Source organism: Anguilla rostrata, chromosome 7 (assembly GCF_018555375.3).
Source record: "Anguilla rostrata isolate EN2019 chromosome 7, ASM1855537v3, whole genome shotgun sequence".
NCBI lineage: Eukaryota > Metazoa > Chordata > Actinopteri > Anguilliformes > Anguillidae > Anguilla > Anguilla rostrata.
The window spans coordinates 28,357,179-28,429,267 of NC_057939.1; the positions used below are offsets into that span (position 1 = coordinate 28,357,179).

Below are 72,089 nucleotides of genomic sequence, written 5' to 3' on the forward strand. Positions count from 1 at the left end.
TTCAGATATTTTAATTATAATTATTCCTAGTCAAATCTGCTGTGCCTGAGGTGACTGATGCAAGGCTTCGCAATGGAAATTGGTCTTTATGCATACTGTTGGAACCAGCTATGTTCATGGCTTTGGATTACTGATACTTCATTGGGATGGCAGGTATGCCATCCCGCCGAGTTAAGGCTTGTGGGGCGGCATGCCCCATACAGCACAGAGAGTTTGGCACTTTTCATCTCTACTGAAGTAACCACAATGACCACAGACTCAGCCCTTTAAACATTAATTTCTGTACCTTCTGACCTAATTTCAACAGACAGAATTCACAAACAACTTCACATGTCCACACAATAAAGCCCCAAACTAAGATGATTTTGTGTGCTTTTCCCTTCTTCTTCCCACCCATTACATCATAACAAATGCTCCAGGCCTACAAACATCTCCCAATTGGACATTTAGCTACACCAGCCAAACAAAACATTACATACATATTTTTAGCCAAAAAAAGTTGCTGTTGCTGCAGCTACTTCACTGGGGGCTTGATGGTAACACACTTGCCTATGTGAATATCAAGTCTTTGGATCGAATCCCACCTAAGTCTCAGGCAAATCTCAAATTCGTTATGCAAGCTTATTTGTTTACTAATAGTTGCCTATTACTTTAAAAACTATTGCTTTTGCGACTACAATTATTTTGGGAACTCATTTATATTCCTGAAATCCATTCATCATTTCACATGCGAACTCCACATAGTATTGTTTGTCTCCCAGTGAGTACAAGACCGAATACAGAAGTCTGAAGGGATGTAAATTGGTTGACAGATATTTTGACAGTCATTAGTTTAGCTGTATTTACCACTAATTCACTCATGTTTTACCGTGATATAGCCTGCCTATGTCCTAGCCGGTCAGAAAACTATCACATTTCAACCAAATCTAGCTGGTTTTTCACTGAAAATATTGACTGCATTATGTCATACCTTCTAGACCAGGGGTGGGAAATTCCAGTCCGAGAGGGCCGGTCTGTATGCAGGTTTTTGTTTCCACCAATTACCCTGACTGAATGAGCCAATTGGCTGAATACACCAACACTGATTCACTCGTAAATGAGATCACAGTAAAACATTTGATACAGAGACACAGAACAGTCTTCAGCTGCCATTAATGTGTTTGTGAGGTAGAAATGTAGCTAAAATGTCAGGTGGCATACGTTAGAGCAAATTAAGCAAATGAGCCTAGAAGTTGGCATGAAAACTAGAAACAGACATGGCCCTCATTGCCCACCTCTGATCTAGACATTTGGTTAAATGTGAAAGTCGTTCTAGCCGACTTTGTATATTGTCAAAGACAGGGACGACTGGGGTAAGGGCCCTTCAACACAGTAGGGAAGGCTGGGTAAGGGCCCTACAGAAGTGTAGAGACAGATTGGGTAAGGGCCCTACAGCACTGTAGTGTAGACTTAGGTACGGGCCCTACAGCACTGTAGAGAAAGTTGGGGTGACGGCCCGACAGCACTAAAGGGAAGGCTGGGGTAAGGGCCCTACAGCACTGTAGGGAAGGCTGGGGTAAGGGCCCTACAGCACTGTGGAGAAGGCTGGGGTAAGGGCCCTACAGCACTGTGGAGAAGGCAGGGGTAAGGGCCCTACAGCACTGTGGAGAAGGCTGGAGTAAGGGCCCTACAGCACTGTGGAGAAGGCTGGAGTAAGGGCCCTACAGCACTGTGGAGAAGGCTGGGGTAAGGGCACTACAGCACTGTGGAGAAGGCTGGGGTAGGGCCCTACAGCACTGTAGGGAAGGCTGGGGTAAGGGCCCTACATCACTGTAGAGAAGGATGGGGTAAGAGCCCTACAACACTGTAGGGAAGGATGGGGTAAGAGCCCTACAACACTGTAGGGAAGGCTGGGGTAAGAGCCCTACAGCACTGTGGGGAAGGCTGGGGCAAGGGCCCTACAGCACTGTAGGGAAGGCTGGGGTAAGAGCCCTACAGCACTGTAGGGAAGGCTGGGGTAAGGGCCCTACAGCACTGTAGGGAAGGCTGGAGTAAGAGCCCTACAGCACTGTGGGGAAGGCTGGGGCAAGGGCCCTACAGCACTGTAGGGAAGGCTGGGGTAAGAGCCCTACAGCACTGTAGGGAAGGCTGGGGTAAGGGCCCTACATAAAGTAAGTGCTTTGGATAAAAGCGCTATATAAATGCAGTCCATTTACATCACTGTAGAGAAGGCTGGGGTAAGGGCCCTACAGCACTGTAGGGAAGGCTGGGGTAAGGGCCCTACAGCACTGTAGGGAAGGCTGGGGTAAGGACCCTTAAGCAATGTCTGACCCCCTGGACTTCCCCAATATACTCGGAGAAGTACTGATTGAAGCCCCTACAGCAGAATCAAAGTAGGTGGACCTAGCCTATGCTTACTGTGTGAACTAGACTTAATGTGTTCATGGCTATGGATAACGATTACATAATGAGTATTGTCCCTTATTGGACCTGGGTTTTGCAGTTGGTGAAATCACCTTCAGTATCCACTTATTGTACATTGCTTTGAGTAAAAGAGCCAGCCAAATAAATAAAATGTAATGTAGGTTACTCAAAACCTTGGTTGCTCTCCTCAAAAGCTCTTGCATTTATGTTGTTTGGAAATATGATTTTAAAATATATTGAAAAAGATGCCAGGAGTTATTTGAAGATTTTTAGGCAGTGTTCCCTAGTCAGAGTGCCAAAAGTAGGTCAGATTATCTGCACTGATATGGCCACCCTCTGCACGTCCACTCACAGGAGAACATAATTTGGGAGTTAAACCTGAATGACCTGTACCAGAAGTCCAAAAAGATGTTCAAGGGCAGGGGAGAGCAGGCAGGGGTCCCAGCCATGCCTGAGGACAGAGGAGCTGGAAGAGCAGCCAGAGCACCAGGAGGAGGAGCCACAGAGCAAGAAGGATAAATAACAGTCAGAGTGATCAGAAAGAACTCAAGCTTAATGGTCATGACATCACCATGGGAATGGGTGATGTATTTTTTTATTTATTAAATTTTAATTTTTACCAGTTTTACCAAAAAAAAAAATGTTTATATACATTTAAGATTCAGATTAAGCGGAATCTTGGCTATTCATTATTTTATATGAGTAATTTGAATCTGTAAGTAAATTCCATGTAACACATGATTCATACCATTTTTCAAATGTCTTTAAAGGTAACAGAATAAAAGTATCTTGCAATAATGGTACTAGATCAATCTCTTATGGAAGGGAGGTTGAACGTTCTGCCTGCAATGTAATCACAATGGGAGTTCCACACACAAACATGAAACAAAATTTGCATCTGGGCTCAATTTAACAGGTCATTAAACAAGGAAATATACAAAATTGGAGTACACCGAGATATTAAATCATTTCAAAAGTGCACAGACAATTCAGCGATGTTACTTTTTTACTTTTGAAGTCAGAAATGATTATGCAAACCTGACTCTGTTCATGAACATTTGTGCCAGCACTTAAAGCCTCACCAAAATCAGTGGGGTCATTATAAAAATCTAACACATTAAGGCTATACTAATTCAACAATACGTAATGTTTCAAATGTAATCGTATATTGATGTCGTATATTGTGTCTAAAGTTACATGCTAGCATCCTGAGAACTCTAAGCCATTCAATGTGATATGCCCAAAAACTGAAGCGCTATCTTACTCAATAACCAAGAAATGCTAATGAATGTATTATGTTGATCCCTAACATATCGATTGTTCAATTCCAATTCGTCCAAGTTATGCCAAGGAAGAGGCCCCATAAAATGTTTTCTGACATTTCTAGACAGCTAAACCTCGCTTGAACAACAATATTTTTACATGTATATCTTTGGCATGGTCTTATCTACAGTGTGGTATAAAGCATTTTAGTTTTACAAATGGGTGTTTTTTGTAATTACAGTGAAAAGGAGACATGCGCCACCTTCTGGAATCTGGATCCCCAGCAGCTAGAATAATATGCCACAGCTAGCTATGACCTGCTGCCAGTGTATATGTTTTCTGGTGGCTAATTCACCAGGAAAACTTGTTTAAACATCAAGATACTTGCATGTATTTCTTCATCAAGATCTTATCTACAGTGTGGTATAAAGCATTTTAGTTTTACGAATGGGTGTTTTTGTAATTACGGTGAAAAGGAGACATGCGCCACCTTCTGGAATCTGAATCCCCAGCATATAGAAGAGCTACAGCTAGCTATGACCTGCTGCCCGTGTACATGTTTTCTGGTGGCATCGCGAAGTCACCGGGAAAACTTGTTTGAACAAGATCCTTGCATGTATTTCTTTGAGAATCGGTCTTTCTTGTAATGACAATGAAAAGGAGACATGCACCCCCTCTGGATTCTGAATCCCCATCAGCTCGAATAGTATTCCATAGCCAGCTATAACCTGCTGCTAGTGTATTATTTCTGCTGGCTAGATCACCAGGACGCTTGTTTGAACAAGACTATTTTTACTTTTTTTTTTTTTTTTTGCCAAGATCATGTCTACAGTTTGGTATAAAGGATTTTATTTTTACGAATGGGTGTTTTTTTTTATTAAGGTGAAAAGGTAGACATGAGCCTGGTTGATTCCAGTCCCCAACTGCAATGGAATTTTGAAGCCACAGGCAGACTGAAACAGACATTTTGGCTTGTATTGCATTGTGAGAGTACACCTGTCATTAAGTGACGCATCCCATAACAATACAAACCCGTAAATGAAAATGGTGTATTAGTTCTACAGTACGAATACCTCAGAATACTGGTTCATGTTGTTGAAAGAAAACCGATAACCCCACCCTAAAAGTCGCACAGGTGATTTGTTTCCTTCCAATCACAGTGATTACATTTAAAAAATCATATTATAGCAAACAACTGTTATATTCTGGCAAGTTAGCGATTTATATGTTGTTATTTGATTATACTGTAGCATTTATGACATTATCAATGGAGAGTTTTCTCCATTTGTCTGTCTGAAGGGCAATTACAGATCTGTTTATTTCAGTTAAATAAAAACAATTGGAAAATTTTAAATCATTATTGTGCATAAGTAATCTCTGTAGGTTTTTATTAGATGAATAGCAGTTGCTCAAAGAGCAAATTGCATTGGTGCTGGCAGTGAATCCGGTTTGGATCAGCAGAACACTTTAATGGGTTTGGCTGTTTGTGGAACATGTAAGGAGGTGTGCATGATGATTACACCATGTCCATCATGCAGAAAGTCAAGGGAAGTATTAGTCTGTAATGCAAGAACTGAGGGACTCGCAGACTCAGAAGGAAAAAAACCCTTATTTTTAAACTCTGCCAACAGTGGAGGCATAGTTTGAAAAGAAGGGAGACCGGTACCATCAGCTAATCTCACAACTGGAACAAAACCCATCAGGACTCAATGGAAAAATAATGAGACTTGATTATTTGGACTAGGTTTTCTATGAATGCAAATATAAAAAAAAAAAACATCAAGTTAAGCTGAAAGATGGAGGTTCAGCCCTCTTTGCCTTGTAAGATCATCACAAGATTCTTAGAGTTTTCTGATGTCACTTTTTGAGCGAGTCACAATCCTGTCATACCTGTGGACAGGTCCCCCTTGTGTCCCACAGGATCTATGTCCATGCCCCCATTATTAGCACCTGATCAGTTACACACAACACAAATATGGAAGGATTTTTTTAAGGGGGGGTTAAATAATTAAATATTAGTATTTTAGTATCCTAGTATTTTGCTAGATTTTATCATTCAAATAAATCTATGATTGATTTTATAAAAGGAAGTCCAGCAACACCCTTGATTTCTCACACCAACCCTTCCCCATCCTTTAACTGTGTGTAACAGCATTAGATTGCTCTTGCACACTTAGGAAATAAAAAGGTGGCTGCATTCTAATCACACACACATTTTTTAGGTACCCAGACTTGTGAGGACCATTTTCTACCCACTGAGACAAACAATCAAAAGGAACATCCTCCCTCTCTCCCTTAAACATTTCACGGATCTGAAAGGATTACTGATCAACGTGGTGGGGTTTCTGCCCCAGTGTCCATATATACTCTACAGATCAGTGGACAGGTCGATATGAACATACAGTTCCTGGATACATCCCTGCCCTAGATAAGGTCATTTTTGTTGGTTATTCAGTTAAAACACTTTGTGGAATTCATTTTTATTGTATTGTTTTAAAAACCCACATTTTAGGGACATTATAGGGGTATTTGTAAAAGTGTTAGTCACGTTCTTCACCAGAACTCCCAGACCTTTCACACATTTTTAAAACATGTTTATCCTCCAGTTTCCTGATATCTGAATCCATGGTAAACAGACACAGAAAGTTGCGATTGCCCTTGAACTTTTGTGCAAATACTAAACTTGTGCCATTGTTGAAAAGACACCTTCCATACACAACACAAAACATACCAATAGCTCACTGTATGTGGCATTGCACAAAAACCTCAACATGTATGAGAAAACAACAAAAAAATAACGATTCACCTACACATTATGGTTTAGACACAGGGGTTTGAACCAATCTTTAGCTATTAGTAGTTAGGAGTCATTTACAGTAGAGATTCAGGACAAAAAAGGGGTTGTAATCAGTATGGGCCAATAGTAGCTTAACGCAATCTCATTGGTATTTCTCCAATGCGAAGATAATATCTGATCAAGTAGGCCGATGATATCACAAATGTGCAAGAGGGGTGACACATTCAATGTAGTGCTGATGCTGGAAAGTGAGTGGAAAATATCATGCTAAAAGTAGCAATCATCTGAACCCAATTTTAAATTTAAATTTTAAATACAGTCTCAGTAGTGCTGTCGTCTCACTGGTGAAAAAAGTTAACTAGTTGAAACATTTTAAATAAAATATTCTGTAGTTTTCCTTCACTATGTGTTACATTATGCTATAATGTAAACAGGACGGTAGCGGCATCGATATGTAGTATGTCCATACAAATATCAGTTATTGATATTGGCCCCAGAATTTGTAAATCATTACTCCCAATTTACAGCACACAGGCCTGGATGAGAAATTTCAATGTGTAGGGAACTAATAAAAAAAGGTTGTTGTGCAACACCAACCATATGGAGCTCTATCCATTACTCTTTGTTCTTGTGCTCTAACCATGGTAAACTCCAAGGGTAGCAACATCACCGATTGGTCTGTGGCCGAAACTGGGCTGCATTTTTGAAGCTCACTTCCTTGTCTTGTTAAGAGACATTGCTCACTAGCGCCAGTGCGGTTGGCTCCAGTATAGGTGTTTCAGCCATGCATTTTAATGCAAGTCAATGGTAACAATACGGTAAAAATACAAAGTCAATCATTTTTTTCCACAAGAAAAAGTAGTCGCAATAGATGTTTTTTCTATAATCTTCATCTCCCCATATAGCGATGCTAGTTACTGTGCTATTTGGACACTATGGTAATATTTTGTAGACGAATCACAGTTTCTCATGCGCTTAGTGGACGACCAGACTCTCTGGCTTCAATTTGTACAACATGGCAGCAATCATGAACTACACCTCCTGGGCTTCAAAACGCTGTTCACCAAGCCCATGGAGAGTCAACGGGTGACTTTGCCCATGTTTTTCTACAGTCTATGGTTTGAAATACCTGTATCGCAGACTCCTCCCTAGCGGTTTCAGACTTCTTCCAGCAGGCCAATCGAGGCAAAATGCTGCTTTGCATAAATCCCAGACGGTTTGTGCTACACAAAAAATGTCCCATTCTGGCCTTTGTCTTTCAGTTGAAGTTTTTAACTTATTTTTTTACATTTTGGTTTATTAGATTGAGAGCAAGGAGAGGATACCACAATCTAGCCTCAACGTCTGGACAACCCATATCTGATTGGCTGTAGGCATTGTCCAATCAGTACGGGGTGATATGATTCTCTCTCTGCGTAGCCACACCCACTCAGTACTGGCTTTTCCTCCTATTGGCCAGCTATCCTTGTCCAAAACAAGAACAGGGCTTCTGGCTTTTTGATTTAAACTTTGCAAATATCAAAAGAACAGTAATTTAAAGCAACAGACAACTTGCATATAATATCCTCCATAATAAATACATTACATTATGTGAATCTGAGTCAAAAATATGGGATTTTACATAATGCTGCATTTAATGTATATTTATATTTTTGTGGCTTACATTTTGTGGGGACATTTTTGTTGTCCTTCTGAGTCATGAGATGCAGCGGCATGCAGCTGCATCAGCGATGGCTGATGCAGCGATAAAAAGATTAGATTAGAATCGTTAGATCCAGATCTTTTTAATAGTTCCAAACCCTTATACCTGTGTGAAAACATGACTGGCTATCTTATAATACTAATGGGAGATTTTACCAACAGGTCTATATATATATTCATATAAAATAACATTAAAAAATAAAAATCATTTTTCCCCTGGAAAAGGCAATCTCTGTAAAAATACAACTCATCCATTACAAGTTGTTTCCTCAGTTGGTTACAATCAAATTACGAACCAATCCATCGTCTCTCTCTACCCAAGAGTTCCACCTTTTCTGCATCTCTCCCCATCCAAAGTCTCCCTGACATGCTTGTGCATTTATAACAGAGGATGGTGATTGATGGTTGGTTATCACAGCAGCAGAGGCCTTAGAAGTCCCCTTCCTTGGACACTGCGGTCTGTTGAACAGCCAAGCCAAAAATATTTTTACTCCTGTGCAGATTATTTCTTAGTATGAATCAATTATAAATTTATGTTATAAAATAATTTCTGAATATATGTTCTTTTAGACCCATTTGCCACACCCACAAAGTTTCGCTGATGTCTGACTGGCTGGCTGAGCAATGCTTCTTTTCAGTTGTTATTGGTTTCCTGGGCCCAAAACGTTTGTTTAAATGAATGAAAGTGCAGAGGTGTGAGGCAAAGTTCCCATCCGTGGGCTTGTCAGTCAATCACAGAAAGTATAAACTGTCACTCATGCTTGGAGGTGAAAGTAGCAACGGAACTTTTCATTCGTCTCACATCCTTCTCCTTTGTGAGAGGGTGGTGAGCTGTGAATTCCCCACTCCCTCATTGGTGCAAACAGCTGCCTGTCAATCAGACCGAGATCTCATAGGTGGTTCCCCCGACGCCTGTCACCTTTTTCACCCCACCCCCCTGCTTATGGGTGGGGCTCAGCTGGGAAGAACTGTGATTGGCCAGGCCCGGGCAGGCAGAGCAGCTTATTGGCTGGGAAGGAGGAGGGAGGGAGGGGTGGGCGGATTTTGGCTGCCCGTTTGTCTGGCTATATGGCTTCATCTGAATCTCAGCCCTTCAGAACACAGACAGGCAGGAGAGAGGGATGAGGGATTGGAAGAGAAATAGGGAATGGGGAAGGGAGGGAAAAACAAAACAAACCTGGTTTTTATGGGGTATATTACTCCTGCCAAGACACACCCAGAAAAACTTGGGGGTATTGCTGTTAGTATGGGACAGGTTTACATTCAAGTTTTTTTCCATTTACTTAATCTAGAACAGATAGGGCTCATCCACACACTGCAACAGTGCCTTAAAGGGTAATTACACCCATCACTTTTTTAAGCTGTAAACATGTTTGTATGCCTACTTTAAATTGAAACATTTTAATCCATGCCATTATTTCAACATTTATAAAATAATATTATACTATTACGTCATGTAGATGTCAATCAAGATATCCAGCTGGAAAATTATTGCCGCCCACAAATTCATCCGTTTACTTTTTAATATGAGGAAACACTGCCGACACCTGATTGGTGAGATTGGTTTCAGCCCAACGCTTTTCAAACTGGAGAAACATGACGGCCTGTTCGTAAACTATAATATTCCACCTAAACAGTCCACTAAAATATGTTTCTGAATACATTAGGTATAGGTAATTGGTTAATCTTGGTTCACATTTGATGTGCAAAGTCTAGTTTAACAGTTTGATCTGAGTTTCATGAGCCAGGTACCACTACGCTGTACAAATTATTAGCACATAGAATACTTTATGCAAATGAGATGGACACACCTACTCCACCCACCCCAGGATGCATTTTTCAGAATTGTGTAGTAGGCAGAGCCAGGCTGAAACAGTGAGTGCAATTGCTCTTTAAACAGGATGCACCACACAGCAGCCCCCGTTTAGGGATTTACATAATAAATTCTTATCCACACAATATACTTACATTTACATGCTATCAATTTATACAACTGGATATTCACAGAAGGTTAAATATTTTCAGCTCAAGTGTGAGGCAGCAGTGCCCCATCTGAGAATCAAACCTGCAACCTCTATGTTACCAGGCCAGTTCCCTAACCATTGCACTACAACTCCCTGCCATTTGCTTTTAACTTCACTGAAACATCCAACATAGACATCTTCATTAGCCCAGTTGGCTCAATTATTACAGTCTTGACTGCTTCGTCAGTACACCCAGAAGTTAGAACCAATAAAACCTAAAGCTAAAAGACAAGCTGCAAAATTATCAATCAGCAAAACAGAATTTCTTTTGCAGTGAGAGGCCACAGTGAGGTCATCGACTGCAGTACCATTTAACTGTAACTGACTTCAAAATATTACAAAAGGAGGTTGTTCTCTAATGTAAAGTAAAAGCAATTATAAATGGAAAAACAGCCTGGCTTAATGTGAGATGGAACCTTCCCAGATAAACACAGACAGACAAACTGACAGACACACAAAGCGCAACCAGTATGGGAGGAATGAAAGCACAGAAAAGAGAATGAGAGAGGTACAGATAGAGAGATTGATACAGAGAGAGATAGAGACAGAGGAAGACACAGGCAGCTGGAGCAGATGCAGGCAGTCAGAGTGATACTGAGAATAACTGAGCGATGCTGAGAGTAACGGAGTAAGAAAGACAGAAACACTCACAGAAGGCAGGGAGAGGGAACATCGCCTGACGCTGCACACAGCTCTACTCACTTTGGAGCCTGGGTCCCACTGCTGCCACCAGCGGCCGGGCACTTCCTGCCCCGGCTAGGGGGCGGGCCCTCGCTATAGGACTGAGACTTTACCAGAGGGGGGTGGGGCATGCTGCCAGGGGAAGAGGGGGTTTGGGTGGGGGCATCAGGGGAGCCCAGGGAGTGGGTGCGATGTGGATGGAGGTAAGGTTGGGGTTCAGACAGGAGCGGAGCTCGGGAGTGACGGGGAGGTCTGGATTGGCAAGCGGGCTGAGGAGGGGGTCGTGGATCCTGCAGCAGGCACTCTTTCTCTGGAGGGGTTGGTGGTGGGCTGGAGGAGCGCAGGAAAGACTTGGGGGGAGAGGATAGGAGGACAGCGGAAGCCTGGTGCAGCTCTGGGTCACGCTGGTGGGCGATCTGGGCGGAGAGGTATGGTGAGCTGTACCCCAGCACCTGGGAGGGCGTGCCAGAGGGGTGTGGGTGGGTGTTGGGCGGGCGCAGCTCGGGTGCCGCAGACTCAAACTCCGGACTTTCCGAGGGGGTCAGCAGGCTGTCGTACGATAGGCTGCCATTTTGAGGTGTCTGATTGGCTAGGCTCTTGTAGCTGGTAGAGGTGGTGCCTTCGGAAAGGAGTGTGCCCAGTGTGTTGTGGGCTGTGTGTGTGGAGCGCATGCTGGAGGACAGTGAGGCGTCACCCATCAGGGGATCAGTGAATGAGGGGTAGGACTGCCCCCCCAGGGAGTAACCTGAGAGGGCGGAGCTGGGCCCCCCTGCACCACCTTTCTCCCTATCCCTCCGTTGGCACCCTTCCAAACTGGGCTCAGAGCGATAGCTGGGCTTCTGACTGGACTGCAGGATAGAGGTAGTCTCGTTCAGACTGTCCCCCTGACTCATCTGAGCAGCGAGAGACAGGGAGAGAGAGAGGGAGAGAGGGAGAGGGGGAGGAGAGAAAAAGGGGGAGAGAGGAGAGAGAAGGAATGAGACAAAGCTGATGTTACAATACCCTACAAGGTCAACAAGCAGAGGCGATATGGGGATGCAACAATGACACAGACACATTTATACATGCACCTGCCCACACACACACGCAGCAGGACAATGAAGGGGAATAGAGGGAAGTAATCCAGATTTGAGGGGGGGGGGGGGATTCTAGTTAGGCTTAATCCTGGTCAGGGTAAAAACACAATTACAATCACATAATCTCACAACGAGACACTCCACTAGCATCCTGCCTACACCTGCCATCGTTCACATCAGCTGTACGCCAATAAAAACAGGCTGCGAGCACCATTCACATATGCACACACATAGACACACATGCGTGCACACACACATACCAGTAACTAGCATGCATGCACACACGCACATACTTGCGCCCATACATGCACCCAACTGTAACTAACACGCACACACACTCATGCACACATGCGCACACACGCTCATACATACCTCTAACTAATACAGACACGTACACACACCTGTAACACACACACAAAGATCTACCTCTGTCTAACAATATCAACATGTCATGAAAGCGCTCTGAGACTCACACAGGCCTGAACACTGTGCTGGATGCTCCACTGTCAAATATACGAAAACAGATAGTCCTTAGAACCATATGGGTTTAACTGAGCTTTTGCAAAATTGCTGAAGTCTAAGCGTGCGATAATCCACAGGCCTTTCAGAGAAAGCCCTAAACTGCCGGTGGCCGGTGGGTGCTGATAAGGTCAGCTGAGATTCTAGCCAATTTTTATTTTTCTCCTGTCTCCCAAGTTGTACATAGCATTGTGGTTAAAAAAAAATTTAAATATCATGTACATGTACACGTACACATTCACACACATGCACAATACATAATTACACTTGTTGCTCAACTGAGTGCCAATGACTGACCAAGAAAATAAAGACAAAAAGTGAACAAGCTTAAAAAGGAAAAACACTGAAGGACAAAACCAAAAAGAAACACTCAGTCAAGAATAGTCTTTTAACTCAATTAAAACATTAAGAAGAAATACAGTCCGTTCAAATCCAGAGAGAAAGAGGACATAGAGATACTGCCAGTTACAGCTAGAAAAATAAGAATAACTAAATTCAATGTACAGTTCTGGAGGGCCACAGCATCTGCAAGTTTAACTCCAATCTTGGAGGCCCACAGTGTCAGCAGATTTAATTCCAGTCCTGGAGGGCCGCAGTGTCTGCATGTTTAACTCCAATTATGGAGGGCCGCAGTGACTGCAGGTTTAACTCCAGTCCTGGAGGGTAACAATGCCGGCAGGTTTAACTCCACTGATGTAAAGGAAACCACAAAAGGTAGTAGAATTTTCACTCTTCCAGGACTGTAAAATTAAAAAAACCTTGCCGACAAATTCAAGCCACTAATATCCACACGCACTGTACACACATAATTAGCACAGATAACACACAGCTGCTGAGACAAGCTGTTCTTCTTTCAGACAATGTAAAAATGCAGATGTTAATTTCACAAAACTTTAATGGCTGTGTGTGTGTGTGTGTGTGTGTGACCTTGTTAGAGCATGTGACAGCTGTGTGTACAGTTGAGGCCAAAAGTTTACATACACCTAGGCTAAAGACATTCAGACTCAACTCAACTCAACTACACACATTTCATGTTACCATACATTTCCTGTGTTAAGTCAATTAGGGTATTGTAGTGAGCACTGGGGGCAGAGAGAGGCAGAATCCCCTGTGGCAACACGCCCACGTTCCCAGACTCACCTGACAGGTGACGCGTCAGCCGGGAGGGAGAGATAAGCCGGGGGTTTAGCGAGGGAGAGCAGAGCTTCCTGACGTGGCAGTCTGAGTGCATGTTTGCCAGAGCGATCTGCTCAAATAAAGTGATTTTTGCATACTTGAAACCCAAGTCAGTCGTTTTTCTCTGCAAAACTCCACAGTATCTACTTTATTTCCATAAGAGGTCATTTCAAAATAATAGGTGAGACAGATTTATTTCAGCTTTTATGTACTATATCAGATATATTCAGTGGGTCAAAAAATCTGATATAGTACATACAAGTTTTAGTATTTGGTGGCACTGCCTTTTTATTGCTTAAATTGAATCAAACGCATAGGGTAAGGAGTTGGTCTTGTAACTCCTTACCCCATGCGTCGCTAGGTCGCTGCCGTCATACCCTTGAGCAAGGTACTTAACCTGCAGTGCTTCAGTATATATCCAGCTGTATAAATGGATGAAATGTAAATGCTATGTAAAAATCTGTGTAAGTCACTGTGAATAAGAGCGTCTGCCAAATGCCTGTAATGTAATGTAATGGGTAGCCTTCCACAAGCTTCTCACAATACTTCGCCGGAATTTTTGCTCATCCCTCCTGACAGACCTGGTGTAACTCAGTCAGGTTTGTGGGCCTTCTCGGACACGCCTTTTCAGTTCAGTCCACAAATCTTCTGTGGGATTCAGGTCAGGGCTTTGTGATGGCCACTCCAATACTTTCACTTTGTTGTCTTTAAGCCATATTGTTACAACTTTGGAGGTATGCTTAGGATCACTGTCCTGCTGGAAGACCCAGTTGCGACCAAGTTTCAACTTTCTAACTGATGTCTTGAGGTGTTGCTTCAGTATTTCTAGATAATCCTCCTTCCGCATGATGCCATCTATTTTCTGAAGTGCACCAGTCCCCTTTCCAGCAAAACACCCCCACAACATGATGCTGCCACCCCAATGCTTCAGAGTTGGGATGGTGATCTTTGAATTAAAAGCCTCATCCTTTTTCCTCCATACATAGCGCTGATCATTATGACCAAACAGCTCAATTTTGGTTTCATCTGACCAGCGAACACACCAAAAGGCTAGGTCTTCATCCTGGTGATCACCTGCAAACTTCATTCTGGCTTTTTTATGCCTGTCTTGGAGTAGGGGCTTCTTCCTTGCACAACAGCCTTTCAGGCCATGGCAATGTAGGATTCTCTTAATAGTGGATGTAGATACTTTGGTACCTGATGCCTCCAACTCCTTCACCAGTTCCATTGTTGTTGACTTCGGGTTCAGCTGAACCTTTCGGACCAAAGTTCATTCAGCCCTGGGAGTTAATTTGTGCCTCCTTCCTGAACAATGCAGTGTCTGTGTGGTCCCAAGACTTTTATATTTGCATACAATTGTTTGTACAGATGCTCGTGGTACCTTCATTTGCTTGGAAATTGCTCCTAAGGAGGAACTGGACTTGTGGAGGTCCACAATTTTTTGGCTGAGTTGCTTGGATTTCCCCATCGTATCAAGGGCAAGAAGGCAGTGGCTTTAAAGGTAGGCCCTTAAATACAGCCACAGGTGCCAATTAACTCCTGATCATGACAATTGGCCAATCAGAATGCCCTAATTGACTTGCCAAAAGAAATGTATGGTAACATGAAATGTGTGGAGTTTGAATGTCTTTAGCCCAGGTGTATGTAAATTTTGTCCTCAACTGTATGTGAAGGCTGTTTGTGTTACCTCAGAGTGTGTGAGGGCTGTGTGTGTGTGTGTTACCTTGTTAGAGTATGTGACGGCTGTGTGTGTGCGTGTGCTTGTGGGTATGTGAAGGCTGTGCGTGTGTTACCTTGTTAGAGTGTGTGAGGGCAGTGTGGTTTTTCCCTGGGCTTCTGTGGGTGGGTCTGTACTTGTACATAGTTGGGGTGGCAGGGTTTTCATTCAGCAGGCAGCTCTCTGTGAGAAAAAAACAGTTTAATCACTTAGCGCACACCCTCTAATGGTCGTCATGCCGGTGTGCCTAGATTGTTCAACTCATTCATTGCTCCTGCAACCAAAGTATGAGTTGAAAACAGAAACGCTTTGTTTTAGTTTCATTAGTAGGCAATACACAACAACTATGCCGAATATGGAGTTCCGCAGCGCCACCATTGTCGCTCTGGTCGTTCATTTAACAAGCACCCCCTCCCTCCAGTCTCATTTGCAACTACACCCCCCACCCTTGACATAATGGACAATATTGTCTATCTGGGCATTCATAAAAATATTCTTTCACCACTCAAAAATTGTATTCCATCACAGCAACAAGATAAACCCAACAATAGCCCTAAGGTATGACAATACAGTAGTGAAAATGCTGCTCACTGAATAACGAAATAAACAAAACAAAGTTTTAAAAATGATACCATGTCATTCTACAGTCAATATCTGGGACTAAATATTGACTGAATATACAAACTTACCATTGGTTTTACGCATAGAGATGTCTGTTTTGAAAATGAGTGGTCATATATTGTTTTGGATAATTGTTTGTGAAATGCATGTGCATTTGTGATGACTGGGTACCTTCCAAAATATCTATGCGTAATACCACACGTTTACCATGTTGTCACCCTTTTTAGTACAGTCTGGCTTGATCGACAATGAATCAATCCAATAGGTGACAGAATAAGCTTTCTAACGATGTATAACGTCTAATTTTAATAGCGTTTTATAGCTCGGCGTACCCAAAGGTTTTCTCATAATAGCATTCACTCTGTGGTAGCAGTAAAAGAAACAACAAAACATTATCAATGATTTTCGTAATTTAGTGGGAAATATTATTATTATTATTGAGGACTTCTGAGCATAGCTAAGCCATGTTTGCTGATTGACCTAGCAGACATGGTTTTCTGGAGTAAGACAGAACAGGAGAGAACGACATGATTGATTTACTGTCTCCATCTCCTGAACACAGATAACATTTCAGCATCGCTATATAAGTATTACTGCTCAAAATATTTATACGTTATTTTTTAAAGTGAGTGTCTTTCAATAGGTTAGTGGTATTTTATAATGAGGATATTTCACAATGCAATGTAAGTGTTTGTTAGCAGCTTCATAGTTTTTGTGTTTCATGCACCTGATATGACGGGAAATTTGGAACATTGCCAAAACGTGGTGGACGGTTGTTGTCTCATCCCCATTCAAGAAAACATTACATACTGTAGAGTACAGAAATACATACGAGAGCTCATTATTACACATTTAGGTTTAGGTACTGTACCGCATTGTGTGACAATGTTTTTGCATTATTTTTATCCAATATCAATATTTCATCTTAAACCTTCATAAGAGGCTTATTTATATGCTTTATAATGGACTAAAAGTATTTTATCCATTTTTGGAGAGATTTGGATATGTATCTGGACCCCTAGAAATTCACTGTACTAACAGAAAACAGTAATTCCCACTTGAGAATGATGCAACAGTGAGTTTCTTTAGTCAAAACAGTTGATTTGTAGTGAATTACTTAATTATATTGTGATTTACAGCAATGCATAATTTAGACATTTTGGATAGATTTGGAGACCCTGGGGACACTGTTTAGTTTTTGCTTCATAGATCTTTAGTTGTTCTACATATCCACCCTTAGATTTTATGAACTTGTGGTCAAGGAGTTTTTGATCCAGGACATATATAGCTTACCCTGCTGTATATTTGTAATCTCTCAGTATTTCATTGCAAACTAAAAAAGAGCAAATTCATTTTTGATTTTTTGTCTTGAAAATTGCCTTTGTGGCTATTTATTTTTTAATATAAATTAATCTAAGTTAGTATTGTAAATGGTACAAATGTCTTGCTTCATTTAAGCCATTTTTCAAGTCTCTGTTGTGTTCACATCTGATGTTATAAAGCTTTAAATAGGGTACCCCCTAAAAGGGCAAGGATTGCCCAGATTGGGCATGTGCACTAAGGGGCTAATACAGGAACCAAGCCCCACCCCCCCATTCTGCACTGGACACACTGCACACCTCTGTACGCACCCTCAGTGTTCCCCATGGATAACTGCCCCCGGGGCAGATCGGGGTATCGGAACTCTGGTTTGGTTGGAGGAGGGGGCTCTGCATCAGCAGACTGGCTTTCCATCATGTCCAGGCTGCTCTTAGATGGCGAGCTATGACGGTCTGCCTGGATACCGTTGTCCTGGACTTTGGTGTCCGAGTGCTGAGGCCTGAGGAAAGGAGGCTGAACCACCACAGCCTGGGGCTTCCTGCTGTGGTGCAGGTACCTGCAATGCACATATACCTCTAACTAATATACACACACTCGTAACAAATACACACACACGCCTTTAACTAATACACATACACACAAACACCTTTAACACACCACCAAAAAGACTGCAGTGGCATATACACAGATGGACAGACAGACCTGGGAGCCTGAGAGCTGCACAGCACATGACAGACATTCCTCCAACAGCCGTTAGTGAAGGGGTTCACCCCCCCTCTGAACTTCCCTGTCACCTGGGGGGTGGGAAGAGAATACTTTTGTGTTTGTGAATTTACTGTACTTTGGCAACACATTTTTTCACACCGATAAATAAATACTGAAATTTAGTAAATTTCAATGGAAGGACAGCAGGAAAGAGAGTGTTGTTAATTTCCCTCAGATGAGATTCCATACTGCAGATTACAGTGTGGGCGGAGAGGTGGGGTTAAATGGGTCATATCTGCAGGTTTATGAAGCATTTTTACGTACTGACTCCTTGGGTGTCCCCAAAATCCCTCAATCATAATTCTCTGAGCTTTCAGACACACACACACACACACACACGCACGCGCATGTGCACACGCACACAGAGCCTTCGGAAAGTATTCAGACCCCTTCACTTTTTCCACATTTTGTTATGCTACAGCCTTATTCTAAAAATGAGAAAGCCAAAACAGGTTTTTAGAAAATTTAGCATATGTAATAAAAATCTGAAATATCACATTTATGACACTAAAAATTGAGCTCAGGTGCATCCTGTTCAAATTGACCATACTTTAGATGTTTCTACAGCTTTATTTGAGTTCACGTGCTAAATTCAACTGATTGGACATGATTTGGAAAGGCACACACCTGTCTATATACGGTCCCACAGTTGACAGTGCATGTCAGAGCAAAAACTAAGCCATGAATCAAAGGAATTGTCCATAGACCTCTGAGATAGGATTTTGTCGAGGTACAGATCTGAGGAAGGGTACAGAAAAATTTGTGCAGCATTGGAAGAAGTTTGGAACCACCAGGACTCTTCTCCTAGAGCTGGCCGCCCGGCCAAACTGATCAATCGTGGGAGAAGGGCCTTGGTCAGGGAGGTGACCACGAACCCAATGCCCACCTGAGCTACAGAGTTCCTCTGTGGAGATAGGAGAACCTTCCAGAAGGACAACCATCTCTGCAGCACTCCACCAATCAGGCCCTTTATGATAGAGTGGCCAAACGGAAGCTCTCTTCAGTAAAGGGCACATGACAGCCCGCTTGGAGTTTACCAAAAAGGCACCTAAAGGACTCTCAGACCATGAGAAACAAGATTCTCTGGTCTTATGAAACCAAGATTGAACACTTTGGCCACAATGCCAAGCGTCACGTCTGGAGGAAACCAGGCATCGCTCATCATCTGGCCAATACCATGCCTATGGTGAAGCATGGTGGTGGCAGCATCATGCTGTGGGGATGTTTTTCAGCAGCAGGAACTGGAAGACCAGTCAGGATTGAGGGAAAGATGAACAGAGCAAAGCACAGAGAGATCCTTGATGTAAACCTGCGCCAGAGCGCTCAGGACCTCAGACTGGGGCCAATGTTCACCTTCTAATAGGACAACGACCCTAAGCACAAAGACAATACAATGCAGGAGTGGCTTCGGGACAAGTCTGTGAATGTCCTTGAGTGACCCAGCCAGAGCCCGGACTTGAACCTGATCAAACATATATGGAGAGACCTGAAAATAGCTGCGCAGCAACGCTCCCCATCCAACCTGACAGAGCTTGAGAGGATCTGCAGAGAAGAATGGGAGAAATACCCCAAATACAGTTGTGCCAAGCTTGTAGCGTCATACCCAAGAAGACTGGAGGCTGTAATCGCTGCCAAAGGTGCCTCCACAAAGTTCTGAGTAAAAGGACAGAATACTTAAGTTAATGTGATATTTCAGTTTTTATTTTGAATAAATTTGCCAAAATTTCAAAAAACCCTTTTTCATTATGGGGTATTGTGTGTAGATTGATGAGAATAAAAATTAATTTCATCCATTTTATAATAAGGTTGTAACGTAACAAAATGTGGAAAAAGTGAAGGGGTCTGAATATTTCCGAAGGCACTGTACATGCTCATGCACACACAAACTCATGGAGACGCACACGCACACACCTGTTCATTGGTGGTCCTGCCACGAGCCACTAGCACAATGTGGAAGCCAGTCAGCCCTGATACTGGAATGAAGAAGAGGCCGGCCACACACATCACAGCCATACTGAAAGAGTGAAGGAGCAGAGCCAAAATGGACACAGAGACAGATACACATCACAGCCATTTTGAGAATGTGAAGGAGCAGAGAGAGCCAAAATGTATACAGAGATAAACAAACACAGATAGATCCATAGACAGAGATCTACAGGTTAATTTCTTATAGCCCCAATCAGACACCGGCATCTAAAAATAGCATTCTATTAAATTATTGCTTTCATTGGTCTCTGATTCAAAATGCACTGCTGTAACACCTACACAGCTGCAAAGTGCAGACTCTCCGCACTCGATCGGTAGAACCACTAGAGATAACAAAAGAAATAACAAGGCAGTCTCTTCCCCAAACTGACACCCCAGGCTGATGATTGTGGTATTTTGTAATCCAATAACTGTCTGCAACAAATCAAAAAACTGCTAATCCTACAGTGATGGTGTTGATATCGCTAAAATCCCCCTCTGGTCCCTAAGCAATCAATCGGCTCTTTGCATATAAGCTAGCAAAAGTCACTATTCATTATGTGTTATTTCCATTGAGCTGAAAGCGTTTTGAAAATGAGCATTTCTATGTATGTAAATAGAATGTCAAACACGAAAAGTTCTGATTTTCTAAAAAAAGCAACTTCTTACCTTACACACCTAAACAAATTCTCAATTAGACATTCTAGTGCCGGGTAAATTACCTAAAAGCAAGCTACTACTACCCTCTCTAAGATCTACCTATCGTAACGTTTGCCCCTGCTTGAAACCCTGTTACAGTAATCATACATTGTCGTGCTGTTCAAGCTCATTTACACAGCTTTCAAACGTAACTTACAGCTTCCTTCTAGCTGAAACTACAGCTTGGATGTTCTACTATGTACCGACTTACTTTCACTTTGCGTTTTCACATAGCGCATGAGAGGAAATTTAGCACACAATTTATTGGAGCTTTGTTTACCGGTAAATGCTTGCATAAAAGACACTTGATAAAAGGCACTGTATTGTAAATTGTTTAAGATTAGATTTTATATTTGAGTCAATTTCTTCCTAGAGACCTCTCACTCTGTAGTGATCAGGTTTGCTTCTGAAAAAGCCTGATTTACAGCAGTCTGGCAGCTAATTGCAGGTCACAGCACTTAGATACAATCAAACCACTTAGTTTTACCTTGCTACGTGAATGTAGTTTGTGTGTTAACTAATCATGAACATAATATGGACACAATTTGTACACAGAAGCTCTCCAAAAGGACAGAAACAGCATTTGACTGAAATACAGTGCAGTCAAACAGAGAGAATGGGTAAATAAAGAATATTTGTTTTGTCCTCAATGGAATTAGCACCTGGATGTGGAATATGACTGGAAAAAAAAAATGGAGAGGTTTTCGGGAAATTTGGGCCCAGTTTTGGAAAAACGCATGTTAAATTTGACTGCTTTGTTCAATCCACTTCAAACTTTTTTCCTGGTGTTGTATACATCATAGGGTTCGATTGGGGGAAAAAATCTTGATTTGTCCAGTATCAGAAGTGCATAAAACCATTACAGAATATAGAAGATACAAAGCGATTTTTGGATATCTTTGTTGTTTTTCAGAATAAATATATCCTGTATGTTTAAGGGGTTAAATAAGAGAACCACAGGGAGGCTGAGAGGGAATCACAGACTGACAGAGTGAGCCAGAGACAGACAGACGGGTATAAGGTGTAGGATACGTGACGGCAGAGTGCACACGGTCCAGCTGCTGGGTGTGGAACAGGATGAAAAGCAGGCCGAAACCAAACACAGCAATGATGTGCGCTGTCAGCGACAGCAGGAACAGGAAGAAGTAACGGTAATTTCTCCTGCCGATGCAGTTATTCACCCATGGACAGTGATGGTCAAAATCCTGCAAGAGAGGGAGAGAGAAGGAGGGAGGGGGAGAAGGGAAAAAGGGCAGGGTACATTTATATGTTACTTCATGTTATAACACAGGGGTTGCTAGGTGGTTCATCTTATGGCACTGATGGTCCCTACAGACTGGTATCAAATCCAGACCATTACAGGAATGACTGTGGTCAGCAGCCCCGCCGGGCGATGCACAATTGCCGACAGCATAACTCAGGAAAGGGAAGGTTTCAGTTGGCTGGGGTGACAGCATCCCATAATATTTGTGTAGCCCTTCTATATCAGTTGTGTAGTGTTTGAATCATGGTTGTGTAGCGCTTGTATGGCGGTTGTCTAGCATTTCAATGACGGTTGTGTATCGTTTGTATGGCAGCTGTGTAGTGTTTGTATCACAGTTGTGCAGCATTTGTATAGCGGTTGTGTAGCGTTTGTATCTGGGTTGCATAGTGGTACCTCTACACAGTTGTCACAGACGGAGCAGTGAGAGCAGCGGGGGGGTCTGTAGAAGCGGCAAGTGGAGCACCACTTCATCCGCACCTGGATGCCACGGATCTCCACAGTCTTATAGAGTGGGGCGCGGAAATCATCCTCCTTATCCTCATCTTCCTCCGCTAGCAAAAATACACAGCCATTAGCAAGTTTACTCTCCTTTGCAAGCATACAAACACAGCCGAGAGCACAGTCCCTCTGATAGCATGAAGACACACCAATTAGCAGAGTTTCCTCTGCATCCCCAAGCACAGACACAGCTGCTATCACAATCTCCTCTATCCGGAAGCACTGAAACACAGCATTTAGTAGTCTCCTCTCTGTCTCCAAGCACACAAACACAGCCATTTGCACAGCCTCCTCTCCGTGAGCAGAGACCCTGCTGTTAGCACAGTCTCCTCCAGAGACACAGGTTTTAGCAGGCTTCTCTCCATTCTCTAGAACAGACAGTTGTTAGCATGGTCTCCTTTCCGTCCTTTAGCATAATGGCACAGCCATTAACAGTCTCCTGTCCATTCTCCACAACAGAGACACAGCTGTTAGCACAGTTTCCTCTCCATCTGCTGGCAGACACACAGCCATTAGCACTGTCTCCTGTCTATCTGATTGCACAGAGGAACAGCTGTTAGCAGTGTCACCTCCCTCTGCAAGCACAGAAATACAGCTGTTAGCAGTCTCCTCTCCCCCTGCTAGCACAATCTCCTCTCCGTCCACTAACATAGAAACACTGAATGTTATGCCACACAAAAGCCTTTGTTCCTTCTGTGCCGCCAACTTGCACCCCACAAAAACATGAGCCGCCTTTTAGTAGTTTTTTCTCTTCCTGCTAGCACAGACACAATTAGCAGTCCTTTTGTCCACTAACAAAGACACAGCTGTAAGCAGTCTCTCTAGGCCTCTCCAAACAACAGCATTCCCATCTGCCTGGTCCTAGTTAGCACCACGCAGGCCATAGCATTCGTTCTCTGTCCACTAACAAAACACAGCTGTAGCACGTTCCTCTTCCCTAGAGCCCCCCCTACACACAAAACACAGCCGTTGCACGTGTCCTGTTGTCTGCCTCAGTGTAGCACGATCCAGCTGTACACTGTGTCCAGACAGCCATTAGCAGCCCTCCTGTCTAGCTAGCACAGAAACACAGCTGTTAGCACTGTGTCCTCTCTGTCACACTAGCACACAGCCTCCTCCCTGTCTGCTAGCACAGAAACACAGCTGTTAGCACTGTGTCCTCTCTGTACACTAGCACACAGCCTCCTCCCTGTCTGCTAGCACAGAAACACAGCTGTTAGCACTGTGTCCTCTCTGTACACTAGCACACAGCCTCCTCCCTGTCTGCTAGCACAGAAACACAGCTGTTAGCACTGTGTCCTCTCTGTCCACTAGCACACAGCCTGCCCTCCTCCCTGTCTGCTAGCACAGAAACACAGCTGTTAACGTGTCGCCCCTCAGTCCTCTAACACATAAATACAGCCCTTAGCACAGTCTCCTCTTCGTCTGCTAGCACATACGCAGCTTTTAGGACAGCAGAGATTTTCCAGGCTCAAAATAGGGCTTAGGTGGTGACTTTGTGTGGAACAAATTGAGGTCAGTCCAGCATTACTGCCACCATCAACTCAACGCACTGAATGTAAAGTTTAGAATGTAGGCCTTCAAGAAACCACAATACATTGAGATGTAGGCTGTAAAAAAATTAAATGCGTGACCAAGATAAAAAATTGGGACAATTTAAATATTTATTGAAGGATTACATATTGTAAGTACCAGAACTGAGGGGAAAATATAGCCCATACTGAAGGATTTACACATTGTGGGTGGTTTATTCTACAGGAATAGTGGTATTTGGAATTGTATTATGTATAGAAATGAGTTTCATTTTTGTTACTCAAAATTTAGGGTACAATAATAATTAACCTTTAACTTACTGAATCTACACAAATGTCAGCTTTCTATATTTAAATAATTTTTATATAGTCACTCAAAGAATGCTTGCACCATCCTTTTTGTCACTGGTGTTACTTGTACCCTACACAACATTAAAGGATTTTCAAATTTTAATTTCTCAGTTCAATCTGCACAGGATAAGTTAATACAGTAGAATCCAGTCAAATGCATAATGGATTATCGCACGATTCTGGCATTTGTGGTTTTGGTTGAGGCAAACACAAAAAGAAAAGGAGAGCAAGTACCTCTGGGGAAGATGCCGGAGTCCATGAATGTGGCCATGCAGAAGTTGGCGAGGACAAAAAGGAAGACGACTCCATTGTAGATGGGAATGGCAACAGAGAACCTGTCGGACAGCCAGGGGCACCTGTGGGAGGGGGGGGTGGGCTTAAAAGTTAAAACACTGTTTCACTGCAGAAGGCGCCTAACACTAAAGCTAGTCCAACTGCACACATATTACATGATACTGATACCATTGTGACCATTCCAAACAACAGGCAGGGTGAGTGTCTCTGTTTCTGTGTCTCCCTGTCTCCATGTGAGTGTCTAAGGGCTTGGTATCCCTCAATCTTGGACAGTGACCAGCATGATGCTGATTTACCCACTCGTTGGCTCATCCAAGTACAGACACTGGATTTTGTGTCACATCCTTTTGCCCAGATAACTGTGACTTCATTCAGCTTTAAAACATTGTAATTTCATCTTAAAAAGATCCATAACTTCTCATCTTAAATTAGTGATCAAAGCATTAGTTGATGAATCTTTTTTTCTTTTGTTGTATAAAGTTTAACCACTGTCCTTTAACATTTCCCACACTATAGGCCACTGGGTGGCCCCTCCCCACAAGCGCTCTGGCAGAACGACAGGGAAAGATAGAGAGAGGGAGAGAGAATGAGGGGTAACGAGAGGGAGAATAAGAGAAATAAAGAGAATATGGGATGAGAGGGAGGGATGGGATACAGAGAGACTTTATAGGGAATTACGCACAAAGAGAAGGACCATTTCATTTAACATGACAGATGTTGGCCTACATTTTGCTTTTCCTGTTATTAATCTGGACAACTAAAGAACCAAGTGGCCAGAGGACACAAGACTGAGAAAGCGAGACAGAATAAAGTCCTCAAAATTGAAATGAATATACTAGGAACGGGCATTAGGATGAGCCTTAGTCCACGAGTACCCAGGGGGAATTTCAACAGAATATCAGGATGCTCACATTCTGGGGGACGGATGGGGGGGAGGGGGGGTGGAATCTGTGATTATAGCCATTTTTGACAGTTACGTTTTTTTACCACTTCTGCAGTTTGCTCCATTTTTACTGCATTCCATGACATTTTGGCAGTTTTGGATGGGAACTGTCAACATTGGCGTAGTCTACAGTGTGATTTATAGCCTAGTGGCTTGGCCTATATCATTTTCACAATATTAAGTGCTGGGAAAAACAAAGTGTCTGCCTCTGCTTCTCATCTGCTTGTTATGAGAGTCCGCCCCCCCCCCCCTTACAGGTTAGTGATAAAATATCTTCCTGCCTGGCTGACATTTCAACCTGGATGGTCAGCCACCACCTGGTCAACCTCAACAAGACTGAGCTGCTGTTCTTCCACAAAAAGACCTCCCTAATACGTGAGCTGTCAATCACAGTTGAGGGCACTACAGTGACTGCCTCTCACTCTGCAAAGAGCCTGGGGTGGTCTTGGACAACCGGCTGAACCTAAAGGAGCACAACAAGGTTCTGCAGATTCATCCTGTACATCATACCTGACTACACACTCCACCCAGGGCCGGATCATGGTCCCGTGAGGCCCCTGGGCACATGTCTTTTAGAGCCCCCCAACCCCCCCATTATTAAATGATAACCACTAAACAGTGTGCTAGTGTGTACCAACACCACAACGTCCATTTAGCATACTTGTCCAATTGGGCTAGCTAATAAGCTCTCAATGAGGTTTTTATTCCCAAGGCCACAGCATCCCATGTTTTGAACAAATAATAGTTTTGAACTAATAGTTAGCTAGCTAGTAGCTTTGATTTAAGCATCATGACTGGCATGCTGTTTTAACATTTATTCAACCCACTGTAGCTAGCTACCCCTTTATCTTATACCACTTTCACACAGATGACCCGCGAACAAATGCCACCTAACTAACTAGTTAAGTTGTGTGCCACCTAATTAGTTAGACAGCTGAGTTTTAGGATGATAGTCAGTGAACTAGCTGGCTTTTTAGTGCAGCTAATTTGGTTGTAAGGGCAGCTAGCTGGCAAAAATGGCAGCTAGCTAACTCAGTGGTGTAGGTTTTGTGTGAACACTGGGGGGGGGACATTAAGTGGGCAGTCTGGGGGTCCTCCCCCAGGGAATTTTGAGTGTCAAACACTTCATTTCCTGCATTCTGGTGAATTTTTATACACCAATTTGTGCCTTTTCTGCATCAATTTATGGTGGAAATGCTTCTTTCATGTTTTTATTGGGGGCGGGACAAATGCACGTGTTCTAAATATTGAGGGGGACGTATCCCCTGCGTCCAGGGATTAAATTGGGATTTGGGAGGTGGGTGAAAAAAGGTACAAACCAATGAATGTCGCAGCTCAAAATAGTTGTATCTTTAATGTACTGTGCACATAATTGTAATTAAGGAAAACATTTTTAAAAGAATGTATACTATTGATGCAAGCGTTTACATAATATATTTCAAGTTTATTGAGTGTCATTAATGCTGAGAATTTTTTTTACCCACGAAAATAATCGGTCATCCGCCTCTTGTCCTCACTTACTTCCTCCTTAATCCATCTTTCTTAAACTGGTGGGGCGCAAAACTTTCCTTTAAACTAATCATTGATCTCAAACTGTTCTAATTAATTTTCAGTGATTAACAAGCATGCAAACATCTGACTAATCAATTGGAAAGGGACACAGCTTCTTCGCATTGTGTTAGGGAGATTAAATGATAAATGCGATTTAGAAAAATCCGTTTTAATCACTAAGCAGTGGCGGAATCTTCCGCCGATTTTCATTGAGTATCAATACAATTAATCCACAAAATAGGTTACTCAATACTATCATATATAGCCAGCTCTCCCCAAATAGGTAGTTTTAGCAAGTAGCCTAGGCCTTATAGCCTACATTTTCATTTGCAGTACGAAATTGTGCACATTTTTAATCAACATCGTTTGCGGATAAATGCACTTCTTTCTCCGCACTCGTAGGCCTATTCATGTCAAATATTTGCAATGCGTAGACTGTAAACAAAATTGAAGTGGAGGTTTTGTTTTTGCTGGGTTATTCTGAAAGCTAACACGGTAGATAACAGACTGGTGTATCTTGTTTGTTAAGTATAGACTACTTGATTAAAACGGATTTTTAACAGATAAATTGAATTTATGATTTAATCCCTCTAACACGGTATGAAGACGCTGCATGTTAGGCTACTTGCCATTTTATTAATCCGATCGTTGGCACGCTTGATTATAAAGAAAAATTACTAATGAAAACAGGTTGAGATCAATGATTAGTTTAAAAGAAAGTTTTGCACCTCACCGATTTTCAGCTCACCAGCAACCTGCTGATTTTGCTCAAGCAAACAAAGTTGCCGTTAATAATAGCTGGCGTTCGTGGGGGCTGTTTATTCATCTCTCTTTAAAATGTTGCATAGATCAAATGACATATTAATGAAATTACCTAACGCATCCGCTTTCAAACAATCAACGATATTTTTCTTTCTGTGCCTGTCTATATAAACGACCGTTCCTCTTGAGTTTTTTTTTTCTTCGGATTTTTGATTGGTTGAGCGAGTAACTGGCTAGAGGGAACACATGGACTAGGCCTACAAAAATGGATTGTCATAGCTATTTGTAAAACTGCCGGTCAAAATTATTTATTTATTTACCAAAGGTGGGTGGACGCCATGCACCTGCGTCCACCCCCAATTTAACCCCTGCCTGTCCCCCCCCCGAAATCTACACCTATGGGCTAACTAATTTCTGTTAACAAGCTGAATCATATGGGCAGCTAGCTAGGGAACATGGGCAGCTAGCTAAAATAAAGGGATAGCTAGTTACGGTAAGTCAAATAACAAACGGCTTGCCATAATATGACGCCCTTCAAACTGTCCTGTTATGCAGAATGAACAGACTTGTTGGTGAATATTGTATCATGCCACAGCATATTGTAGTGTGCCAACCAGTGGCTCAGTTGTATAGCACTGTACTCTCCGAGGCTCTCGTTTTAAGCATGCACTGTATGTACCAAGGGGCCCAGGTGTTACGCTCGATGTATGCACCGAGGGGCCTGGGGGCCCTAGTGGTCAGCTCACGCTTTAAGCACCGAGGGGCCTCACATTGTAAGCGCTGTGGGGCCCGGGGGCCCTAGTGGTCAGCTCATGCTTTAAGCGCGGAGGGGCCCAGGGACCCTAGTGTTCAGCTCACTCTTTAAACACCAAGGGGCCTGGGGGCCCTCATACTGTAAGCGCTGAAGGGCCCAGGGGCCCTCACATTGTAAGCACCAAGGGGCCCAGCGGCCCTAGTGATCAGCTTACGTTTTAAACCCCAAGGGGTCTGGGGGCCCTCACATTGTAAGCGGTGAGGGGTCTGGGGGGCAGTAGTGGTCAGCTCACATTTTAAACACCAAGGGATCTGCGGGCCTCACATTGTAAGCACTGAGGGTTCTGGGGGGCCCTAGTGGTGAGCTCACATTTTAAACACCAAGGGGCCCGGGGACCCTTACATTGTAAGCGCTGAGAAGTCTGGGGGGCCCTAGTGGTTAGCTCACGCAATAAGCACCCAGGGGCCTAGTGGTCAGCTTGCGCTGTGCGCACTGAGGGCCCTGGCTTTCAGCTTCCTTCGGAAGTCTTGGGCCACCACGCGCGGCCTGAGGCTTGGAGGCCCCCTGGCAGTTCGAGGCCCCGGGGCACCGACCCCACTGGCCCGGTCCATAATCCAGTCATGACTCCACCTAGCTACTTGTCCAGGCTATGGAGACCTCCCATCTTGATTACTGCAACTCCCTCCTTGCAAGCCTGCCAGCTTGTGCCATAAAGACACTACAGATGATTCAAAATGCTGCTGCCCGACTCATTTTCAGCCTTCCAAAGTTCTCCCATATCACTCCTCTGCTGAGGTCACTCCACTGGCAACCGGTCGCTGCCAGGATCAGGTTCAATGTCCTGACTCTCGCCTACACTGCAGTCATCAGGACAGCCCCAGTCTACTTACAGGACATGATTCAATTCTACACCTGCTCGACTACTCTGCTCTGCAGCAGCAGGAAGAGCATGGTGCATGAATGGGTCTAAATACAGTAATGTTACTTGTAAAGCACAACAGGTAAAGTGTGTAAATACGGTAATTTTACAGAAAGTAGAAGAACAGCATAGTGCTGTTAGATGCGTGTAGATGCAGCAATGCTACTCACGTGAAGAACAGCGTAGTGCGTGTAAGCGTGTACATTCGGTAATGTTACTCACGTGAAGCAGAAGAACAGTGCAGTGCAGCCAATGAGGAAGATGGTGGCAGCTGAGACGGGGATGTAGCGACTGGGGCGTACTGGCCGTGAGGGAGAGGAAGGTGGTGAGGAAGAGAGGCCACCAACACCCCCACTTTTACTGCCCCCCGGCATCACCAGCACAGCAGAGAGAGAGAGAGAGTGAGGGGGCGGGGTGGGGGGGGGTGGGGGGAGAAAAGGGGGATAACCTGAGATTTAAGGGGGTGGAAGGGATGAATGGATTAGGGAATAAAGGATAAAGAGAAAAGATGTGGAGGATAGGGAGGGGAGGGGGAGTCAGAGAGTGAAGAGGATTTGTCGTCTACTTTCTTGGTGGACGGGGTACTAAATGTATGCATATTTATGAAGGGGCAGGGGTGGGGAGATGGAGACAAGGATGGGAAGGGGTCTGTGTGAATAGCAGCAGTGAGGTTCACCGTTCAAATTAGATCTAAAAATTTTTTTTTTTAGATATGAGCGATATACTTCTGTACAGCCAGTACATTAACACTGCAGTAGCAGACAGGGAAATGACTTCGTTCAGATGAATAAGGCTGAGCAGAAATTCTGCTTTTGTTTCCGCTGTACTATTACAGACTGACTGCTTTAAGTAAGAACACAAAATAAAACCTCAATGCTCAAAATGGTCTGATTCTCAGAATAAAAATGTTTAAATGATGAATTTTTAAAAATCTTACTTGTCGTGATGAACTGCAACATGCATTATGCATTTGTGCAACAATTGCTTGACAATCAAGGAGCTCAATTTTGTTTTAAAACTCTTACAAATTCAAATTATAATTGATATTGTGATAAAATAAAAAAAAACAAGTGCAGTCGTTTAGAAAAAAAATTCTGAAATAAATTTACAATATATTTTATGTGTATTTGGTGTAACTGTACAAAATAAATGGGCAGAAACTTGTCCAAGTTAAACCCTCTGTACCCATTGCGCAAACAAACCAATCTCTTAATGGCACTCAGAGTGACTTTAATAGCAGTTCCAAAAGATGTTTCTCCCGTTGGTGTTTCTCTGGTCCACTCATTTCCTGGGCAGTTGGTCCACGTGTGTCCTGGGCAGCTAGGGAAGTTCCACTCACACAAAAAGTGGAAAAATAAAAAGCAATGACGTGAAGACGCCCAGCTGATGTCCCAGGTACTGTACACTGATAGGATAGGTAGAGCTAGAGAGCTCCTGAATTTAGGGGCCAATCACAGGCACTATTGTGATGACTGACAGGCTGTTGAATGGCATGGAGCAGGGGTTGTGTGCTTTTGTCTGGTGTTGGAGAGAAGGGGGTTGGTGAAATGCAGAATGGTTCTGAAAGAGTTATGGAGATAGCTGTTCTCTTTCCTGCCAGTACCTTAAAGAGCATTGCTCTCTTGTAACAAACAGCTGCTAAGATTGGTCAGGCGGCTCTCGCACAAGGGGGAGGGGCTAGTCACCAAATCCCCATGAAGAGAGGTGAGGTGGCATGTTTCCCTCTAGCTCACATGCACACAAGGTCCAGGTTAAACACACACACCAGAATTTAGCTACCCAATCAGGCAGCACCCCAAAAACTGTTAGAAACCCCAGATTCCTCAATGGTTGTCCGGAGCTATAATCCCGTTATCTGCGAGGCGGGCGTGTTTCCATGCTTTTTCTTACGTTACCGGCAAACAGCTGGCAGAGTGGTAGTCCGAGGTGCTATAAAATCCCTCTTATCTGATAAATTATTTTTCAATCAAATAAAAATTCAGTTCACACACCTGGAGTCTTTAAACCAATAATTCAGATGTAACAAAAAAAGATCAGTGATGTGGAAGACAGGGATTAAAATTCAGGGCATTAGCTGTGCAGTAGCCATAGAGGCAGCTGCTTCCGTCCTGTATCCGAGCCATACTGAAATGCGACCCATGCAACCCTTCAGTGCCAGGACCCCTGCAGGGATAGGGCCCTGTGCACCATGCACCTGGACCTGCCTCCTGAGTCAGCAACAGGACGGGATACAGGAGCACTCTGGACGGTCCTATCCACAAAGGGGGAAAATCAGCAGGGCTGGACCCGTCCGTCTGTCCGACTGTGCGTCTGTCCTACCACTATGAAAGAGACAGACAGATTATTACTGTAGTTATTTACTTTACCTTTACTTCTTTATAGATATCACTGCCATTATAACTACTCTACTTCATGTCCAACAGGATGCTGTCAGGGACAGGAGGATCAAGAAAAATGTTTCATTTCTGAATCCAGCAGTTTTAACAGCTAACACCCTCATTTAATGTTCAGCACACTATATGATATCCTCCTCACTTATCCAACATGTACAATAAATCCATTTGATTGAATTTGTTAATCATTAATCAAAGTTTCGATCATCAGTTAAATCAACAAATTTGTTGATAGGTAGAGCTACCTGTTGGGCCAACCTTTATTAAAATATACAACTTAAAACAGATTAAAATCAAGAGACTTATTAAATTACCACAAGTATTCAATGTTTTATCTAAAGATGAAGGTTAAACTACCTTAATGTGAATGTTGCACACATGAAGTTATAGTCAGCAGTGTAGTATAATGGCTAAGGAGTTGGTCTTGTAACCTAAAGGTCACAGCTTTGATTCCCCGGTAGGACACTGCTGTTGTACCCTTGAGCAACGTACTTAACCTGCATTGCTCCAGTATATATCCAGCAGTATAAATGGCTAAAATAAGAGCGTCTGCTAAATGCCTGTAATGTAATGTAATAGTCACAAAAGTAATTAATGAAAGATACCACACCACAGCCTGGCTATATTCGGAATGGTTCACTCCATCCCTTTACACAACACAAGGAAATCAACATAAAGCACTCCAGAAGGATTCAGTAATGAAAAGGAGACAATTTCAGACACTACAGATTCGGAATAGGTCACGTGACCGCTATCAGTGGCTAAGTAAGCAAGCATGCAAGAAATGGTAAAAAAGTTTTTTTCAATTTTGAACAAGTGTTTTCCCCAACTGTGTACTTGTGTACTTGTACGAATTACATCTCAGTGATTAATAACAAATATACAATTAAACAAAAAAGTTTCTCTGGTTGCTGCTTATTTTCCAGCACAGCACGTATGACACTGCACATAAATATAAATAATATGAGACCAGGAAGGAGATGTTAGAAAGGTAAAGTTGGTAGGATATCCAACTACCAACGAACGCTTACATTACAGTGTGAAATATCCTCATTATAAAATACCACTAACCTATTTAAAGACACTCAATTTCAAAAATTACGTATATAACTGATATATTTTGAGCAGTAATACTTACATAGCGATGATGAATTCTTATGTGTTCAGTAGATAGAGACAGACAGTAAATCAATGATACATTTCTATCCGCTTCTGTTTTGCACCAGAAAACGATGTCATCTAGGTCTATCAGCAAACATATGGCTTAGCTATGCCCAGAAGTCCTCAATAATTAATATTTTCCAAGAAATTACGAAAAATCGTTGACAATGTTTCGTCTGGTGCAGCATCTTTTACTGCAACCACAGAGTAAATGCGTAAGTGAATGCGATGATGAGAAACCTTTCGGTTACGCTGACCTATAATACGCTATTCCAAGAGCAAAATTAGACATGTTCGAAAGCATCATTAGAAAACTTATATTCTCACCTACTGAATAAATGAATTGTCAATCAAGCTAGACTGTACTAAAAAGGGCGACAACAGCATAAAGAACACGTGTGGTATCACGCACAGCTATTTTGGAAGGTACCCACTACCCAGGCGTTACAAATGCGCGTATATTTCACAAACGGATTGTCTAAGACAATATATGAACACTCAGTCTCAAAAGGGACATCTCTACACGTAAAACCAACGTTAAGGTCCCTATTAAGCCCACCAAATCCGTTTTTCAGACATTTTTAATATATACTGCCCCAATTTAAGTGAGAACATTTTAGTTAAAATGGAAGTCTAATCTCTCATTTGAAGTGTCAATAATTTATTTATACCAATTTCTAATGTTTTTATTGTTTAATTTGTTAAAATATGTCAAAAGTCTGGCATGGGCTTAATGGGTACCTAACGTATGTTGGCATTTGAAATTGGCCAAAATTTCTGGTCCAGCCAGCTGGTTGAAAGTGCAGATATTTTTATGAAGATTTCTGAAGACCGGCTGACTGAAAGAAAAACAGTTTGCAGGTTCAATACTAATGTCAGTATTGGGACAGTAAATGACTCAATTTCAGGATTTACAATTAAACAATAACTTTAATTTATGTTCAAATGGTAATCACATTCAGGCTAGTAGTTTGAAAACATTGTAAAAACACATTTTAAAACCAATCATTGTGGAGTAACATTAAAACATACAGTTCATTGTGAGGAGACATCAGTCATGACATCTTGAAGCTCATGTATCATTAGCCTATAACTTAAAACAAAATAAACAAGAAAGATGTCAACATTTCTGCAATTTCTACTTTCTCCTAGACTAAACGTAGGCCTATGCTCTTTGAGGTGATTGTATCGTTTTAGTAAGGCTATCATTTGCTCCATGTAACCTATCTTAGTAGTGTAACATAACATAGGTTATAGGGTGGTCTAAGCTTAATTATGTTTGTTTGTTTCAATCTTTTGCCCACGTTGTGGTTGTCTTTGCTTGCCAGCTAACAAGTCTTTCATGGCTTTCATCTTATTTTTGTACAGATTTTCAATGACCTCATGATTGCGCAAATAGAATGGTCCAGGTCCCTCCAGCTCTGCTTTGCAGAGGATGAACTTGCGCTTCTATCATGCGTGGGCATGAACTGTAGTTCTTTCGTGTTTTAGTCATCCGAACTAAAACTCATCTGAAAAGTAAAGATTAAAAAATTATTGCTAATGTTAGGATAGAATATAGGTCTATCCAGAATGAATTGACCTATGTAATATCACTGATATTTAAATATGGGTATTAATTATCTGAATTATGAAGCTGATTCATCAGGCGAGGTCAAAATTTGGGAGGAAAATGGTTCAAAGGTGAAAAGGGAGAAAATCCCCATTGAAACACAGTCAGGTGGGCTTAATGAGAGCAGGTGGGCTTAAAGGGAACATCAGTGAATTTATGGTTAAAAGACAGAATATTTTATTCTACGCACATGACATTAAAAAAACAACTATATGAAATAAATCTATATATGGTGCACTAACATAACATGAAAAGTATAAATTGATTGTGCAGAGAAGTAATTAGCTATACTCACTTATCTCCTCCCCAGACAGTGTGATTTTTTTGCTAGCGTCCCCTTTAAGCCCACCAGGTAAAAATGTTAATTAAAAAATAAAGATAAACATACTCATTTATTGTCTATTTAACAGTATAATATAAACTGCATGCAAAAATGTAAAAATTCATGCTTATCATGCTTTATGTCATTGCAATGAACCATACTATGCAGCTACTGTATTGATGCAGCATGTGGTCGGTTTGCTAGCATGCTAAAACTCATATTTTGATTTCAAAAGAAACAATATTTCTAATTCAAGTAATATTCTAACATGTCTCATTCAAAACACTAATCACTTAAATTTTGATAACAAATGAGTACTTACCAAAATATGCAGTAGAATAGGAGTAGAAATATGCAAAAAATGTTATCTTCTAAGGGTACCAAAATCACCAAGTTTTTTTTTGCAACTTCTTCTGGGATCAGCAGGCACATGTCACACATGTGCTTTGATAACTCAATATTGACAAATCTGACTGACTTACAATAAAAAGTGTCATGTATGTAACAAGCAGCTTCGTTGGAAGAAACATCACACAGCAAAAAATGATGATGTAGTTTTTTTAATTTGACTCAGAAGTTGCAAGTGGGCTTATATACATGGTACATGGGCTTAATAGGGACGTTTACCCTATTTATTCAATATTTAGTACCAGATATTTACTGTAGAATGACATGGTATCATTTTTGAAAACTTCTCGTTATTTCGTTATTCGGTGAGCTGTGTTTTCACTGCTGTATTGGCATATCTTAGGGCTACTGTTGGGTTTATCTTGTTGCTTTGACGGAATACGATTTTTGAGTGGTGAAAGAATATTTTTATGAATGCCCAGATAGACAATATTGTCCATTACCTCATGGGTGGGGGGTGTAGTTGGAGATGAGACTGCAGGGAGGGGGTGCGTGTTAAATGAACGACCAGAGCGACAATGGTGGTGCCGCGAAACTCTGTATTCGGCATAGTTGTTGTGTATCGTCTACTAATGAAACTAAAACAAAGTGTTTCTGTTTTTATCTCCGCCAGGCAGTAGCCTGGAGGGGATTGTGCGTTTGGTCGCGTGTGTGTGTGTTTGTGGATCTGTCTGCAGTTAATCTCTAACCGGCCGGTAGGGGCCGCAAGCGAGAAACAACTGCTTCGTCTGGCGGAGATCTGCACTCTACTGAGTGCACTCTTCTAGTTCAATCATACTTGGTTGCATGGTTGCAGTAGCACTGAATGTCTGAGTTCAGCAATCTCGGCGCGCCAGCATGCCGACCACTAGGGCCTTTGCGCTAAGAGGTTAAACTTGCCTGTAATGAGCATAGGATAAAAAGCAATTGGCTTACACTAGCTAGTTAGCCCAGCTACAACTGAGAAACACTATAGCCTACAGGTAGAACACTCTCTGATTTGCGTGATGTAAACATTATTATTAATTATTATTAAATATTTACTAATTGTAATATTTCTTGTTTGCATTTTATTTCAATAAAATAAAAATAAAACATCAGTCTCACCACCACTCTCACAAGAAATACTGAGACATGTATAATGCAAAAGACATGAAAGTGAGGGAGTGAGTAACATTTTTATCCACTATGTATGAATGCTTTAAAGCATTTGCAAGCTTAGTTTGCAAGCTGAATGGGTTTTAGAACTTTTAAGCCGTTCTAGCAGGAGATTCCAGAAAAAACACAAAGAATACGGAGAAATATGGCCACAAACAGCGGCCCCGAACCCCGGCTCACCTACACACGGGACGTTTTGATCAATTTTAGATCTTCTGCAACGCGTCTCCGCTACAATGACACATCGCTGTTACCACCGGAGTGTGTCAAAGGCAATACCATCAAAGCAAGGAAACATGGCAGGAAAGGTGGGGTCCGGGAGCGGATTAAGAGGCAGCCTTATAGACAACCACTTCCATCTATTATGCTCGGCAATGTCCAGAGCATAAGGAATAAGGCGGATGAGTTGCAGGCCTGCACTCAGTACCTCTCAGATTACCGGCAATTCTGTCTTATCTGCCTGACAAAAACCTGGCTCACGGAGAAGGACCCTGATTCAGCTGTCGACCTAGAGGGCTACACTCTCGTGAGGATGGGCCACAACCTGAACTCCAGGAAAAGGGCAGAGGAGTGTGTGTGCTCATCAACAAGAAATATTGTTACCCAGCTCATATTACAACGAAGCATCAGGTTTGTTCAAAGGACATTGAACTATTGGCGCTCAGTCTAAGGTCATACTATCTGCCTCGGGAAATACACCAAATCAGAATTTTTGTTGTTTATATCACCCCCTCCGCTGACACACAGGCTGCTGCCACTATCATTCATGAACTATTATTATCCCAGGCTGAGGCAGAGGCTCCCGACGCAGCCAAATTTATTACGGGGGACTTCAAACTCTGCAGTTTGAGTGAACATTTACCGACGTACCAGCAGTATGTCACCTTCCCCACCCGCAACGAAGCTTGTCTTGACCATTGCTACGGAAACATCCGGGACGCCTTTTCCAAGGCACTGTGTGGTCTGGGGAGCTCGGACCATAACATGGTAAAGCTGGCGCCGGCCTACGAGCCCCGATTACGGTGCGAGCAGGCGAAAAAGGTGGAGGTTAAAAGCTGGACCACTGCTGCGACTGAAGCCCTCCAAGACTGCCTGGAGTGCACCGACTGGGACACAGTGCCAGACGGGACTGATAACATCGATGATGCGCTCGCTATTTCAGGACATACAATTTTGCGAGGATACGATTATCTCCAAAACTCTTTACTGTAGGTTTGATACACGTAATTTTTAATTAGAACAGGCTAAGGCCATTATGAAAGTAAGGTATATGGTGGATGTGGATGCTGTAATTTCTAAAGATGATGTTAGATCATACTTTAGACGTGTAAACCCTTGGGTCAGACGGCATTAGCTGTAGGACACTACGGGCATGTGCGGATCAGCTGGCGCGGCCTTTCCAGAGGCTATTCCAGCTGTCACTGGACACCGGGGCAGTCCCCAACCTGTGGAAAAGATCTATGATTGTGCTGGTGCCCAAAAATAACAGAAAATTTAATGGGAATTTAACCTCTTAGCGCACAGCCCCTAGTGGTGGGCACGCCCGCGTGCCTAGATTACTAAAGTCAAACATTCGGTGCTACTGCAACCAAAGTGTGAGATGAAAACAGAAACGCGTTGTTTCAGTTTCATTAGTAGACGATACATGACAACTATGCCGAAAACGGAGTTTCGCAGCCCCACCATTGTCGCTCCCGTCGTTCATTTAACACACACCCCCTCCCTGCAGTCTCATCTAAAAAACACCCCCCACCCTTGACATAATGGACAATATTGTCTATCTTGGCATTCATAAAAAAATTCTTTCACCACTAAAAAACCGTATTCCGTCATAGCAACAAGATAAACCTGACAATAGCCCTAAGATATGCCTATACAGCAGTGAAAACGCTGCTCACTGAATAACGAAATAAACGAGAAAAAGTTTTTAAAAATGATACCATGTCATTCTACAGTCAATATCTGGGACTAAATATTGAATAAATATAAAACCTTACTGTTGGTTTTACGTGTAGAGATGTCCCTTTTAAGACTGCGTGGTCATATATTGTCTTGGACAATCCGTTTGGGAAATATAGGCGCATCTGTGACGCCTGGGTATCTTCCAAAATACAGAGTATAGAAATACACACGAGTTAATTATTACACATTTAGGTACTGTACCGCATTGTGTGACAATATTTTTGCATTATTTTTTAATCTGATATCAATGTTTCATTTTAAACCCTCATAAGGGGCTCCTTTATATGCTTTATAATGGACAAAAAGCATTTTATTCAATTTTGGAGAGATTTTGGATATGTTTCTGGACCCCTAGATATTTTAGACCACTGTACTGATGGAAAGCTTGTAATTACCACTTGAAAATGATGCACCAGTGAGTTTAAGTGAAAACAGTTGATTTGTAGTGAAATATGTGAATGTGTTTTGATTTACAGCAATGCAGAATTTAGACATTTTGGACAGATTCGGAGACGCTGGGTACACTGCTTAGCCTAGTTTTTGCTTCATAGGGTTCTACATCTCCACCCTTAGATTTTATGAACTTGTGGTCAAGGAGTTCTTGATCCAGGACATAGGCCTATATAGTTTAACATGCTGCATAAATTCAATCTCGCAGTATTTCATTGCAAATTCATTTTTGATTTTTTGTCCAGACAGTTGCATTTGTGGCACTTTATTTCTTCCAAAATCATGAATATAAACTAATCTAAGTTTGTATTGTAAATGGTTCAAATGCCTTGCTTCATTCAGAGACTTGAATTTAATTTTTCAAGTCTCTGTTGTGTTCACATCAGGGATTTTAAAGCTTTAAATAGGGTACCCCCTAAATGGGCAAGGATTGGCCAGATTTGGAATGTGCGCTAAGGGCTTAATCATTAATAATTTCATAATGTATAATTAACTGGCCTTACTGACCTATTAGACATCAATCAATCAACAATTAAATTTTTCATTAACCAAATTCCATACCTCTCTGTCAGGTCATGAGCAGCCTGGTCACACTCATAGCAGTTTAAGGTCATTAGCAGCCTGGTCAGACTCATAGTACAGTAAGGTAAAATGAGTAGCCTCATCAGGCTCATAGTATCATAAGGTTCTATGTGGGGTTTGCACCTGTTCAGCAATTAGGCGCTGTCCAGTGTGTCTTAGACTTGCATACAATGCACAAGCTAGCAAATAATAATCTCTATAGTACAGACCCGTCACACAGTACATTCACCGAGGCTGGTTTTATAAGGTGTGTGTTTGGTCTGGGAGTACAAACACATAGCACCGGCTGGCAAACAGAGGACTAGCAGGTTAATATGCAAACAACAATTTGCGTTTAACGCCCAAAAACCCTACTGTGTGCCACACTACCCACACAGCATCACTTGAAACCTGCTGCCAAGCAACTAGTATCCGCAAACTTGCAAAAGGTCCAGTGCATCCAAAATATGCTTCACTGAACATAGAAACAGCTAGACCAAAATTAAAACATTCCCGAAAAATAAAACAACAAACTAAAAACTCTAAACTAGAAATACCGCCTCGGGGTTGTATGCTTCCACCAACCAGTAGCCAGTGCTCTGTTTTTCGCAATGATGTGCTGGGGTGGTGGTATCAAGGCTTGGAGGTCAGCAGTCTCAACATGGGATGGTGACATGAGGTTACAGTGACCTTGACCTTTGACCACCAAAATCTAATCAGTTCATCCTTGAGTCCAAGTGGACGTTTGTGACAAATTTGAAGAAATTCTCTCAAGGAAAAAACGTGTTTTGTGAGGTCCCAGTGACTTTGACCACCAAAATGTAAACAGTTCATCCTTGAGTCCAAGTGAACGTTTGTGCCAAATTTGAAGAAATTCCCTCAAGGCGTTCCTGAGATATCGCATTCACAAGAATGGGACGGATGGACGGGATGGAAAGACGGCCAACCCGAAAACATAACGCCTCCGGCCACAGCTGTGCCGTCGCGGAGACATAAAAACTCAAAGCAAACTGTCCCATAACTAAAAGCTTAGACACAGAATATAGGGTGCCACTGCCCAGCTGCAGGTCATCATATCTCACACACAGACAGACTATAGCAATGCCATGGTTAAATGCAAAATGTTCATCCACACTCCCCATTTTGCAGGGCACAGAAACAATCAATCAGAGGCTGTGTTTAGAACTCCTAAAAGAGCCAGACATCGATCGTGCCCATCCCAACCCCCATGCACCCTATTCACTGAGTGACAGGGATTTCACATCCTTATCACCATTACATGGGCTTCCAAATGCACAGGGTTGCATTTTTTAATTAGCATGTGTGTAATCGCTGCCGTTACGCACACATTTATACATGTAAATTAGGTCCCTGTCTTTATTGGGACCGTTTATAATAGAGCCCCAAATCTCAGTGCTGGAGAGCCACAGGGTCTGCCATTAGCTACTTAGAACTGATCGAATGACATAGCCAGTTACACAGGTAACCCTCCTCACCTGCAGAACTCCAGATGGCCATGGCCTGATATAGACACTGAGATGATTTCATCTTTCAGCTCAATTACACAGAAAAAGGAAAGAACGTAAAATTGTGAGTACAACAGCATAGCACTGGACTACCAGTCATCTTCAAGAAGTCATTCAAGTTTCCCTGTAATGTACAAAACATTGTGTACAAAACATTTACATTACATTACAGGCATTTGGCAGACGCTCTTATCCAGAGCGACCTACAACAAAGTGTATAACCATAACCAGGAACAAGTATGACGAAACCCCTAGAGAGAAGTACCGGTCCAAGTACAGGGAACAACCGCATAGTTCAACTTGGACCCTGATGGTTAAACTGATTAACACTAACAACGAGAACGGCAACAACGCAATCTATGGAAAAATAAAAATAAATAAAAATACAAGTAGTCGTTAAGACAGTTGATGCGCCTAAGTCACCTATGAAACAGCTGCCTAGTTACAACCCTAAGTTTAGTCATTTACAGGGGGGAAGGGAGGGATGGGGAGAGGTGCAGCCTGAAGAGGTGGGTCTTCAGTCGTCGTTTGAGAGAGAGAATGAGACAAAGGAAGAAACAGAAAAAATTCTGTTGCGTAACTTCCAGAAACAGAACGAGCAGCAACCCTGCTGACCTACTGCAGCTGCAGGAATCCCCCTCTAGTTGTGGCCTTCTCCCGCTGTTTGGCAGCTCTGTTCTAACCTGACCGCTGTCTGGCTGATTTTACTCCGGTTCTCTGCAGCATTGTCACTCACTAGGAAAACAGTCCCTTCCATGATCTCACTAAACGCAAAGTAGGACTGGAGCATCCTGTCACTTACTTACACATGCACGCACACGCACACACGTTCACACACGCGCATGCACTCATGCACACACACAGACCCCCGTATGCTATATGACAGTCTGCAATTATGCATTATGTACTTATTGCTACATAATCATGTCTTCCTGATGAAGTCTGATGTTATAAGAGAGAAAGCAACATGGTCACTGCTCACTCTTCTTCAGATATGCACAAGCCCATTTAAGGCAGCTAAAGACTGGCTCTGGGGGAAAAAATGCCTGAGAATGGCCTAAGGGACATCTTTAGAAGCCAATTTGCCAGGCCAAATGCTTTGCTGGCATGGTGATAAACACTAACATCAGCCTAAGTTCTGTACTCTGTCAAACAGTAAAATCAGCCTCAGCCCTATACTCTGTCAAGCACTAAAATCAGCCTCACCCCGGTACTCTGTCAAAAAGTAAAATCAGCCTCAGCCACCTATGTTTATACACACATATTAAACATAAATCAACCTCAAATTCAACACTGTTCCGATGACACACATTTCTGAAAACACAACATTCATATGCTACACAACACTGTTTCTGATAACACACTGTTCCAACACACAATCCTCCTGATAACACAGTTTGAAGACTTCCTCATTTTTACAACACATTGGCCTAACACCACAGGACAGCTGATCTAGGATTTGTTTTCCACTGTCCATATGCTCACCTTATCCATTATGAGCCGAAGAGCAAAACAGACCTTCAACAGCACTAGATAGCACTTCTGCTTTGAGTAGAGTTACAGTTGTAAAATAAGGTCAGTGCACACAGAATGCTTGGCAGGTGACTAATTAAGCAGCTCTCTTCCATGGGCTTTACAACAAACCTTTAAAAAAATGAAACACCAACCTCAGTCTGTCAAAACTCCACTATAAATAAAGAGGAAAAATAGTAATTCAGCCGCATGGCATTCAGACGGCTCCCAGGTGATGGGAGCGTAGCGCTGTGCTGTAGCCCTGGGGTCACACGCACACACTGTGCTATTCTCTGGGCCATAAAGCCAAGCCGAACATTTCATTATTCACCAAATTCCTGCACGGAAACAGTTGTTATAGAAATAAAAACAGTCATATAAAAACCCACGGCAGATTTCTGGGCCAGATTAAACATGGTAATGGGCTGGTGATGTCAGTGTAGAGTCTGTGCTTCAGTACTGGTAAACTGTACAAAGAGGAAGTGTGTCTGTGCACAGGTAACTTGGGTAAGGTGTAGCAGAGTTCATTTGCTTTGGCTGAGACCATCCTTAAAAAAATGATGCCCTGACATGCCAGAGGAACCTGACAAACAAACACACACAGGAACTGCAATTAGAACTAGGGGTGGGGGGCAAGAGAGAAAATGTGGCAGCAAGTAAAGAGATGGAACAAGAGATAGAGAAAGAGATGGGGAAGGAGGACAGGAGATTGAGGATTGGAGTGACTCATGTGGAGGAGACAGAGCAGGAATGAGAGAGAGAAATATCAGATAAAGGTGGATTTTGTTACAAGAGACATTAAAAGGGTCAGCATCCACAGACTCTGTTATGTGAGATTCAGTTAAGAGCTACGAGCTCTAAGGCTCTCTGAAAAACTTGACTGAATCCACACACGCCCAATCAGAACTCATGACTCTGCAAGCATGGAGTGCCTTCACTCAATCTGTGTCCTGAATCTGTGTCAATTATGAAAGCGTGGATTACACAAGTATGTCACATCAAGGAAGAAAGGTCCATCAGGTTTTGCAGTCTTACAGTGAACACAAAGTAGGGAAAGTCTAGGGCAGTTAGTATCTGCAGGTTTAACTCCAGTCCTGGGGTAGCCGCCGTGCCTGCAGGTTTAACTTCAGTCCTACAGGTTTTTGTGGTTTTCTTTAGCTGCGTTTCCACCGCAGGAACTAGGGTCTAAATTTAGTTCCGGGGGCTTTATTTTACCCCCAAAAAAGTTCCTGCTCGGGGGGTAGTACTTTCCAAAAGTACCGGAACCTTTGGGGTGGGGCGCAAGCGCTGAACATTTCTGATTGGTCGACTACTTGCAGTGTTTTATTTTTAACCGCCATGTTTAAAAATCTGCAGCCGCAAACAGATTTATTTTCATAATAACTTCAAATCAAACTTGTATGTTATGTGGCGCAGTAGCCTAGTTTTGGTTATAGCCTGCCAACGTCTTGGAATTATAACGTGTGCTCTTCTGTTCTTTTCTTGCTTTAGTATTCGTTTTATAAAATGCTAAGCATTCGTGCTGGGACAGCATATTATGTACCAAAACATTCAAACGGATTAATTCAGTTGCTGAATATTTTCTTCCGGATTTTCTTTGGTAGCCCGTTGTAATTGACTCAAAACGTTTGATACAGTTATGTGAGGTATGCGGTAGTTCTGCGTGAAAAGTAGTTCCTGGGACTAAAAGTTCTGGGTACTTTTGGTGGAAATGCAGCTTTTCAATCAGAAGCCATCTTAGGCCTTGTAAACAAGGTGTGTGGACTCTGGGCTCTTTATCAATGGATTCAATTAAGTACTAAAGTGCTGCGAATCACCAAAACCCAACACAGACTGCAGCCCGCCAGGACTTTCTGGAGTCTGACAATTAGACCAAGGTTCTCATTGACACATTTGGTAGAGAACTGGGGGGAGCACACCTCAACGATTTGGTCCTGATCACAGTGAGGCTGATAGTCATGGTCTGGTGTAGCCTAAATGCAGTTGATGGGCAATCTGCAGTCATTTTGATTTGGCATCATGAACAATACTTGTTTCAGCTAACACACTGCACTTGCATCATTCAACAAATTGAACTGAATACTCCAGCACTGTGGCTCCTTAGGGAAAAATAACACTGTCACTTTTTACCTGGTAGAACATCACCACACCTTGCAGAGCTCCAGAGTAATGGCATAGTGTACCAGTTTATTAACAGGCCGTCAACAACATCAGCTGCAGAGCTATACAGAGCTCTGTTTTTACATTGTGTGTGCAAAAATCAGGCTTGAATCTTATGTTATTATGTTTCAAAACGATTGGATCATCTGCCAACAGCGGTCTCATCTGCAAAAATGTATTTTATGTTTCATTTAATCTGTATTAAAGCTGTGGGGGACAGGTGAGGTCCCAAGGTGAGGATGTAGTTCTAAAGAAAAACCAGGGCAGTACAGTTAAGCAAACGTTATCGGTTTTGTGCCATCTGCAGAGTAACAAAGAAAAAATAATACCAGCCCAAACCCCTAAACAAACTTCCAGGTTAGTCCCACTTAGTGTACGCAGAGCAAACTCAGAGCAAATGAGCTCAACTCAAATGACAGGCTAATACCTTCACACACCAACGCCAGCAAACAGGATTCATTCATACCACAATTTGGTTGTTATTTATTGTTTTTTCAAACACATTTTGATGAGTTAATATGAGTTTATAGATTCACAATATTACACCAATATAGTCATATTCAGGATACAAGAACTTGTAGAAGATGCAGTAACATTAATTCTAGCAATGCAATCCTAAAAACTTTTTAAGACAGATACGTAATATCACCAGTCAACTGCATTCAATGACTAACCAACAGCAGATGGTTTAATTATTTAAAAAATTAACGATGCATTATAACAAAAACCAACGTCTGACAGGAATCAAGTCACCTTTAGATAGAAATTAATCACAAAACCTCTCTCGTATGCCTAGACGAAAGACACCGTTTCATTTCTAATCAGTCAAGAGCTGCACGCAATAATCCAATTGAAAAAATACATTGTACAAGGCCAATCAAATGAATTTAAACTTCAAAATAACCTGTATTCAATCAGCAGCGGTCCCATTTACTACCTAGCCGACTATCATCAACGAAGAAACCGTTTTCCTCATAGGTACTGTCTTTATTCTCAAAGATTTAGTTTGACACCTAGATGAAGAGTGGGTCTTAGATGCATTAGGTCGCCGGCGACATTCCGTTTGCGTGCAGCAGGATTAGATTGCTAACGTCGTTAGTCTAATTAATTGTGTAGCGCTGGTTACCTACATCACAAAACGGGCCAAGGGTTGGGTTCATGCCATTAATACATATTGAAATAAATGTTCACCGGTTAGCTCATGGGGTGGAAAGCCTTGCCTCTAATGTGCTGCAGGTGAGCCCAGTCGGGGTGGTTTGGATGTAGCGTTGTAGTCCGACACTCGGTTTAGTCTAGGCCCAAAAGTGAATCCGCGGACTTTCGTCCTCTATCCCGGTGATGAATGTGTTAAACTGGGTTCGCTCCAGCCGAAGGATCCAGCCCTGGGGCGTAGATTTAAGACCAACTTAATCCTATGGTTCCGTAAACACAGGCAGCTGGGATCGCCAGTTAAAAACACCCCCCGCTGCAGATTATCTTTCAGGAACAATCGGGAATTATAATGTGAGGGTGCACAGCTCCACCGGAAAACAGAGCCAACTAGCTTGCTATGGTTATGGTATATCGGAGTTACACACCCCCCCCCAAAAAAAAAAAAACACGAGTAACTGAACGCGTGGAAACTGGTTTTGCTCACACGCAATTTTAGTAATCTAGAGCCAGCTAATTTACGTCTTCGGTTTTGGCACAAGAAGCGGTAAACCCTATAAATCTTATCCAACATGCATGGTTAGTTGGCATCGGTGCATTTGGCACTCTGTCGACGTATTCCTGACCGGCTTTTAATCGATGAAAAAACTAACGCGAGTCAAATCATCCATAACCCGTTCAGTTTAACGATAAAGCCACAGCTAGCCGCCCAGTCCCCGGAATCGACCTGCTGCATCTCGTATTTATGCCTAGTCGTACCAAGATTCATTAGTTAGATCCGTCTCGCTACAAATGCTAACTAGCTTTACCGGGTAAGGTATATTTACGCGGAGATGTTTTTCATATGTTCGCTGTTTTCTGTGATGTCTTGGCTTTTATTTGCCAGGCGGTTCCTGGATAGGTTAAATGTTGCAAGGTTTTTAATGTTATGTCGATATCCAGTAGCACCACAGTTAGTTGTGTTGCTGGCGCTAAGTAGCAACGGCAAACCACAGTACCCTGGACCTCCCTGATCCAGATATGCACATTTAACTAGGCAAGCACGCCTTCAGCTAACCTAAACTTGTGAAGTCCCGGAAGTAAACTGGCTGTACTGCGCATGCTGAGGGCAAAACATTGGAGCTCTTATGAAATGAATGGAGAATATCAGATTTTTGAAGGCAAAATAAAACTTCCCCGATGGTATTCTTCTGAAACTAGATTAACGATCGTTACGTTATGGAAAGCAGATTGGAAAAATATGTAATCAAATATGTACATTTAAGACATTTTTTCACGAGTTCTTGACCAAAGCAACCATTGTTTAACAAACTGTCAGACAATGAAATTTATGATCACAAAACATTGACCGATGAGGTTTTCTTCGGTTGTTAAATCACCTCGGTTTTCTACATTAAATCCAAATCCAAAAACTCCTTTGCCCTCAACATGCGCAGTAGAGGCTGTTTCCCGAAACCTCCTAGGTTTCACTGCTTGGTCCCTCCTATACCAAGAAACATACAATCATTCAGGATACAGAAAGGCTGGGCGGAAACATAGATTTTTTAAAACGTAAATACAGATAGAATTTCGACATATGAGGCCTATTAAATCAATCTTGACTCTTAGAAACCTATCCACACATATGTTTGCTACGGTGGCCCAGAGGTGCAATCCTTATCTCTAAAAAGAAATCCTTGTTTATAAAAAATAAATCCTTGTTTCTAAAAAGAAATTCTTATTTATTAAAATACATCCTTATTTAAACAAAGAAATCCACATTTCTAAAAATATGCCTTCATTTCTAAAAAGAAATTATTGTTTCTAGAAAGCAATTTGTGTTTCTAAAAACAAATATGCAGTTATAAAAAATAAATCGTCATTAGCATTCCACTGCGAAGCAGGGAACCCTATTATAATTGCTGGAATTCCTATTATTAGGGTTCCACTGCAAAGCACTTTGTGTATGAATCATAGTCGAGCATATCCAATATCAACCGAGTATGATTGTGAATATGCCTACCCTTAATGAAAGCCGATTGGTATTCACCAACCAATTTTTCTAAACCTGTTTTGAGTCTATTAGCGTATACTAAGGCTAAGAGTTTGTAATCGTTACATAATAAAGTTATGGGTCTCCAGCCATCAAGTAGTAATTTATCCTTATTAGGTTTAGGCAGCAGGGTTATAAGTTTATGTTTCATTGTAGGGGAGAGACTGTTTTTCTCAATGCATTCTAGGTATGATTTGTGTAACAAATGTCGTATGTCTGCCCAGAAATGCTTATAAAACTCAATAGTTAAACTATCAAGTCCAGGGACTTACCATTACTCATTTGCAGAATTGCAGTATCCAATTCTTCAACGGAAATATCAACCTCTGTACACTGTTTACATCCCTAATCTATCACTGGTATTTGATCAGCTATATTATCTATTAGGATTTTGCAATCCGAGTGAGAATAGTTAGACTTGTACAGCTCGCTAATACGAAAAATCTTTATGTATTAAATCAGGATCATCTGTTACATGACCATCAATTGACAGACTATTGATTTTTTTCTTTTGTCTAAATTTTTATAGTCCAAAAAAATATGAGGAATTTTTCTCACCCTCTTCAAGCCATTTAGCTCGAGAGCGAATAAAAGCTCCTTTTGCTTTTTCTGTGTATATTTCATCTAGCTGGTTTTGGAAAAAATGTAATTCAGTACTCTCCTCCATAGTCAAGTCAGGTTTGCGGCACAAATTGTTTATCTTTTCTATAATATCTATCTGTTTTTTCTACTCAATTGTGAAGAAGTTTTCCCCACATCAATGGCTATCTGTCTTACTCTGTATTTAAAAGGTCGACGGGATATGCATGAACATAGTTTGAAAAAAGCTAAGAGCTAAGTGGTGAAATTAATCAATTAAAAAAATTTTGCAAAGAAATTCAATTTGCTGTAAAACAATGACACAGTAATAAATCCACTTGGAATTTGTCAGGGCGGCCAGAAACATGATGGTAAACATGTCTACCAAGTGCCGTGGTGATATCTTGATATTTGAAGAAAATAACGGCCATTTCAACTTTGCCACACCTATCTTTGACACCAAAAGTGGGCGCTATAATAAGCACTGAAAGTCTAAGGCTCAGCCCGGTGTCCCGCTTGTCCTAGAGATGTAACCCCTGGTTAATTAACCAGCCTTAATATCTCAGCCTTAATGGTAGGCACTATGTTCATTTCGTTGGTTTAAATAAAGTTCTCACATTTTAAATAGTTAAGATTGAAAGACACAGCCCACTATGCATGATAATACAATTTAATTTGATTAAGTTTCTTTTCTGCACTTCTGATTTGTCAATACAACAAGACAACACGTTTCTACAATTATGATAGGTCAGGGGGGCGGGATTACAAGTCCATGAGCCAGGGGGGTCGGTCGGTACCATTTGGAGGGATGATGTCTCAGTGATTTTTTTGAAGGTCTATGTCCCTAGTGTTGTAAAAATGTAAAAATGTGTGATAGCATTGCAGCAATGGTAACTTTCTATGTGCTATCACTCCTTTTTTCATCCCCCCATCCTTCATTTTTTGTTCATATTTTAAGTCATTTCACACATATAGCCAGTATAAAACAAGCTAACAGATACAATACCATCAAACCATATATCATTGGAAAGCTGACAGTCAGATCTATCCACCAGACACATTTCCAAGATTCTAAATCAACTGACCTTTGACCTCTAAATCTGTATTAGGGTACATTTGGAACTACCTTTATAATTTGCTTTATAACAAACACTAGCTTGATCCCACATTGCTTTTGACAGTTTCTTCAGAAAGGCAATCAAAAAGGCTTTAAATGGAACGTAACATGTTCAACTAAAAATAAAACTTTTAATATGGATATCTTAAAGTTTGTGCCACCTCCATGAATGTTTCCTGGACATTGGTTTGGCTCCTGAGTAGCTTAAGGGCACCAGCTTTCCATTTTCCAGCAAATGCAGAAACAGAATTGCATCCTGTCAATGCATGAAGCCCAATAAGAGCTTTGCAGACGTTGCTCCCCAAGGTTGCTCCTATCCTCCCTATATCGATTAATCTGGTGTGAGATCTGCTCCCACATTGAAAAAACAAGGGGGAATCAATGTCAGCATGGAATGCCAGACACATTACAAAAACATCTGTGTCCTCTGAGCCGATCACAACAGCTTTATGGCCTACTTTTGCTGCATGAGCTGCATGTAGAAGCAGACGGCCGTCTGCTTCCTCTTGCACACATCGAAGGGCACTGACTTCTTCACTGCTTTCCTCTGTGATCTTGTAGCATTTTTCTTCTGTGGTCACAAAGAGTTCTTTTCCATGCAACACTTTTGTGTACTCTTATTTTCTCCATTCACATGCTACAAACGAGATCAGGCTGCTTTTGTTGTTCCCTTGACTCAAAAAGTTTCTCCACTGTCTCACAAGCTGTGAAGATGAAATGTTCCGCATCTGGTGGCCTTGCTCCTCTCCTCTTGCAGATCGTTCAGGGTTCTTAATAGATATTTCCTTGTATGTATCAAAGGCAACATTGATCCTCTGGCTCTTACTGCCCTCTCTCAGTGCCATATACAGTATAGACTTGGCTATCTCTCCAAATGTTGTTTGATCACCTTTTACTTTTTGAATTAAATGCATTCCATCAATGATTGTTGCATTGTGTATAGTTACTTCCTCGGCTGGAGAGATGTTCTTCTGGAGGCAGGAGGCTAGAGTTGCCTTGTTGGTTTTCCATAAGAAACCCTCTGGAGTTGCCAAAGCCCATGGTAATGGACCAAGGGGATGGGAGAGAATCGCTCTCATGTTAAAATTTCTCCCCTGTGCCATCACAATGATATGACCAAATAGGGATCTGTCAGCCTTCAGAATGAGGGTTTGCCCTTTTGTCTTGACCACTTTCTTCTCACACATGTTGCTGAATGTTTTAAGTTTGTGTCTTTTGATGGGATTGTGGAATGGTACTTTTGGAGGATCTTTCTCAAGGCATTCTTCTTGCTATAGGTGCTATAACTTTGTTCTCCAATTCTGGAGGTGCTTCTTTGGCGGAGGATAGGCTGACAAGCTCATTGCTCTCTGCAAATGGATTTATCCAGCTGTGTAGAAGGCTTGTGACAGCAATGACAGCTTCTTCATCCTTTTGGACCCTTGGTTTCTGAAGGTCTGCATGATGAAGGTCTGCTTTGTTCCTATGAACCATGTCCCTTAGTTGTCCTAGGAATGCACCGCGGTGCTCTGCTGTGATGTAATATCTTCTTACAGCACCAGATTTAAGACTGAATCTAGTGGTTCCTCCAGGAGTCTGTTGACTGTCATCTTAATGGCTTGATCAACAGGAACGCGTCCAAATGGGTTGTTTCCTGACATTTGTACTGAAATGGCCCCTTCACAAAAGGCTTTGTAGACATCTGGATGTTCTGAAGGGAGAGTTGTCATCTTAGCATAGTAGGTTGGAAGATACCTGGCATAATTCATTTTGTCATATGCAAAGCACCAAGATATTAAACACCGGATTGCATTGAGGTGCAGTTCCCAATCCCCCTCACGGGAGGCACGGAGAAGGCCAAGCAGGACATTTTCCACCATGTCTACATATGACATCCAAAATGCTGATAACTCTCTGTTGTTGTGCCTGAGATGTTGTAAGAATTAATTCCAGAGCCCTCTGGCGTCTTCTAATGCCTGGCTCTGCAGAACAGAATGAAATGTTGTCGGGCATAGATCATCAACCATCTCTTTCACTTCATCCAAACATGGTCCTACCACTGTGCTCTTGTGCTGATGATGCACCCAGATGTTAAACTCTGTCCATGCCACTGTCATCAGTGCCTCATAAATGTACTTATGCACTCTGACTGCGCGATTGAACATCTTGCCATCAAGAACGCCACTGACTGATCCCTCTGCAACAATCCCAGCTTCAATACAGATGTCTCGGAGACCAGCGTCTTGAAATCGCTTCCCTATAATACTGAGGGCACTGCAGATAGTGTGAAAGGCTCCCATGCGTAGGATGATGTTGTTGAAACAGTCCTTGTGTTTCCAAGCAATTTCTGTTGCTTTTGCAAAGAGGGCTTGATCTATCACAACCACAAGGGTTTGCAATTGCAGCTGTTTTCGGATTAGTTCAGACTGACTCAGAATTTCAAATACTGTAGCAAGCTGTGTAGCAGGTGCATTTATTGTTGGTAGGTAGCTAATTGTGTCTTCTGTGACTACTGTGTCCCTTGTGCTGATGTTAAAACCAGTCCAGCTTGGAACCTTTTGGTTGTTATTGTTTTTGGATTGTCTTGAAAATATCCAAATTAAGTTCTTATCTCTGGCAATGTCTGCTGCTCTCTTTCCCTCATGTATGTTGCTGTCATTTGTTGTTAAAGGCCGGGGTCCAATTATCTCACTGGAGACATACAAAGGAAGTTCTTGTCTCTCACCAGAGATAGATCTCTGCTTTTGTTTACAGATAGTCGGAGACGTGGGTTTTGGTAGATGTGGTCCGTAAACCTTTGGTTGCACTGCAATGCCGCTGACTCTGTGCGATGTCTCTTTGCCTGTAATGGTCTCCTCCAAACGATCAGTATTGTCCCAGGCCAGACTTGTGAATATGTTTGGTTGAATAGAAGCTGGAAGGACCATTTGATTGTTTTGAACAGCTGCTAACTTTTGGAGACACAGGGCTGTGTCATTTTCCTCCAGTTGAGAATAAGAGACACCATGTCCCAGCCGGTTTAGCGTTTGAATCAGTTCCACATTGCCTGTCAGGGTTTTACATGCACATGGAAGAAGAAGATGTTTTGGAGGTTTCTGTTTGCCACATGTCACTGCATATATCATATTTTGACTGAATGACTCTATAGGCATCTCCACCCTTTGCGAGAGACATTCGTTATCAGGATCTCCTGTTAAGAGCCCAACAAAAAAATCTTTAAAGATGCTCTGGTATTACAAATGACTCTTTTTGCAGATCGGAAGGGTGATAAGGCCAGGGAGTTGACTTCTGGTGTTTTTGTATTTCAGTTTGGATATGTAAGGCTGTCTGGTCGATGTTTGATCTTACATTTGATGACTTGGTTTTGAAAATGTTAAGTTCTCTCTTTAGAATTTGGTTTTCTAAAACCACATCTTCTATTGACACGCTGTGCGGTATAATGATCAGTTTCCCTCTCTGGTCTGAGATGATCTGGATTGCGTCTCCCAACTCTGTTGACAGCCTCCTGTTGAGGTGTTTTTTTGTGACTCTCAGAATTTCTACCCCTTTTTCCTGCATGAATTGCTGCAATCTATCTGATAATGTTGTCATCATGACAGTTTGCTTGTTTGGGATGACATCATTTCTGATATAATGTAAGATATCTTCATAAGCCTGTTTTGTATACATCATCAGCGCTATTAGTATCAGGCCACTCTCTGGATGTCCATACTCTGGTATAGTCTTTGTAACAGGTTGCATGGTAATGGGCCTCCACAGCCACTATGTCTCTGCTTGTAATGGATGGAATCTTTGTATCCTCTTTTTTGCGAGCACACTCCCTCAATCTCTGATCTACTCTTAGTTGTGTGGCCCTTTCTTTATTTTTTTGTGCGCTTCATGTACTTGGCCTTTCCACAAAAAATGCACTCAGGTTTATACACCCTAGACTGACATCTCAGAGGATAATCTTCTTGAAAGCTTTTTTTATATCTGAACCTCTTTCTTCAACCCCATCACATACTCTGTCCTTTCATTTTCGTTTTAATGCCATGACATCCCTTTTCATTGTGAATAGGCTCCTATATTTCCTGTGATATGTATTTTGGGTAATTCCCTCTCTCCAAGATGCCTTGCAATCTCTAGAACTGGTTCATGACCTCTCACTTGTGCAGCCTCAACCAGAGTCAGCCACGATTCATGTGTCTGTGGACTGACCAAAGCTCCTTCATTGCACTTAGTTGAAGACAGATGAATGATGCATTCTTGCTTAGTTTTTTTAAGTTGACTGCCTCTCTCCATTTCTAAACAGTTATCCACTTGGCTCTCATTTACTCTTTCACGTGAGGCACAAAAACACTAAATAAGTTTCCAGTTATTGTAGAACAATTTCTAGACTAGGGGCAAATAATGTTGCCATTTGGGCTAGTAAAGCTTGTCATTTTCATGAGCAGTATGTATGGGAGATCTAAGTTGTGGTTGCTTACCATGGGAGGGCATATTCCTTGTTGAAGGTGAAGAGCTAAAACTCAAACACTGACTCTCTGAGGCACCACTGAAAGGCACACCTCTCCCCATACTCTGTCACCTTCTGAACCTGAAGCAAAAACACAGTGTGACTACTAATTTTTAGATAGACTTTGCAAAATAGCAAAATTGTTGGGTAACCTATTTAGACTTTACTAACTATTACTATTACTACAGTAACTAGATCATGTATTCTTGGTTACCCAGAGATAGCTTATAGGTGATCCCTGTAGGGGCCTAGCTGTTTGAGTACATTTTGTTTATCTCTCGCTCTGCATCTAAGAAAAACACAACTGATTACATGATTACATGATTACAGATGTAATTTGTAGAATTGTATCAAAGATGTATCAAAGATAGATGTGAAATTTCAAGGTAACATCAAATGAAAGTTGAATTAAAGGGAACACCGCGTGTTAAGACACTTAGGCCTTAAAATGGTCTAAATGCCTTCAATTATATAAACATGTCATAAAAACCGTATAAAAGATTTTAGTTATTTAAAATAAAATAAAATAAAAATCGACTCATAGGTTGCCATTGTTATTACCGGTGATATGATATTGGTGATAAAACCTCCTTTAAATGCATATTCCCTAATGATAATACACGCGGATACGATACATTTAAAGGAGGTGTTGTCACCGATTTAAGATTTAAGGATGCGGATCAATAATTACGTAAAGCCATTTAAATTAATGACGGACATGTATACGTTTCAGTTTCACCAAAAGCGATAGTTTGATCCGTATGGTCAAGTGACTTTGAACGGCTGCTGCTAGAAAGCGGAGCTCTAGCTTTGAAACTTTTCCATCTTAGTTAGCGTAGGCGAGCAGTTGCTCCACAGACACCATCTCTTATACACTACTCTCATCTGCTCTGGCCCCGATCTTCATCGTTTTTATTTATTTGATGAGTCTGTCCTCGGTGCTTTCCTGCTGAGTAGTGTCCCGCTCTGGCTAGGATCGAAAAGGCTGAAAAGTAGACATTTTCAATGCCGCTCAATGGACAAAACCCATGGACAGGAGACCCATGCAACCATTTGACGTCACTACCCAGAGTGCATTGTGATGGTAATAACAATGGCGACCTATGAGTCGATTTTTATTTTATTTTATTTTAAATAACTAAAATCTTTTATATGGTTTTTATGACATGCTTATATAATTGAAGGCATTTAGACCATTTTAAGGCCTAAGTGTCTGAACAGGCGGGGTTCCCTTTAACTTACCATTAGGTTTTAGAGAGTTTAATTGATCTGATCTTCAGAACAGCAATTCAAATTTTAACTTTTTTAACTGTTTAATTGTTATTTGTTTCCATGGTAACAATCAAAGCTTTATGCATATGCCATACCCTATAGTCTAATGTATACAGTGGCTCTGTACAGATAGATCATTATATTACCCATAAGTATAAAATTGCACATCGTGCTGATTTAGACAAATATTTTAAGATGCATGTTTATATGTTTGTACGTAATATTTTTGAGGTAGGGTTCTGAACAGCTTAAAAATCCACCATTTGCCCTGCTTTTTGCACATTTTTTTCCAAAACACTGCAAATTGTACAACATTTTCTTCATGTCTACAAACATTTTGAGGCATAATTAGGCATTCTACAACAATGAGGTATGAAGATATGGTTAGGCGAATTCCAGCCAATAGGACGCCATTCGGTTGTATGGCAGCCATGTTGGAAAATGGGTCTAGAGGGAAATATGCAAAATTATGGATGGGTCTGTTAAAAAATGTAATTCTGTAGACCTGGTCTAAAAGTGTAAGTAATTTGGTGTTTCTAATACCAAAGGTACAATTCCAAGACCGAGCTGCTCCTCTGTGTAGAATCCTATGCTATGCTGAACATTCCAAAGGAAGCAGGTGGCACAAACTTTAAGATATCCATATTAAAAGTTTTATTTTTAGTTGAACATGTTATGTACCACTTTAAAGCCTTTTTGATTGCCTTCCTGAAGAAACTGTCAAAAGCAATGTGGGATCAAGCTAGTGTTTGTTATAAAGCAAATTATAAAGGTAGTTCCAAATGTACCTTAATACAGATTTAGAGGTCAAAGGTCAGTTGATTTAGAATCTTGGAAATGTGTCTGGTGGATAGATCTGACTGGCAGCTTTCCAATGATATATGGTTTGATGGTATTGTATCTGTTAGCTTGTTTTAAACTCGCTATATGTGTGAAATGACTTAAAATATGAACAAAAAATAAAGGATGGTGGGATGAAAAAAGGAGTGATAGCACATAGAAAGCTACCATTGCTATCACACATTATCCAACACTAGGGACATAGCCCTTCAAAAAAAATCACTATGAGACATCGTCCCTCTAAATGGTACCGGTGGCCCAAATCTGGGGGTCTGGCTCGTGGACTATACTGTATCAAAGACGCGTGAGCAATGAAAATCTCTCTCTTTATCGTCACAGCAGTGTGAAGCCCGCAGTGCAATCGTGTGCATTTGTTTTCAATTTGTAGCGCCTAGCTACATCCGTAAGTGCTTGTAATAGTGCTAGTAAAGTGCTGTTATCAGAGCAATTCGAGTGGAATCCGCATCAGTGAGCACCTGTTAAGTATTATCGGAGCTAGCTAGCTTGCTATTGCTACAGAGTGTTGCTTCAGCTTGCATTCAGCTTTATGGCAATTTATCTCGCGCTAACATAACGCTAGCGCACATTCAGCACTGAGGACTGGAACCTGGACACTGACTGTTTATCCAGATAGCGCTCTATACTATCAGGAATAGCATATTGGCACCTCTGGCACCGGGAAACCCGACAGCGCTCCGTGTGACCGGAAAAGTACGCAAGCACCTCTAGCAAGGGAAGAAATCTGCATTGTTCACAGTAAGCACATTTTGATCAGGCCTGCAGTGGGGGTTCTTTTATTCTTTATTATTGCTGGCTAATTTGTTTTACCTTGTGTGTGGGCCCACAAAGTGTTTGCATTGTATTGTATTGCATTTAAGGTGAACACGGTTGTAATTTCACTGCTGTTAAATTAAGCTGTTTTATATTGTGGTAGCCATGTATTGACGCTAATAGAACATTATTATTATTGAAATATGCTGTATTGTATACATATTAATATAGTGTTTTAAATAATATTGGACAGCTTAATAGCTAAACTTGTTGAATTCAATTATTGTATGAATACATACTAAACTTTGAAGTTTAAAGGGTACCTAGAACTTAAAGGTATATTACGTTCAACAACCTTGAGTGAAACATCAAGGTTTACATTGAGTGAAAGATAGGGTTTACTTTATATCTTGCATACTTACCTTAGGGGTTAAAGAGTGTTTCTTTCATACTCAGCTCAAGTGGTTTATTTCCACTTACCTTTGTTTTACTATTTACCTTAAGGCAGGGATCAGCAACTCACGGTCCTCAAGGGCCGAGAACTGCTGGTTTTCCACCCTCCCTTTGCCTGGGAGTCAGGTGTGAAGACAGTCTGGCCAATCAGTAGCACTAATTACCCGGGAGAAAGAAAACCAGGGCTGGATTTGGATTCGAGGGCCAGAGTTGATGATCCTTGCCTTAAGGGGTTTCCAACGACACATTTTTATACATAAATTTCATATTTTTGCTAAATCTTGTTTGTTTATTTAAATAGATATTGAATCTACCGAGGCTGAAGGTTTCATTCTGTTAACATTGGCCATCTTGTATCTTATGGTAAGGTCATATAATATTCGCCTAGGTGATCAGAGTATATCCTTGCACTCTTTTCTCCTTTGCCTAGTATTTACGCAGCTTGGACATGTTCATAGGGCCCTGCATTGCTGCTTGCAGCTATATTTAGGGGTCCTACGATGCAGGAACCCTATTGTTTTGTTGGTAATATGCATGCAGCTATTATTATTAGGGGTCCAAGCAGCGAAGCTGGTGGAACCCTATTGTATCTGTTAGGATTATTAGGGGTCCAAGCAGCGAAGCTGGTGGAACCCTATTGTATTTGTTAGGATTATTATTATTATTTTTAGGGGTCCAAGCAGCGAAGCTGGTGGAACCCTATTGTATCTGTTAGGATTATTATTAGGGGTCCAAGCAGCGAAGCTGGTGGAACCCTATTGTATCTGTTAGGATTATTAGGGGTCCAAGCAGCGAAGCTGGTGGAACCCTATTGTATTTGTTAGGATTATTATTATTAGGGGTCCAAGCAGCGAAGCTGGTGGAACCCTATTGTATCTGTTAGGATTATTAGGGGTCCAAGCAGCGAAGCTGGTGGAACCCTATTGTATCTGTTAGGATTATTAGGGGTCCAAGCAGCGAAGCTGGGGAGGGTCTGAACGTCAGGGAAGCAATGGAAGACAGTGCCAGCCAGAGTGCATGCTAGGCTACTAAAAGTTTGTTAGTAAAAGCTTTTTGAGAGGATGAATAATTACTTTTCTTGAGCATGGATCCATTTGAAGACAGTATCGGGTGAGTTCGTTTAGTCTGTGAATCTGTCATTATGCTGAGAAATAGCTAAACCATTTTATTGATATTATTTGAATTTCTGTGCAAACGCGCGAAAACACGCTGGTATAATAAAACAATGACGGTAATACATAGCCTATATAGTCCGCTTCGTTCCGTTGCTACCATAACATAACACACTATCTTGTGTCTACAGCTGCAGTTTCTCACTGCAATTACTAATATTGAACATAAACAAATTATGCAATTACGCAATTTATGCTTTACTCTGCCAATGTCTAAATAAATAATAAGGTACTCTGAGCGTAGGAAGCAGGTAGCATGGATGGCGAGTTGATATTTCGTTTTTTGCTACTAGAAGTTTGTTAGTAAAAGCTTTGAGAGGATGAATCATTGCTTTTCTTTGGCGTGGATCCATTTGAAGACAATATCGGGTGAGTTTGTTTAGCCTTTTAATCCGTCATTATGCTAATAGAAATCGTATTCTCAATTTAATCTCTAAATTGACTGTAAACTTAGGTTTGTAACTAGATAGCTGTTTCGTAGGTGACTTAGTTAATGCACTCGTCTTAACTATTGCTTGTGTTTTTGCAAAGACTGCATTGTTGCTGTTCTTGTTTGTGTTAGTGTTAATCAGTTTAACCTACAGGGTCCAAGTTGAACTATGCGGTTGTTCCCTGCACTTGGAACAGTACTTCTCTCTAGGGTTTTCGACACACTTGTTCCTGATTATGATTATACACTTTGTTGTACGTCGCTCTGGATAAGAGCGTCTGCCAAATGCCTGTAATGTAATGTAATGTAATGTAATATTCCGTAGCAACAAGATAAACCCGACATTAGCCCTAAAATATAGCCTACCAATACAGCAGTGAAAACGCTGCTCACTGAATAACGAAATCAACGAGACAAAGTTTAAAAAAATTATACCATGTTATTCTACAGTCAATATCTGGGACTAAACATTGAATAAATATACTATCTTACGACGAGTTTTATGTGTAGAGATGTCCCTTTTGAGCCTGAGAGGTCGTTTATTGTCTTGGACAATCCGTTTGTGAAATATACGCGCATTTGTGATATCTGGGTAGGCTACCTTCAAAAATAGCTGTGCGTAATACCACACCTGTTGCTTACGGCGTTGTCGCCCTTTTTAGTACAATTTAGCTTGATTGACAATTCATTTATTCAGTAGGTGAGAGTATAAGCTTTCTAACGATGTAGCTATAACATGTCTGATTTTTGGAATAGCGTTTTATAGGTCAGCGTAATCGAAAATTTTCTTATTTGCCAATGTCTAAATAAATAATACGGTAGGTTACTCTGCGCGCAGCACGCAGGTCGCGCGTTGATATTTCGTCTTTTGTTTCGTTTTTTCTCAATGTCGTATTTATTATTTGAAATGTGTATTTATGTGTTATTATTCTATCTGTCTCTGGGGCACTCTGAAATGTGCATTCTCTGCTAAGCTGAGCAATGGATTGGGCCCTCTTCATGCCTAGTCCGTTTCAAGTCCCTAGATTATTGTTGTAAAAAGTTGTAAGCACTTAAAATTTGTGGCCAAATTTTGTTTTTTTTAAAATACCAGTTTCTCTGCCATCTTGGAATGGATCTCTTAGCGGTTAATACCCTACAGGGAGGCATGCACCATACACGTACATGGTCAATTTCGGACCAATCAGACTTACGGTTTATTAGAAGAAACTTTTTATAGATTTTGCCAAATTTTCAATCTGCAGAAAAATCCATCACGGCGGACTTTATGGGTTCTTGAGGCATATTTGTTCCTCATGAGGAATGACACAAGTACACCTGGTTTCAGGAATTTTCATCAAACGGGGTGGAAATGCCAGCATTTTGAAATTTGCGTTTTGAATCGGTTACTGTAGCACCACCTATGGACGAATCATGGTCATTCTTTCTGGCATAGTTACTCATGGTCTCTAGTTTCAACCCGGTAATTTATATCATTTTTGGTCAAGGACTTTTTGAGTTATTTGACCATTTCCAGGAAAAGAATAATAATAAATATAGCTGCAAGCAGCAATGCGGGGCCCTACGAACATGTCCAATACAGGTAAATACAAGGCGAAGTAGAAAAGAGTCCAAGCGGCGTAAATTTCAGGATTTTGGACAATCTACATACCCGTGCGTGAGACGATCGAACTTCCGGTTCATGAGAAACATTACTTCGAAATATGAATGTGCATTTATCATAAAGTGCTAACTTTGTCACGCCACAAATCACGCAGTTTTTAAACAAAACAACTTTCCTTTATCACCCTTGATGGAGAGAATACCCAAGAGTACACGTGCGATGGTGACGAAATCAGGTAAAGCGTTTATGAGAAGATGAGTTTTAACACTAGAACCGCCACGGGGTAAAATTTACCCGTTTCTGTTTTTCAAGTGTATGTAACTCTGTTTCAATAACAAAATCTCATGTCTCCCAGTCCTTGACTTTTCCTAAAATTGAGTTATTAAGTACGTCCTAATGTAAGAAAGTTATAGGCCTAGATAAAAACAGAAAAAGTTTGAGGCATTTATACCTAAAAGCGCAAGCGGGTAAAATTTACCGACTATAGAAAGCATTTATTTCTGGCGTATAACCATATGCATTTAGTTTCGCGCGGTTTGTGTTACATACTCATACAATGTACAATACATACTCATCTATGGGCATATGTACAGTACTTGCGCAAGGTAGGCATAAACTTGGTACATTCACTCTCAATGTAGCTTGTTATCGATAAGGTAAATCTCAATAACTCAACTGCATTGATGTCTGTGTTACCGGCACCAGACCTAGGGGAACTCTGGACTGGCAGCAAGGGTCACACAGGCTAGGAAGCAGGCTAGGTTACACAGGCTATGATGCACTGTGTAGCCTATATATTTAAGCAGTAGCTCACGACAAGCCGTGGTATATGGTTAGTATGTCACAGCTAAGTGGCGTTGTTCGGCCCGATGCGAATTGATTGAGCTACCCGTTTTATAAAAACTGTTTATAAAACTACTGTGTGAAACTGAAGTTCATGGAAAGAACTACTCAGCTTGACGACGCTCGTCGGAACAATTAGCTACAAAACGAAGCTTCCTACACATAACACACATCTCAAAATCATGTTAAAACATTACAAAACAATTAATACTGCATTCACATTAGATCCTGAACCAAGCTAAAGGTAGAAAAACAAGTTTTGCAGTACCTGTGGATTGACAGAGAGAGGACCAAAGCTAGCGCCCTGCTCAAATCAGAGCTTGTTTATTTCTGAGCTGAGCTTGTAGCTACGGACTCCTAGTGGATCCACAGCAGCACCAGACCACCATCTACTGACATGAAAGTGTATTACCTTGATGTAAATACTGCTTGAAGTATTAGAATACGACTTTGTTCATATGCACATTTTAATGCTTGATTAGGTAAAAATGTTTGAGTATAATATCAATGCATCTAATGTTGCAAGGTGAAATCATTCGTTAACGCGGTTGTTTATATGGTCATTTAAATATACAAATAGGCCAGTTTCTTCATGGACTATTTCAGTATATGATGGATTCAGTTTTGTTATAATATCATACCACACAAATACACACATTTTTCTTCAATATTCTGAATTTTTTGTGACAACTTGTAGGCTTTACTGACTTACGCAATCCGACCAACGCTGCATTTAAATATAGCCTAAAACAATAGGACTAAAAGACAATGGATGATTAAGCCTAGTTATTTCGTGATATTAGACATCCCCTTGTGAAACAAATTAGTTACTACAGTGATAAAATACAGTTTTTAGCAATATCAATGCAAAAGAGTTGTGCCGGTAAATTTTTCCCGTTGGTGGTTTTAGGTATACAACGAATCCTGGCGGTTCTAGTGTAAAAGCATTATATTAGCATTAGCTGCCTGCCAAAATTTCATTCCTTGTTTCTTGAGATATCTGCGACTGCTTTGACAAGGTACAACATGGTAGTGCCCTCTTCATGCCCAGTCCGTTTCAAGTCCCTAGATTATTGTTGTAAAAAGTTATAAGCACTTGAAATTTGTATAATATTAGCATTAGCATTAGCTTCCCTCCAAAATTTCAAATGCCTTTAATTTTCTTTATTTTTTTTAATATTCGCAACTGCTTCGACAAGATACAACATGGTATTGCCCTCTTCATGCCCAGTCCGTTTCAAGTCCCTAGATTATTGTTATAAAAAGTTATAAGCACTTGAAATTTGTGGCCAAATTCTGTTTTTTTTAAATATGAGTTTCTCCACCATCTTGGAATGGATCTCTTAGCTGTTAACACCCTATAGGGAGACATGCACCCTACAAATGCATGAGCAATTTCGGATCAATCGGACTTACAGTTTTTTTTACAGAAACTTTTTATAGGTTTTGCCAAATTTTCAATCTGCAGAAAAATCCATCACGGCGGACTTTATGAATTCTTGAGGCATATTTGTACCTCATGAGGAATGACACAAGTACACCTGGTTAAATGAATTTTCATCAAACTGGGTGGAAGTGCCAGCATTTTGAAATTTGCTTTTTGAATCGGTTACTATAGCGCCACCTATGGACGAACCATGGTCATTATTTCTGGCATAGTTACTCATGGTCTCTAGATTCGACCTGGTAATTTATCTCATTTTTGGTCAAGGACTTTTTGAGTTATTTGACCATATCCGGGAAAAGAATAATAATAATAATAATAATAATAATAATTAAAGCCGCAAGCGGCGTTGAGAGGGGTCCAAGCATTGGCACTATCGCGCCCCCTATGGAGAAATTTTAAAATGGTTTTGTCCTCATGATCATATACCTTCGCCCAACATATCTACTGAATATCATGATGATTGTATAAAATATTGATGACTTATGGCCAATTTTGTGCTAAGAGACGCTGGTGGATGACTTAGTTACGTCGCCATGGATGTGTATGTACAGCTGCAGCGCTTCCATGCCGCAACTAAAAAAGGTGTCACACTAGTGTTGTCACGATACCAAAATTTTGACTTTGATACCGATACCAGGTTTAGTATTACGATACTCGATACTGAAACAATACTGATTCAATAATCGGTACCTAACGATATTGAAAATACCTTAATAGATCAGAAACGTAATGTCCACAAGGGTTGACCTGATTTTTTAATTCACGGTTTATTAACAACCTTTAAGTTGAAGCCTCTTCAACATATTAATATGCATAGGCCTATAGTGTTACAACACTGAACAATAGAAAAATATGTTAAATATATTTCAAAAATTAAACAGTTGTAAAGTAAATCTTTAAAACAGGTCTTTCTGTCAGGATGCATGGAGGGGTTTGGACCCAAACGCAGAGGGTGGAAAAATACAAAACTCCAAATGAAAGAACAAAAAGACTTTACTTAACCAAGGGAACAAAAGGGAACACAAAGCCTCGCAGGGGGACTTTCAACAACCGAAGGAAAACTACAAAACACAGGAACAAAGAAAATGCAGAAAAACCAAAAACACCAGGAAACCAGGACATGGGCAGGAACACATGGAGCAGGCACTTGGGTAGGGGCTTACGCACGACACAACCGGACATAACCACAAGGATCCAGCACCTGAGTCAAGGAAGAGGGAAACTTAAATAGAACAGACACTGACGAGACACAGGAGGGCACCATGAACAATCAGGCCACAGAGAGGGAAGGGAAAACGAGACAACCAGCAAACACTAATGGAACAATTGGAAACAATCAAACAATTATACAGGGGGAGCAGGACACAAAACAGAAGTGCCGCCATCTGGCGGCCCAACAGGGAAAACGCAGACAGGAACACAGGACCATGACATCTTTCACCTTTAAATAGATTTAAAAACAGCATATTTTAATAACAATACAGCATCTATCTATAATAAAATATTTCCACATTGGAACACCTATTGCTACTAAAGTGAACTGAGTCAAAGCTTGCGCTGTATCAAGGAGCTGAGTGCACAAGCGCAAGTCACCTCACTTGGCAAACAGTTGCTACTGCCTTCTAGCGAAGATTCTGACAAATTACACTTTTCATCCTCTCAATAAGTAATGCGGGAGACAATTTTCCCTGGCTTTTACATTTGACTCAAAACTACCGAACGTCGGAATATTCTAATACTGAACCGTTTCTTTTTTTTTTTTTAAGTACCGAGAAAGTGCTGAAGTTTTGGTATACCGTGCAACACTACGTCAGACACATATTCCAATCCATTGCTCAGCTTAGCAGAGAATGCTCATTTCAGAGCGCCACAGAGACAGATAGAATAATAACACATAAATGCACATTTCAAATAATAAATACGACATTGAGAAAAAACAGAAATAAAAGACGTAATATCAACTAGCGATCTGCGTGCTGCGCGCAAAGTAGCCTACCGTTTTATTTATTTAGACATTGGCAGATAAGAAAAATGTTGGTTACGCTGACCTATAAAACGTTATTCCAAAAGCAAAATCAGACATGTTATACATCGTTAGAAAGCTTATACTCTCACCTACGGAATAAATGAATTGTCAATCAAGCCAAATTGCACTAAAAAGGGCGACAACGCTGTAAGCAACAGGTGTGGTATTACGCACAGCTATTATTGAAGATAGCCGACCCAGGCATTACAGATGCACGTATATTTCACAAACGGATTGTCCAAGACAATATATGACCACTCATTCGCAAAAGGGACATCTCTACGCGTAAAACCAATGGTAAGATTGTATATTTATTCAATGTTTAGTCCCAGATATTGACTGTAGAATGACATGGTATAATTTTTAAAAAATTGTCTCATTTATTTCGTTATTCAGTGAGCAGCGTTGTCACTGCTGTATTGGCATATTTTAGGGCTAATGTTGGGTTTATCTTGTTGCTATGAAATATTACATTACATTACATTACAGGCATTTGGCTGACGCTCTTATCCAGAGTGACGTACAACGAAGTGTATAACCATAACCAGGAACACGTGTGTCGAAAACCCCAGAGGGCAGTAGCCTACCGTTCCAAGTGCAGGGAACAACCGCATAGTTTAACTTGGACCCAGTAGGTTAAACTGATTAACACTAACACAAGCAAGAACAGCAACAACGCAGTCTATGCAAAAATACAAGCGATAGTTAAGACTAGTTAAGTGACCTACGAAACAACTACCTAGTTACAACCCTAAACTTACAGTCAATTTAGAGATTAAACTGAGAATACGATTTCGATATTGTCTTCAAATGGATCCATGCCAAAGAAAAGTAATAATTCATCCTCTCAAAGCTCTACCGTACCGTATTATTTATTTAGACATTGGCAGAGTACAGCAGAAATTGCGTCTTTTGTTTATATTCGATATTAGTAATTGCAGTGAGAAACTGCAGCTGTAGACACAAGATAGTGTGTTATGTTATGGTAGCAACGGAACGAAGCGGACTATATATGTATGACCGTCATTGTTTTATTATACGAGCGTGTTTTCGCGCGTTTGCACAGAAACTCGAAACCTACCAATGAAATGGTTTATCTATTTCTCAGCATAATGACAGATTTAAATACTAAACAAATTCACCTGATACTGTCTTCAAATGGATCCATGCCAAAGAAAAGTATTCATCTCCTCAAAAAGCTTTTACTAACGACCCTTTAATAGCCTAGTAGCTATGCACTCCGGCTGGCACTGTCTTCCATTGCTTCCCCGACGTTCAGACCCTCCCCTCACTGATAAAAACTAGAACCCTACGGTGTCGGATTACTTGCGTCGCCATGGATGTTGCTTGCCGTAAAGAAGTTTACTAGATGTCGTAATTAGATTTGGAGCTCAAGCTCTTCCACACCCCAACTAATAAAAAAGTCCAAATGGCAGGCAAACAATATGGCGGACATAGCAAAGTTGTAGAGCACATTCAGATGCATCGGTCGATGAAGTTTTGTGTTGATCTGACTTACGGTGTGGGAGTTATGACCTTGTAAACATGACCCTTTTGTTATAGCGCCATCCTTCGGCCGACAGAGGTGGTTTTTAGTGCCTGAGTAGTGGGGGCCCATAGGAACCCACCCACCAAATTTGGTTGGTGTACAACTTATGGTTGCTGAGCCTCAGACATTTTAGCGGAGAAAACTGTCACGCTCCAAATAAAAAGTCTAAATGGCGGGCAAACAATATGGCGGACATAGGTGGTGCCAATGGCAAAGTTGTAGAGCACGTTCAGATGCATAGGTTGATGAAGTTTTGTGTTGATCTAATGTATGGTGTGGGAGTTATGGCCTTTTACGCAAAACCCTTTGTTATAGCGCCACCATCTGGCCGACATAGGTGATTCTTTGGAACCCACCTGGAACCCACCTGCCAAATTTGGTTGCTCTAGGACTTATGCTTGCTGAGCCTCAGACACTTTTAGTGGAGAAAAATAATAAGAATAATAATAATCCGAACAAATACAATAGGGTTCCACCAGCTTCGCTGCTTGGACCCCTAATAATAATCCTAACAGATACAATAGGGTTCCACCAGCTTCGCTGCTTGGACCCCTAATAATAATAATAATCCGAAGAGATACAATAGGGTTCCACCAGCTTCGCTGCTTGGACCCCTAATAATCCGAACAGATACAATAGTGTTCCACCAGCTTCGCTGCTTGGACCCCTAATAATAATCCGAACAGATACAATAGGGTTCCACCAACTTCGCTGCTTGGACCCCTAATAATAATAATAATCCGAAGAGATACAATAGGGTTCCACCAGCTTCGCTGCTTGGACCCCTAATAATCCGAACAGATACAATAGGGTTCCACCAGCTTCGCTGCTTGGACCCCTAATAATAATCCGAACAGATACAATAGGGTTCCACCAGCTTCGCTGCTTGGACCCCTAATTAAAGCCGCAAGCGGCGTTGGGAGGGGTCCAAGCATTGGGCATGCATGTTCTTTGGCAGTATTGTGGCTGCTGTGGAGCGATATGAAAATGGTTTTGTTGTCATGATCATATATGTTCATCCAACATGTGAATATCATGATGATTGTAGGAAATATTGATGACTTATGGGCAATTTTGTGGTAAGAGATGTTTTGTCGATGTTAGAGAAGTGTGTTGGTTGACAGCGGGCATAACGTTTATGTGACTGGGCCCATTTATATTCCGTTTATGTAGGTTGTTCTGCTGAGGCTGTGTATGTTATTTGGTGCTGAGTGGGGCAAAATTGGAAAAGCCTTGTAGAAAAACCTGTTTTTCAAAAAAGTAAAAGTGGTGGGCAAAGAATATGGTGGACATAGGTGGATAGAATGGCAAAGTTGTAGAGCACGTTGAGATGCATAGGTGAATTAAGTTTTGTGTTGATGTGGATGATGGTGTGGGATTTATGGGCTTTTTAAGCATGACCGTTTGTTATAGTGGCACCATCTGGTCAACATAGGTGATTTATAGTGCTTAAGTAGTGGGGGGCATAGGAAGCCATGTATGTAATGTGGTTGGTGTAGGACGTACGGTTGCTGAGTGTGAGAAACTTTTAGCAAAGAAAAATAAGAATAATCCTAACAGAGACAATAGGGTTTCAGCAGCTTTGCTGCTTGGAGCCCTAATAAGAACTAGATAGTATAGATGGCAGTAATATTGATTCCCTTTGCAGATGAGGTAGCATGACATGGCTTGTATCCAAGATCTGTAGTTTCATATGATCACTACTGTCAGGGTAGCTTAAAAAATGAATACAAATATGGCTAAGTATAAAATGAAGTCTGGACAGTGTGTTAAGAAAGTTTTTGTAAGACAATGTGAGAATGGTAAAGATGTAGTGATTTTTAGTCCAAGAAGTCCAGTTAATGTCGTTAAGGATAATTGCATATTTAAATGTATTATTGTAATGTAATGTAACCAGTAATAGGAGAAAAGTAATTGTTTATTTGAAAGTGTTTTGGAAAATGACACAGAAAAGACTGGGAAGTGATGAGAAAAACACCAAGTAAAAATGTATGCAAATAAAACATGTGAAAAGGAAAATCACAAAGAAAAAAGACAAGAGATAACAAAAAGATTAAGTACATTTTTTTAATTGTAATATAAATAAAGAAAAAAATACAGAGAAAAATCGTAAGCAAAATGGCAAGAGCAGAAAAAGGCTAGGGGAAAATAAATGTAAATGTAATATACAAAATAACGCACATGGGCCATCCAATTATTGGTCATCCCCTGTATGCCCCTCTCCACAGAATGAGATTGTATTTTTAGCGGTAGCTGACTGGGGGGGGGGAGGCACACGCTTTTTAAAATGAGTTATGAAATAATACCATATAAGGTGGGGCACTGGAAATATTTGAATTGGGAAGTAGGCTACTTTGTGAGAAAGAAATAACAGAATATATACAGTTCCATGGCTTCAAGTTGTGTCAAACAAATAAGGAAATATATACAGTGGTCTATAGCTTTAATTTGTGTGAAAGAACTGGAAAACATATACAGTGAGTGCTCAATTGGTAGAGTTTGTGAAATAACGGGAAAATATACAGTGCTCCACTGGCAACACTTTGTGTAAAATAAATGGGAAAATATACAGTGACTGCTGCACAGCTTGCAAAGTGTGCACTGTTTGTTTCAAGATCTTATTTTACGGGGCTTTGTGGAAAAATATTCCAATGCACTATCATATGGGAAGGCGTCAGGATGGGGTCCATTTATGGAGATGCTGAAGTAGGCAGCCAGGTGTTGTTCCTTGAAGCTGGTTTCGGAGGTCTGTTTTCACCTGAGGATAAAGGAAAGAAAAAAGGAAAACCAGAAAGTGCAGTAATATAAAGAAAATGCGTAATTATTTGTTGTGCTTTTCAAAGTGATGCTCTTACCCTGTTCATCGTCAAGAAATCATGTTGACAGTTCATACTGGAAATGGGGATAAGTAGTGCAATGTATTTACAGAATATAGTGTTGTTTCCCCAAAGATGGTATTTGTTGATATAATTGTGGTGCATATCGATTTTCTATTTTCAAAATGTATCCCAAAATTTCTTCATGATTAGAAGCTATTTTGGGATAGCGCTTCGGATATTGCTTGTGTTGAAAGTGCTATGACTGAAACAGGTATAGATGTAGTCACTTGCCACATCTGTCCAAAATGTAAACAAGTCAGGCAGTTTTCACAGGAGGGGAAAATTGTATGACAGCGTGCTAACCTTGACAAGTCAGCTGTATTGTAATGTTAAGTTATATCTATCCTTACTAGCTAGGGTCCTTACCTGCTTGCTAATAACTTATTTGAAGAGTTGGGTCTTGGAGATTGACAGTGTTTTGTTAAGAACATAGGTAGAGGAACTTATGAGAGTAAAGTTGAATGCATAAGTTATGGAAAAATGTGTGCAGAGGTGTTAATGAGACTAACCATTTGTGAACTCTGGATTGATTGTATTCAGGAATTTGGCCAGCTGTGTTGTCTGTGGGGAAAAGCCAACAACAAATCTTCCTCCTGTGCATGATCACGTTTTGAGTGTGCACGGAGAGGAGGGCCTATTCACAGATGGGCTGGGACAAATAAATCAATGTATCGGAAAGAGTTCATTGTTTGCTTCAGTTAGCTAATGGCATTGGTCTTGTGTCATAGGCTGCATGAGAGGCAATAATTTGATTCAGCATTAGTTTTCTGGAATTTGTATTGATTTACTGGAAAACATCAATGACAATACAGTTATGGAAACTGAAATATGTTTGCATTATTTGAATATCAATTTTATAAGCTGTGTTATCTTTGACATAGATATGGTCGATTAAGGTGGCCTTTTCAATAGTTGCTTGTTTAACAAGTTGGGTGTATCCATGTTGCTGCATGAAATCTTGAACAGTTTGTGTAATGAAGAGATTTTCATTGAAGTCACCCATTATAATTTTGGTTCCCAAGAATGTGTCAAGATGATCAATCAAATGCAGCAGTTTTGTTCTGAAAGTAACCAAACTGTAGGATGGTGGTCTGTAGAGGATGGCAACGTTTGCTTCCAGTGACTTTATGTTGAATGTTAAACATTCAATGTTTAGACATGGCAAATGTGTGATGTTGCAGTCTGCATCATTTTTAAAGTAAACTCCAACACCACCATGCTGCTGTTTCTTCAGTTCCATGAAGATATGTTCAGTGTCATCATATGCAAGACACCTTGGTTTGCTGTGAAATGAAAAGTTGTTGAGATGAGTGTCTTGGGTAGAATGTTCTTGTTTTAGCCATGTTTCTGTCACACAAATGACATCAGCTGCAAAATACCTGTGATCATATCGAATGTCTTTGATATGAGCAGAAAGTCCTTGAACATTGTGTAGAAAAATTCTGTACGTTGTATTGAAGGATTGAAGTGGTGGCTCAATGAATGCAGGCATGTTTTGTATTGAAGTGTGAATTGTGTCGTTAGCATATATAGCAGTGGCTTTAAAATATTCGATGACGAGTCCTTCAAGAGATGTTACACGACTCAGTGCTACATATGCTTGTCCAGAGCTAAACATTTTCTTGAGAGAGACAACAGCTTTCTCCACTGTTAAGCCTTGTACTTTGTGAACAGTGCAAGCCCAAGCTAACTTCAGAGCAAACTGACGTCAGGCTCAATTGGTGTGGCTTTTTCCAGTCCAGGTTTGGAAGATGGTTTTTTATTTCGAGCCATTTTTCCGACTTTTTCATTATCAAAGGTGACATATATCCTTGATGGGAAAGTGTCATCATCCTTGTAACATATGTCAGAAACTGTTCCAAAGACTCAATTTGCAAGTCAATCTGAAACATCAATGTTTTTCAGTAACATGACACGTGCATGTATGCCAAGATGCAGTGTATTTACCGAACAAGTATTGTGAACTTTGAGATGGTGTGTCATTTTTCTTTTCAAGCGACCAGTTTTAGCATCCCTGTCAAAATCTTGAGCTTCAATGGAAGTGGTATGAGGGCACATTTTGTGCAACATCTGAAAATTATGAGTGTCAACTTGTTGGTTTGTTGCATAAATGTGAAGATCTTCACTGAATTCTCCTTCTCCTGTCTCACGACTTTTCAGAATGTTGATATCTTGTTGTTGCAGTGGTTGCTTTTTCTTGTGTGTTCTTAAGCGATTTAGCAACTGTGCAAAGTGTGTCTTTCTGTCTGAGTATTTCTGTGAGTTCTGTTACAGCAAAATGGTTTTGCCATAAGTTAACACCACTTGGTTGTGTATACAAGGGTTTTCCTTTGACTGGTGGCAATTGATATAGGTCTCCTACTGCAATGATAGACACTTTACCAAAAGAGGAATAGTCACCTGTTTGTTTGATCTGTCTTAACCGTCCGTGGATATATGTAAGAAGTTTATGATCAACCATTGAAATTTCATCAATAATCAGCATTTGGAGCTTGTTGAGTTTGGCTCTCAAAGTATTAATTTTTTCTTCTGCAAGTGGTTGATATGGTAATGAGACATCTATTCCAATTGAAAAACAATTGTGTATTGTAGCAGCATCAATGTTGTAAGCAGCAACACCAGTTGGAGCAGTGAGTAACACATGCGTGTCATCG

The 72,089-nt window shown here is 41.3% G+C and overlaps 1 protein-coding gene across 3 annotated transcripts; it reads right to left on the reverse strand.

Annotated features, from left to right (window-relative positions):
* Nucleotides 1–4,455: 4,455 nt before the first annotated feature.
* LOC135259519 (palmitoyltransferase ZDHHC5-A-like) lies at nt 4,456–47,042 on the reverse strand. 3 transcript variants are annotated; one of them, XM_064344016.1, is made up of 11 exons: nt 46,020–47,042; nt 29,818–31,916; nt 24,607–24,728; nt 22,385–22,542; nt 21,760–21,932; nt 19,975–20,077; nt 18,001–18,092; nt 17,610–17,854; nt 15,434–15,540; nt 10,891–11,762; nt 4,456–9,255 (listed from the first exon to the last, which is right to left on the reverse strand). In XM_064344016.1, exons 2-11 carry the CDS (start codon nt 29,967–29,969, stop codon nt 9,042–9,044), a joined length of 2,238 nt encoding a protein of 745 aa, XP_064200086.1. In that variant the 5' UTR covers nt 29,970–31,916; nt 46,020–47,042; the 3' UTR covers nt 4,456–9,041. The 3 variants fall into 3 exon arrangements, with proteins under 3 accessions (XP_064200086.1, XP_064200087.1, XP_064200088.1); XM_064344017.1 differs by having other exon boundaries at nt 45,991–47,042; XM_064344018.1 differs by having other exon boundaries at nt 9,125–9,255; nt 10,840–11,762.
* Between the last annotated feature and the right edge of the window lie 25,047 nt (nt 47,043–72,089).

What these genes read in the sequence shown, in the direction of transcription:
- LOC135259519 (XM_064344016.1), bottom strand. Translation starts at nt 29,969, where the DNA reads ATGCCGGGGGGCAGTAAAAGTGGGGGTGTTGGTGGCCTCTCTTCCTCA. An exon ending in GCAGGACCACCAATGAACAG is followed by an intron (nt 18,093 to 19,974) that starts GTGTGTGCGTGT and finishes CCCACCCCCCAG; the next exon opens with GTGACAGGGAAGTTCAGAGG. An exon ending in TGCAGCTCTCAGGCTCCCAG is followed by an intron (nt 17,855 to 18,000) that starts GTCTGTCTGTCC and finishes TGTGCATTGCAG; the next exon opens with GTACCTGCACCACAGCAGGA.